The 72,089-nt window shown below is 38.7% G+C and overlaps 2 long non-coding RNA genes across 8 annotated transcripts; both read left to right on the top strand.

The window, feature by feature from the left end:
- Positions 1 to 25,266: 25,266 nt before the first annotated feature.
- LOC104249738 (uncharacterized) lies at positions 25,267 to 66,946 on the top strand. 7 transcript variants are annotated; one of them, XR_011407694.1, is made up of 4 exons: positions 25,267 to 25,380; positions 25,535 to 25,741; positions 25,953 to 26,054; positions 29,906 to 30,129. It is a non-coding gene; the product is annotated as an uncharacterized lncRNA (long non-coding RNA). The 7 variants fall into 7 exon arrangements; XR_011407695.1 differs by lacking the exon at positions 29,906 to 30,129 and adding an exon at positions 66,833 to 66,946 and having other exon boundaries at positions 25,368 to 25,451; XR_011407696.1 differs by lacking the exon at positions 29,906 to 30,129 and adding an exon at positions 41,733 to 41,779 and having other exon boundaries at positions 25,368 to 25,451.
- Positions 66,947 to 69,971: 3,025 nt separating this feature from the next.
- Positions 69,972 to 71,628, top strand: LOC138891126 (uncharacterized). The gene is made up of 2 exons (XR_011407439.1): positions 69,972 to 70,203; positions 71,131 to 71,628. It is a non-coding gene; the product is annotated as an uncharacterized lncRNA (long non-coding RNA).
- Positions 71,629 to 72,089: the final 461 nt, after the last annotated feature.

The raw sequence follows: 72,089 nt of genomic DNA, 5'->3' as shown, positions 1-72,089 counted from the left end.
ATGCTAACAAATAGGTTTCAGTCAAATACACAGTAAAATCATAAATCGGGACGGACCAAGTCACAATCCCCAATAGTAAACAACCCCACGCTCATTATCAGCGCGTGTCTCTCCTCAACATAGCACTACGATGTGCAATCCGGGGTTTCAAACCCTCAGAGTATCATTTACAATCATTACTCACCTCGAACCGGCTACAACTCTAGCTCGCGATGCCTTTGCCCCTCGAATTGGCCTCCACGTGCATCAAATCTAACCAAAAGTAGAACGAGTACGTTACAATATGCTAAGGGAACAAAACCCAAGCAAAAACAATCGAAAAATATCAAAAATCCCGAAATTAGAAAAACTCCAGCCCCGGGCCCACTTCTCTAAACTCAGAATTTTTTACATCATTAGATTTCTTATCTCCCCACAAGTTCATACATACCAAAAGTTCTCAAATCCGACCCCAAATAGTCCTCCAAATCCCAAATCAAAAGTCCAATTTTCTCAAGCCCTAGCTCTTCAATTTTAGGCTTAGTTCCATGAATTTCTAGGTGGATTTCACAATAATAATCGAGTATTGAGTTCAAAAATCTTACCTCTAGGTGATTCCCCTTGAATCCCTCTTCAATTTACTTCAACAAGCTCTCAAGATGATCAAAAATGGAGGAAATGAGCCCCAAAATCACGTATGAAATGACTTAAAACATTCTGCCCAGGTTTGACCCTTCCTTCTTCGCGAACGCGGTCAACCTCTCGCGAATGTGTAGCACAAAATTGCGTTGACCAACTTTTACTCTTCGCGAACGCGACATGGCAAACGCGAACGTGATGCCTTACACGGCCCACTCATCGCGAACACGTCCTCAACCTCGCGAACGCGGTGCATCACTTCGCCAACCTACGCGAACGCGATGCCTACTAGTCTAGCCCTCCACGAACGCGAAGTCTCTCTTGCGAATGCGAAGGCTAATCTCCTGGCCTTCCTCAATCCTTCTTTGCGAACCCGAGACTCCACTCGCGAACGTGAAGAGATAAATTTCTGCAACAGCTGAGCAGATTTTTCTGCAATTTCCAAACTTCAAAATGATCCGAATGACCACCCGAAACTTACCCGAGGCCCCCGGGACCTCAACCAAAAGCACCAACACATCCTAAAACCTCATTCAAACTTGTTTCAATCATCAAAACACCTCAAACAACACAAAATCCATCAATTCACATTGAATTCAAACCTATGTTTTCTAAAAACTTTCGAAATACGCTTTCGATCAAAAACGCAACCAAACCACGTCCGAATGACTCGAAATTTTGCACACACATCACAAATGACATAACGAAGCTATTGCAACTCTCGGAATTCCATTCCGACTCTCGGATCAAAATCTCACCTACCAACCGGAAATCGCCAAAATCTCAACTTCGCCAATTCAAGCCTAATTCTACTCCGGACCTCCAAAACCAATTTCGATCACATTCCTAAGTCATAAATTGCCCAACGAAGCTAACCAAATTATAAGAATTCCGTTCCGAGCTCATATACAAATAAGTCAACTCTTGGTCAAACTTTCAAATTCAAAGCTTTCATCTGAGATTGTTCTTTTAAATTCATTTCGATTTCCCTGAAAACCAAAACCAACGATCTACATCAGTCAAATACCTTACACAGAGCAAGTCATGCCCGAGAACTGGCGATCAAAGTGCAAAAGCTCAAAACAACCGGTCGAGTTGTTCTAGAAGCCAACCAATAACTGAATAACTTTACCATGCATATACCCGGGGGTGATCCCACGTCACCCTATCTCATATAGGTTCGATAACACAATATAACTGAAATTTCACAATTCATCCTAGTCCATAAACCATAGAACCACATTTCTGCTTCTAAAATCCACAATACGATCATAATCTCTCATTTATACTGAAAGTCCGAACAAGCTGTAACAAACCATATCTGCTATCTCAGGTGCAATCACATGATATACCACATAACTCAAACACTCATAGCGATAACTTCTAATCACAGAGCTGCACATAACAACCGAATACCGATAGAAAACCTCTTATCAACTAAAGTCTCATTCCAACACTTCCATATACTGCCAATGATAATTGAAACACGCAATAAACCATAATCATTTCTCAGATCAACCATTCATAAGGCCACTTCTCCTTTGGCAAGGACCATAGCAAATTTTTGAGCCGAACCTCGATATTTATCCTCCCGACATGCTGAAATCGAATCCGTTTGTATTCATTAAAGATCCCAACGATCTCATCTAATCCAACACAACTACTCAGGTGACATGACACCTCAGTACAGACTAAGGCCCTAACTTGCGTAATACGCGCAATAAGCAACAATCCAAACGTACTCAAATCATGAAAATGACTCAAATGAAAGAGCTGTACCGCACACAAGGCTGAGAACTCGTCTCACATCATAGAATAGAACACACGAATCTAACTCGCAAGGTCATATCTCCACATAGCTTCGATGCAATGCATGATCCTATCAAACACTGCTCCACATAAAACACCCCAAGTCACTATGCTCGAAAGCGACAACCATGCACAATTTGATGTCTGGAACCAAAGCAAATTCATTACACCCACGGTAAAGCAATTAACATATACCACGCAAACCCGATAGAACATAACCGATACGTCATTTACCGAGCAACACCCAATTACTCTTCCCGCTCGACTTCGACTATGAACCCCAATAGAACCGCACCATATGTGCCCATAACTAACAAATCATACATCTCGCAACACAGAAAGGTAATTCATAGACCTCCCCAGATTACTAATAAGCTCAATAACAGTCGAATCGACACATCCCTCAACAATGCAATTCGAAGCCAACCAAGCCGACTCAAGTTAGAACACGCATCCACATCAGCCTACCAATGAACTCTTTATCAAGGAAATCCTAAAGTTGTTCCTTCCACTACTATAACTCCTGTCAGTGCCATACGATACGGTGCCCGGCACCAAATCATTACCGAAATCAACAACCTTGCCCGGCGCCATGCCCGACCACAAGAAACACATCCGAAAAGTGCCTTACCACCGGAACTGAATCAACATAAGGAGCCTCAGCCCTGACACTCTTCACAAGAGCCTAAATAAGAAAGACAAATCCTTCCCAGCCGTCCGCTGGGTCTTCGGCGTGTAAAATTCCTCCAATGGGACATAATCCGTCGAACATCGCCATTCAATCCGTAGCATTTTCCGGCATAGTCAACAGCGCCGCCTTAGTGCAATAGTCCAGAATGACACAACACGGAGACAACCAGTCTGAACCCAATATCACTTCCAAATCTTAACATACCAAGCAACAAAAGATCCGCTCGGGTCTCCAAACCCCGATAGTCACTACACAGTGCCGACACACGCGACTCACGATCGCAACATAGCCTGAACATGAGGACTCCCGGTCTCCAACTCCATATAGCACACGAATCATCATACCCGATCCCAATTCCGCCGTCCGAACACATACCACACCTCAAATACCAAATCACTCCACGGGAGATATTCAAATATTCCCCTATGACCCCAAGTAAACTCGAATGTCAGCAGCCGATCTAGCCAGAAAGTGTCGCAATACTACCAAAGTGCCATCAACTTAATCACATTGCCTTTCCTGAAACATATATTCTCGTCAAATCACTTATGATTGGCAATACCATTTCATTAACCATCTGAGGCTACCCGCTGCCTAAGAGTTTCATGAACTTCCTTCCAGAACTGTGTAAGCACGTGATTTTTGACCCTCCCCGAGAATTTTCACATTTTTAGTGTGAATATATGAAATTGGGTCTAGTATAGCTATTTTAACTATTTTTACTTTATTTCATTGCAAAAAGAAAAATTACAAAAAAAAGTATATATATAAATTTTAGTTTATGTATCCCTCATAAACTCGAAAAAATAAAAAATTGCACTTTATTTTGGTACTTTATATAAATTCGAAAATTAACAAAAAATATATATATAATTCTATTAATGTTTTGAAGTCATTTTAATACAAAAAATATTATTTCATATTTTTGTCTTTATTAAAAAAAACGAAAATTACAAAAAAAATAGTTTTATTAATATGTTATAGTTATTTTAACTTTGAAAAATACAAAAAAATATTACTTCATATTTATCTTAATATTTACGAAAATTACAAAAAAATAGTTTTATTAATATTTTTGTAGCTATTTTAAAATCTTGAAAAATATTTAAAAATATATAGTTTTGTTTAAATACTAGTCTTATTTTTGGTAGTTATTTTGCTTACATAGGACTAGTTAAGCAACGTGTTCCTATTTCTCGGGTCCGGGCAAAAGAATAATATTCGGGTTCAAACTACCCGGTTTTAGGCCTAATTTTCGGACCTAGCCCATAATAAACCGTGTCCAGGACACGTGGGGAACCCCACTACGCGTGGGGGACATATGCCTCGAACCCCACCACGCGTGGGGCTCATTTTTTATGGGCATTGTATTACAAATACACGGACAAAACATGAAAGGAAGGAGGGACTTTTGAAAATTGGGAGATATACTACTGTTCATGCTTCTTCTTCAAGAAGAAGAAGAAGCAAATACCCAGCTGAGTCCCCGTCAACCTGCTGCCCCTTGCGCCCCCCCGGGCGTCAAAAACCCACGAGACCCTCCTCCTCGCAGCGTCCAAACACACAGACCTCCCCGTCAAAAATACTACTGTCCCCTCCAACGCCATCGCCACCATCTCTTCCGCCACCACCACGTCCCCTCCAACGCCATCAGCGTCCAAACACCATCTCCCTACTATCCAAACCACCATAATCCAGCCATCGCCACCACCATTGTCGTCGCTAACAGCCCCCTCCACCTCCAGCTCCACCTCCGTCACCTCCACCCATAACCACCATAACTAACGACCAAACACCACCCCGTCGCAACCCAACAACACGACCAACGACAACAACCCCTCCAGTCAAACCCCAAGCCTCCTCCTCACCCCAGTCACGAACCAGCAGTAACGCCATTAGCGTTAGTATGCTCAGCTGCCGCCGTTTCTTCGTTATCGTCGCGCACACCGTCTGAGGTCGTCGTCGGGTTGTGCTCGTGGCTTCCGGTCTAATATCGTTGAGTTCGACATCGAGGTTTCGTCATTGGAGAGGTTTCCGATAGCTGTCGAGACAGTTTGGTTGTTGTTCTTGCTTCAAACAGGTGCATATACATTTCCAAACTTGTTATATTTGCTTAAATGGAATGAAATGATATGGATTTCCTATGCACTGTTTGTGTATCGGATTTGCTGAATGTCTCTTCCTTTGTTTCGTTATTTTAAGTAGCTATTCCGCAATTTGCTTCTTCATATTAAGATTATTGTTATCTACATGCTTGTCTTAAGAGTTGTTTGTACGTATAGTAGTAATGTTAAAATCATAGGAGTAATTTTAATCCCACTGAAAAATATTCGTTTCATCAAATAAGTTTAATCTACAACTCATGACCTCGCAAAGTAGCAAAAAAAAAATGTAGTTATTTTAGCCTTTTTTTTTTCTTTCTAAAAAATAATAAAAATAAAAACAATAAAAATGAGACGAGCCTCGCCAAATAAAAGGGACAAATTGCGGGGCCCTCAGTAAATACTTGTTTTAAATTACTTAGAATTCAGGAGGGCCGCTTAGTGAATTTCGTGGTCTTCCCAAAATAATAACGCGATAGTCTCTTTAGGCGCGTGTTTAATAATTTACTTTCTTAAGCTCGGGTGCGCATTTCATGCGACCCAAATCCAAATCTCAAAACATCAAATAAAATGCGTTCCGGATTGTGGGTGCATTTCATGTGACGCAGTCCAAAGACGTGTTTTAAGCGATGTTCACATTCTTGTAAATACAATAATAATAAAGCGGTTAAAAGTTAAAATTGGCACATTGGTTCATAATTGTATTTTAAAATCAGATAAATAAGCCGAATATAACAGTTGAGCGACCGTGCTAGAACCACGGAACTCGGGAATGCCTAACACCTTCTCCCGGGTTAACAGAATTCCTTATCTAGATTTCTGGTACGCAGACTGTAATATAGAGTCATTCTTTTCCTCGATTCGGGATTAAAATTGGTGACTTGGGACACCCTAAATCTCCCAAGTGGCGACTCTGAAATAATTAAACCAATCCCGTTTCGATTGTCCTTTAATTGGGAAAAACTCCCCCTGCGCCCCTCGGGCGCGTAAAAAGGAGGTGTGACAGCTCTGGCGACTCCGCTGGGGATCAGAGACCCAGAACCACTGGTTCAGGGTTAAGAATTCGAGCTTAGAATAATTGTTATTATTTCGCTTTATTTATTATCTGATTTTTACATGTTTGAGCCTAATGTGTTAAATGCTGCTTTTACCGCTTTGATATTATTTGAACTGTATATAAACTGTGCCGAAACCCATATCCTTTCTGAGTCTTCTAAATCATGAAGAAGGGTGTACTTCGTACGACTTCTTTTCTGTATAGTGTCAAATCCCAATTTAGAACGAGGTTCGGACAAGTTGCTAAGCCGGTGAAGCTTCTGTATTCCCGGTACGCTGCCCCCCTCGGCTCGAGCTGTCCGCTCGGGTAAGCCAGGTCTAGAACAAACACCCAGGTCTGAACCTAGTATAACAAAGCCACATGCCGGATCCCTAGTAGGAACGTTTATTTGCATCATGTGCATTTGACTTAGGGGACTCAACACAGGGGTTGGGTCCGTCTAGGACAAGCAACCTGAAAATAATAGACAATCTTTCGGCATCCTATGTGCTACATGTTGTATTTAGTCAAGGGCGTATGGGTCATTGGGTCATTTCCAGCATGATGTTATTTTAATCAAAGCATGGGGAACATTTGTGGAATCCAAGAAGCCTTGGAATTCCCTATGTCCCCCACGCTTGCTTTTTGGGAAAACACATGGGGAACATTTGTGGAATCCAAGAAGTCTTGGAATTCCCATATGTCCCCCACGCTTCATATGTTGGGAAAAGCGCATGGGGAGCATTTGCGGAATCCAAGAAGTCTTGGAAATCGTTATGTCTCCCATGCCACATTTTTGAAAGAAATAATAAATAAAAAAAAATTACAAATAAAACAAAGCATGAAAATTCAAAAAGATTTTGTATGTTTTCATTATTTTCCACAGATTAAAAATAAATCGTGAAAAAGAGGAGAAAATAACAGCATAGAAGTCCGAGTAGAGTCGAAACTCTGCCGAAATTTTAAAAATGAAAAAATGTCTTGTTAGTTTGTTATATTAAAAGCAAAGGAAAAATAAAAAAAAATCACCATTGTTCTGTCTGTTTTTTAAAAAATATTAAAGAAAATAGTTTGTTTTGCCATTAAATGAAAATGAAAAAGAGTTTGTTTTTTTTAAAAAAAATGTTTTATTTTATTTTATTTTGTTTGTCTATGAAAATGCCAGAAATAAAAATAAAAAGAGTTTTATTATTTGTTCCAAAAATAAGTATATATATAATCCAAAAAAAAATTCAAAAGAAAGTTCAAAATTCAAAAAAGATAAAATAGATAAATAAAAATCCGAAAATATTTTGATTCTTCTTTAGAAAATTCAGAAAAAAAAACATTTTAGAAGCATTTCTTTTATTAAAGGTAAAATTCCAAAAAATATTTTCTTCTTCTTCTTTAGAATAAAAAAAAAGCAAATGAAATTCAAAAATATATCTTAGAAGTGTTTCTTTTAAAAAGAAAATCAATCAAAAATAAAAAAATATACTTCCTTTCTTCTTTTAAAGTAGTTCTTTCAAATTCAAAAAAAGTTAGTTCATCTACTTATCCTTGATTGACCGAACTACGCGGGTTTGATTCTCACCGGATGTGAGATACGTAGGCAACCCTCATCGGGTCCAACCCCACCTTCTCAAAAAGAAGGAATGTTTTATGTTTTTCGTTAATTCGTTTGTTTGTTATAAATGAAAATAATAGAATAATAGTCTATTTGATTGTTGTGAAAATAATAATAAAAAAAATAAATATAGAAAATGGAAAAGGGTCCTCTCAAAAATAGTTTATTCGCCCGAACTACGCGGGTTTGATTCTCACCGGATGTGAGATACGTAGGCGGCTCATCGGGTCCAACCCCCTTTTTTTGCTAAAAAGCCAAAAACAAATAATAATAATAAAAAAAAAACATGTCAAGTTTTTATTCATAAATAAGTCGGGTGATGTCCAACTTCCCCTTTTACAAAAAATAATAGCAAAATATATATGTCAAATTTCATAAAGAAGTCGGGTGACGCTGTTTTATTAAGACATAGCCGAATGTTCCCGAAAGGGACGCCGGAAGTATGACTTTGCATAAACAGCCACTTTTGGGTCATTTTTAAGACTTGGTCCATTTGACCCCCACAGCCTTAAAAATCTTCGTCCCCGATCGTTGAAAGGCCGTGGTTGCAATATTGACTTTTCTAATTTGAAAAACGATGAAAAAAAGTTATAAATAAGTCAGGTGATGATGTTTTGTCATAAATAGCCGAATGTTCCCGAAAGGGACGCTGGAAGGCTAACTTGGCATAAACAGCCACCTTTGGGTCATTTTGAGATATGGACCCACACAGCCTTAAGAAAGCTTCGTCCCCGAGACGCTGAAGGGCCGTGTTTTGCAACACCAAGTTTTTTATCATAATTTGAAAAAAAAACAAAGAGTCAACGGTTAGGTGAATACCGTTTGAATTTTTGGTCAAAATAAGCCGACCCAGCTTCGGCCGCGTCTTAAACCGTTCTTGCCGAAATAGCCTTAGAGTATCTTTCAGTTGTCGAAAGGTTATTTTCGTAAAAGAACGGACAAGTTTGTAAAAGTGTCATAAAATAATCCTCCCCGGCCTCAAAATTCATGTGAAATTTGGAAGGGGCCACATTGGCAAAAATAACCATTTGGTTGCATTTGTCGAACAGAGAAAGGGAGTTAGCCTTTTGTTTTTGAGTTTATAAATCTTTTGATTAAAATAGGCGGGTTGTTTGATTTTCAAGTTGGTAGGTCATCTTTAAACCTTTGAAACCCAGTTTGTTTTAATATGAAAAGTGAAAAGAAAAAATGTTCATTATTGTTTATCTTTTATTGGTCCGAACTACGCAAGGTCTGATTCATGCGGGGTCATGATACGTAGGCAATCTCCATAAGATTCGACCACAAGAAAAAAAGAAATGAAAAAAAGAAAAAAAATGAAAAAGAATGGAAAAAAAGAATGAAAAAGAAAAATTGAAAAAAAAATCGAAAAAAAGAAAACATCGAAAAAGAAGAAGAAAAAATGTTGTCAATAATGAGGACCGGCTGAGTCCATTTTAACCTGTTTCGTTTTGAATCACAAAGTTAAGGTGGTTGGTTTGTGTTAAGCCGGACAATGACACCCAGAATCCTTTACTTGCACCTCATGATGCACACTCTGCGAGGATCAGGCCTGATGACAGAAGCACGCGAATCCTCTTGAGAACTTGTTGACCGATGTTGATGATATTGAAGCTGGTAATGGTCTTGGCAGTATCGATGCAAAGCTCAGTGGCTAAGATGCCAGTCTTGATAAAGTGGAAGGACGCTATGTTCCTTGGTTAACAAGAAAGAAGCATTTGGTGGCTTATTTTGTTGTCATTTCTGTTGTTCGGATTATTAGGGTTATGAGTCGGATGTTGTCTTATCCAGTCTGTTTTTAGGATTTTGTTCTGGATTGTTTTGTTTGTTTTGTTATTAAAACCATTTCGCCGGTAGTCTAATACAAAGTCCGGTCTTTTATTATTTCCAGTCACCTTTTGTTTAGTCCTTTTTACCATTTTTGTTCAATACCGATTCTAGGGACATGACATGCGCACCCAGTTTGGGCCTAATCTTAAAAGTTAATCATAAAACCCTGGAAAGGCGATTCAGACCATTTAAAGGAAATAAGGACGGTTGAGATTATTCAGAGCTCGAGTCATGTGGAACTGGGGCAAGTTGAACACAAAGAAAACCGTTAAAAAAAGATTCGCCTAAATTGGCATGAGGGTCGTTCATAACAATGAGAATGAGAGTGTCGCCAACGGTGCTTTAGAAGTGACAAATGAACAAACAGATGTTGAGTATAATTGTCAAGTCCAGCACCCTCAAAAGAGACTACAAATTTAAATTGTGTTGTTTGCACTTGGCATGTTTTGAAGACTGGAATGACGAAGGCATTTTGTTCTGCTACCCAAACACTTTATCCTTCGTTACCCCTTTTGAGCCTTATTTATTTTCTTTCATACCCCTCGTTCGGAATCAGTAGCAACGAAGAAAAAGAAAAAAAAGAGAAGGAAAGAAAACAACAAAACGAAAAGAGAAAAAAAAGAAAAGAAAAGAAAATTGATAACAAAGAAAAAAAAAGAAAAAATCAAATGAAAAAGAGGAATTGGGAACTACGTTTGACCTGATTCCTCAAAGAGGATACGTAGGCGCTTCACGGCTCGGTCATAGTTTTGAAAAATGAAAAAAAAAACAATTAAGATATCCCCAAGCAAGAAACTGGGGCAAAAGTTGCGTTTGTTGTAAATAAATCTAATTCCGAAGGTTGTAATTAATAACCCAAAATTAATGCATTTTTTGAGCCTTTAATACCATTTTTCTAGCCCTATCCAAAACCCACGTTACGGTCCAAAGAAAGATCTTTTGATCAGTTTTCAAAAAATGCCAAGTCAGACAAATGAAGAGTCTTACCGGCGAACATAACATTCTGTTCCACAGCAGAAAGGACTCTAATCTCCAGCAGAAAGAGTCATACCGGCGACACTCCAAATCCCCAGCTGGAAAGTGATACAAATGAGAGAGTCTTATCGGTGAAAACCTTCACAGGCACCATAAGGCGATGAAAGCTGAGAGAAGAACCCAAAAATGAGAGAGACTTGATAGTGAAAACCCTTCGGGCACTACAAGTCGAATAAGATTGAGAGTCAGAGGGGGAATCGCCAATTGAAGATCTTAAAAGATGATTGACGGTAGAGGATAGGCCACATACGCATGTCATGGCCATTAGAGTCGGTGTCTGCATTTGATAGGGTTTTTATTTATAGTTTCTTTTGTTAAAAAGTCATGTGTTATCTTTCTCCTTTCATAAAATTTTTTTCCCCAATAGAGTCTGTCCGGTCAGAACAAGTATGAAATGACTTCAAAATAGGCCATCAGCTTTCCAAAATGAGATCTGACTAGTACATCCAAGTGGTATAGTCAGCGAGGAACAAGCGCGAGGCCAGTGTCAAAATATATATCCCCAGCAAAAGGCCCATGAACAAAGCAAGGAGAGCAGTGAGCATGATTTGGCGAAATCAATGCTAGACTAAAAGGTCGGGGAAATGCCAGTTTCCAAGCTGTGCCACAAAAGAAGAGGGATATCCCCCAGCAGGAAGGGATTATCCCCAGCACATAATATCATCTCCAACAAGTTGTGGAACACAAAGCAAGGAGGGAGAAAGGGGAAACCATCCCAGCAGGAGTATCACAACCAACCACCATGTTTTAAACTAACAATTTTTGTTTGATTTGAAACAGGTAAAGGAAATGGCATTGATGCAGAAACGCATGCCACAAGGGGTATTATCAAACTGGGGCAGAAAATTTTCCTTTCATTTAGAAAATTTTCTGGAAGTCAGGTACCCCCCAGCTGATAACATTTTACCCCCCAACAGGTAAGTAAATCAAGGGAGGTAGTCTTTAAAGAAAGAAGCTATGCAAAAAACAAAACAAAAACAAAAAAGGAATAAAAAAAAATGTTATCAGCTGGGGAAGGTAGAAAAGGAAAATTCATCCCAATCCCCAGCAAGTATTCAAGGTAAGACATTTTCAAGTCTTAAGGATATGTTGGGTTCATCCGCCCTCAAATAGGATATGTTGGGTTCATCCGCCCTCAAATAGGATCTGTCGGGTTCATCCGCCCTCAAATAGGATATGTTGGGTTCATCCGCCCTCAAATAGGATCTGTCGGGTTCATCCGCCCTCAAATAGGATCTGTTGGGTTCATCCGCCCTCAAATAGGATCTATTGGGTTCATCCGCCCTCAAATAGGATCTGTCGGGTTCATCCGCCCTCAAATAGGATCTGTCGGGTTCATCCGCCCTCAAATAGGATCTGTCGGGTTCATCCGCCCTCAAATAGGATATGTCGGGTTCATCCGCCCTCAAATAGGATATGTCGGGTTCATCCGCCCTCAAATAGGATATGTTGGGTTCATCCGCCCTCAAATAGGATATGTCGTTCATCCGCCCTCAAATAGGATATGTCGGGTTCATCCGCCCTCAAATAGGATATGTCGGGTTCATCCGCCCTCAAATAGGATATGTCGGGTTCATCCGCCCTCAAATAGGATATGTCGGGTTCATCCGCCCTCAAATAGGATCTGTCGGGTTCATCCGCCCTCAAATAGGATCTGTCGGGTTCATCCGCCCTCAAATAGGATATGTTGGGTTCATCCGCCCTCAAATAGGATCTGTCGGGTTCATCCGCCCTCAAATAGGATCTGTCGGGTTCATCCGCCCTCAAATAGGATATGTCGGGTTCATCCGCCCTCAAATAGGATATGTCGGGTTCATCCGCCCTCAAATAGGATATGTCGGGTTCATCCGCCCTCAAATAGGATATGTCGGGTTCATCCGCCCTCAAATAGGATATGTCGGGTTCATCCGCCCTCAAATAGGATATGTCGGGTTCATCCGCCCTCAAATAGGATCTGTCGGGTTCATCCGCCCTCAAATAGGATATGTTGGGTTCATCCGCCCTCAAATAGGATATGTTGGTTTCAGTCTTTACATTTCTTGACAGGCGCCCACCTGAATAACGAGAGGAATACATTTCTGTCTTTTTATTTTTTGTTCTAGGTCACCCACCAGTATAATGCGGGAATACTTTTCTGTCTTTTCATTTTTGTTCTAGGTCACCCACCAGTATAACACGGGCATATCATTTTTCATATCTTTACCGACAGGCGCCCACCTGAATAACGAGAGGAATACATTTCTGTCTTTTTATTTTTTGTTCTAGGTCACCCACCAGTATAATGCGGGAATACTTTTCTGTCTTTTCATTTTTGTTCTAGGTCACCCACCAGTATAACACGGGCATATCATTTTTCATATCTTTACCAACAGGCGCCCACCTGAATAATGAGAGGAATACATTTCTGTCTTTTCATTTTTTGTTCTGGGTCACCCACCAGTATAATGCGGGAATACATTTCTGTCTTTTCATTTCTGTTCTAGGTCACCCACCAGTATAATACGGGCATATCATTTTTCATATCTTTACAAACAGGCGCCCACCTGTATAACGAGAGGAATACTTTCAGTCTTTAAAATTCTTACCAGGCGCCCACCTGTATAACGAGAGGAATACATTTCAGTATTTGCATTTCATGTTCCAGGCGCCCACCTGTATAACGAGAGGAATACATTTCAGTCTTTTTATTTCAAGTGTTGAATTTGGGAGCCCGCCCAGATAATAGAGGCATACATTCAGTCTTTTTTACTTTTAAGTGTTGAAGTTGGGAGCCCGCCCATAATAACAGAGGAATACATTCAGTCTTTACTTTTAAGTGTTGAAATTGGGAGCCCGCCCAGATAACAGAGGCATACATTCCACGTATTTACCCATAGGAGATGCATTTCCTCCTAAGTTCATTTCACCCATAGGAGACGCATTTCCTCCTAAGTTTGTTTAGTTTCACCCATAGGAGACGCATTTCCTCCCAGGTTTGTTTCAGTTTCACCCATAGGAGATGCATTTCCTCCTAAGTTCAGTTTTACCATTAGGAGACGCACTTCCTAAGAATAGGTTCACCAATAGGAGACGCACTTCCTAAGTTAAGTTTGACCAATAGGAGACGCACTTCCTAAATCCATTGTACCAGTAGGAGACGTACTTCCTAAAAAGTTTCACCAGTAGGAGACGCACTTCCTAAGTTTATTGCACCCAATAGGAGACGCACTTCCTAGGCAAGTTTTACCAGTAGGGGACGCACTTCCTAAGAATAGTTCACCAGTAGGAGACGCACTTCCTAAAGCAAGTTTCACCAATAGGAGACTCCTAAGCAAGTTTCATCAATAGGAGACGCACTTCCTAAGTCAGTTTCACCATAGGAGATGCACTTCCTAAAGTTCAGTTTCACCATAGGAGACGCACTTTCTAAAGCAAGTTCACCAGTAGGAGACGCACTTCCTAAGACAAGTTTCACCAGTAGGAGACGCACTTCCTAAGTTCAGTTTCACCAATAGGAGACGCACTTCCTAAAAATATTTCACCAGTAGGAGACGCACTTCCTAAGCAAGTTTTACCAGTAGGAGACGCACTTCCTAAAACAAGTTTCACCAGTAGGAGACGCACTTCCTAAGTTCAGTTTCACCAATAGGAGACGCACTTCCTAAAAAGATTTCACCCCTAGGAGATGCACTTCCTAGTTTGATTCATTTTAAGTTCGACCATAGGGGACACAATTCCTAGTCCAGTTTTTGAAGTTTACCCGTAGGAGACGCACTTCCTAATCGAGATTTTATTCATAGGAGACACACTTCCTAGTTCTAGTCACTGAAGTTTTCACCCTTAGGAGACGCACTTCCTAGTTTAGCTCATTCCGATTCAACCATAGAAGACACACTTTCTAGTTTGAGTCATTGAGGTTTTTATTTTTGCAGACACATTTTCTAGCAAGAGTTTTGGTTTTACTCAGAGGAGATGCACATCCTAGCCTAGTCTTTAGTTTACTCTCATCATTGCATCAGTAGTGTAAGTAAGTTACGATTTTGCTAACGACTCACAAACCTTCCCAGTACAAACTGGGTTAGGAAATTTTGTTTGTTTTGATTGTCAGGGACCCGCCTGTAGAACGGAGGTTGTTGCGTGTCGAAGATAGAAGAAGTCAGGAGTCCGCCTGTAGAGCGGAGAAACATTTTTCAAAATCAAGCAGTGACCCACTAGAGAGCAGAAGGATTACAACAGAAATCCCCAGCATTCAATCCAAGTTAGAAGCTCGCCTCAAGAGCGCGAATCAATAGTCTGGGATGATCAACAGAAGCTGGTCACAAAAACAAAAAAAACAAAAACAAAAAACCTAAACAAGAAAAAAAAGAGAAGAAGAAAGAGAAGATCCCAAAATACGGAAGTGGAGAACAAATGTGGTCTGCTCAAGAACTAGCACCTACAACTAGCAAGTATCAAGGTTCAGATCCAAAGTCTGTATGAAGCATCATTCAAGATTCAAGACCAAGTTTCAGAAGACTTAAGAGATAGGAATCCTTGTAACTAGTAGCTGATAGGCTTAGTTAGTCTTTTTTCAGTTTTCATTTTGTTGTAATGACAGGACCGCGGACCGGAACCTCAACGGAACGGCACCTCGATCGGCTCTTCACCTCGGTACACTTCACTATCTCTCCCATTCCCGAACTACACGTGGCCTGATTCCTGTATAACCAAGGATATATAGGCAGCTCAGATACCAGGGCTCGGTCACAATCCCTCCCTTTCCTTAAGTGTAGTCCGTCCAAGTAATGGTCGGGTCAAAAACACGTCTAGTCGTTCTTTGTCGGAAAACTCTTCGTGTTTCCAGTCAAAGAGGGGCAGCTGTAAGCACGTGATTTTTGACCCTCCCCGAGAATTTTCACATTTTTAGTGTGAATATGTGAAATTGGGTCTAGTATAGCTATTTTAACTATTTTTACTTTATTTCATTGCAAAAAGAAAAATTACAAAAAAAGTATATATATAAATTTTAGTTTATGTATCCCTCATAAACTTGAAAAAATCAAAAATTGCACTTTATTTTGGTACTTTATATAAATTCGAAAATTAACAAAAAATATATATATAATTCTATTAATGTTTTGAAGTCATTTTAATACAAAAAATATTATTTCATATTTTTGTCTTTATTAAAAAAAACGAAAATTACAAAAAAAATAGTTTTATTAATATGTTATAGTTATTTTAACTTTGAAAAATACAAAAAAATATTACTTCATATTTATCTTAATATTTACGAAAATTACAAAAAAATAGTTTTATTAATATTTTTGTAGCTATTTTAAAATCTTGAAAAATATTTAAAAATATATAGTTTTGTTTAAATACTAGTCTTATTTTTGGTAGTTATTTTGCTTACATAGGACTAGTTAAGCAACGTGTTCCTATTTCTCGGGTCCGGGCAAAAGAATAATATTCGGGTTCAAACTACCCGGTTTTAGGCCTAATTTTCGGACCTAGCCCATAATAAACCGTGTCCAGGACACGTGGGGAACCCCACCACGCGTGGGGGACATATGCCTCGAACCCCACCACGCGTGGGGCTCATTTTTTATGGGCATTGTATTACAAATACACGGACAAAACATGAAAGGAAGGAGGGACTTTTGAAAATTGGGAGATATACTACTGTTCATGCTTCTTCTTCAAGAAGAAGAAGAAGCAAATACCCAGCTGAGTCCCCGTCAACCTGCTGCCCCTTGCGCCCCCCTCCCCCATCGTCAAAAACCCACGAGACCCTCCTCCTCGCAGCGTCCAAACACACAGACCTCCCCGTCAAAAATACTACTGTCCCCTCCAACGCCATCGCCACCATCTCTTCCGCCACCACCACGTCCCCTCCAACGCCATCAGCGTCCAAACACCATCTCCCTACTGTCCAAACCACCATAATCCAGCCATCGCCACCACCATTGTCGTCGCTAACAGCCCCCTCCACCTCCAGCTCCACCTCCGTCACCTCCACCCATAACCACCATAACCAACGACCAAACACCACCCCGTCACCTCCACCCATAACCACCATAACCAACGACCAAACACCACCCCGTCGCAACCCAACAACACGACCAACGACAACAACCCCTCCAGTCGAACCCCAGGCCTCCTCCTCACCCCAGTCACGAACCAGCAGTAACGCCATTAGCGTTAGTATGCTCAGCTGCCGCCGTTTCTTCGTTATCGTCGCGCACACCGTCTGAGATCGTCGTCGGGTTGTGCTCGTGGCTTCCGGTCTGATATCGTTGAGTTCGACATCGAGGTTCCGTCATTGGAGAGGTTTCCGATAGCTGTCGAGACAGTTTGGTTGTTGTTCTTGCTTCAAACAGGTGCATATACATTTCCAAACTTGTTATATTTGCTTAAATGGAATGAAATGATATGGATTTCCTATGCACTGTTTGTGTATCGGATTTGCTGAATGTCTCTTCCTTTGTTTCGTTATTTTAAGTAGCTATTCCGCAATTTGCTTCTTCATATTAAGATTATTGTTATCTACATGCTTGTCTTAAGAGTTGTTTGTACGTATAGTAGTAATGTTAAAATCATAGGAGTAATTTTAATCCCACTGAAAAATATTCGTTTCATCAAATAAGTTTAATCTACAACTCATGACCTCGCAAAGTAGCAAAAAAAAAATGTAGTTATTTTAGCCTTTTTTTTTTCTTTCGTTGCAAATTCCTTTAAAAAATAAGAATGAGATGAGCCTCGCCGAATAAAAATACAAATTGCGGGGCCCTCAGTAAATACTTGTTTTAAATTACTTAGAATTCAGGAGGGCCGCTTAGTGAATTTCGTGGCCTTCCCAAAATAATAACGCGATAGTCTCTTTAGGCGCGTGTTTAATAATTTACTTTCTTAAGCTCGGGTGCGCATTTCATGCGACCCAAATCCAAATCTCAAAACATCAAATAAAATGCGTTCCGGATTGTGGGTGCATTTCATGTGACGCAGTCCAAAGACGTGTTTTAAGCGATGTTCACATTCTTGTAAATACAATAATAATAAAGCGGTTAAAAGTTAAAATTGGCACATTGGTTCATAATTGTATTTTAAAATCAGATAAATAAGCCGAATATAACAGTTGAGCGACCGTGCTAGAACCACGGGACTCGGGAATGCCTAACACCTTCTCCCGGGTTAACAGAATTCCTTATCTAGATTTCTGGTACGCAGACTGTAATATAAAGTCATTCTTTTCCTCGATTCGGGATTAAAATTGGTGACTTGGGACACCCTAAATCTCCCAAGTGGCGACTCTGAAATAATTAAACCAATCCCGTTTCGATTGTCCTTTAATTGGGAAAAACTCCCCTGCGCCCCCGGGCGCGAAAAAAGGAGGTGTGACAAACTGAACCGTAACCTTACACACGCAAATCTCAATCCTCACAACATACCGCACATACCATACCATCCTGGATAACATGAGAACTTCATCTCCCTTCCGAGCCACAGACATCTACGCACTCAACTAGTCAAGAACTTTCCATCGGTCCCATCTAGAAGAAAAATCACTATGCATCCCTTGCTCCGCATGCCCATAGAAAATATACATCTCCAAACCGCGGTAAAAACCATCAAGAACTCTCCGAGTCCCTTTTGCACAAATCAGACCTGCCAGGACTGAATCCTTCTAACTCGACCAAGCTAAGCAAGTCATTAAAACTTAAGAGCATTGCTGCAAAATACCCGCAAGAACCCATCACCTCAAACACACACATAGAATTAAGCATATCCTTACCCTACCGGTCCGGTCTACTATCAAGCTACTCCATCTATCGAAATTTTCTTCTAATTCATATTCAACTGGATATTCCCTCTTGCTGTATCACCACAATGCCTCAACCCAGGGTTACCACATGAGACCCAAGCATAAAACCACACTGTCTAAGATCCATAAGCCGCTGAATACTCTCTCAAATACTCCTAGAAACACCACATCCCAGAATACTTTACTCTGAAGAGCTTCCTGCGAATCTAACTCTGTTACCTTTACTTTCCTGATACTGATAGATAGAATCCTATAAGTAACATAGAAATACCACAAGTCTTGACCTTTTCCCATGAAAACTCAGTTTCTAACCACATATGCAACTTTAGAACACTCAATTGATGTATGCAGACTCTTGAACACATTAGAACAATTCTCGCAAGTCATTCATTCTTATTCAAACTGCAATTTACCTGACCCAACGATCAGAACCACCCATGTCTCATTGGCACTCCGACACCGCAGAATGAAATCCCCATCCCAATACAACCAAGCAACTCTCTGCTCTATGCACCGAACATTCTTTACCAACAACAACTTAAGACATCCCGTGATTTCCTTACCCCATGAAGCATAATATAACCTTTGTCAAAATTTTTCTTTACTCGAGTCATCCTCGGTCTCAATTTACGCAAGCCATAACTGATTCACCTGCACGCCTCAAACTAGAACCAATATAGCACCTAACCGTGCAATCAACCACTCATAGCAAACTCCCCCACTTGGCTCGAAGCTATAGATCGAAATATACTCAATAACTCATAACACTTATATTATATTGATGCCACAATACCATAGTGAGATTAAACTCAATTCATTTGTAAGCTTGTAAAAACACAGATCATCTAGTACTTTAAATCTTTGGCAAATCTCGCACTCATTCTCGTAACAGTTAAGCCCACCCTCACAAGCAACCCAAAATTCAAATTTCAACACTTACATTCCACTTGCACATGAGATCTTCTAACAGTCATATAAGGGTCACACAACCCCAGAATTCTTCGCATGGAGATAACCTACCTACTTTGCCTTCAATTAACATTTCTGTATACCTTCCACCGTCACAAACCGTACGCAGTTACTTAGTCTTCTTGAGTCTGAACTCATACCGCAACATGAAATCTACTACACTCTCAATTGGGAAACATTGAAAGATCTTTCATACGCCCATAACTCGGGGCTACACCTCGAAACAAGATGAAAATCAAGCACCTAATAGTTCTTCTATCCTCCAGCAGACCTTCCTCGTCACTTCCAAGTCATATAGATACATCTCGCAGTACTAGCATACTCATCACATAGTTATCCAACCGTCACTTCCACTAATAGGGACGATACCGAACATATAAGTTCAAAACACTTGCTCACACAATCAGCACCTCGGTGCTCAAGCTATAGGCAAAGATCCGGCCTCAAGTCCTCCAAACTGGCCTCACATCAAACTCACAGAGATCATATCTCGATCCTCGATCAGGGGATCACAAACCATCAAGGCACATCTGATACTGAGCGCTCATGCGCGCATACGAATGCGTAGAAGGAATTTTAAGAGTTACTTTTCAAGCTGAATCAAGGATGCACGATAAGAATTCAAGAATGTGAAATTTTCCTAAAGGTTCTGTAGCCTCTCGAGGATAAATACAGACGTCTCTATACCGATCCGCGAGACTCTACTAAACCTGCTCATGACTCGTGAGACCTATGTAACCTAGGCTCTGATACCAACTTATCACGACCCTAACCCCGAACTCGGTCGTGATGGCGCCTCTCGTGAAGACAAGACCATCCAATTTACACAATTCATCCTCTTAAATAGTTAAATAACATAAAGATACTTCAAACATGATTCAATAGCAATATTTAGCGGAAATAGAGATAACAAAAATGGAAACCCAACCCTACACAGCCCTAACCGGGGTGTCACAAGTCACGAGCATCTATTAGAGTATAAATACAACTACAAGGTCTGAAATATACAAAAACAGGACTGATAAGCAAAAAGGGAGAGAAAACGGTGTTGCGAACGCTGGCAGCCACCTTGCTAAACTCCGATAACTCTGCCACCGATTAGCCAAAGCCCACTACCGGGTGTATAAATACCTGCATCTGCATACAAGGTGCAGGGAGTAAAGTGAGTACTCCAACTCAGTGAGTAATAAAGGTAAATAACAACTGAGCAGTAAGAAATCACGGAAGGCAAACCAACATACTATATAGAAGCAGTGTAAAACCTTTGAGAAAAGCAATGAAGCTGTGAAATATTTAAAAACATCTTAGCTCAGTTTAAAACCCTCTTTCGAAAATGACTTTTTCAACAGTTACGCAAATAAATGCAAAACAATTAGTGCCGATAAGCACAGAACATCCGCCCCTCGGGCACAAATACTGTGTATAACAAGTAAAATGCCAAGTAAATATGAAAGATGAACACATAAAGGTTTGCCCCTCGGGCAATCTCTCGAAAAGTACCAGCCCCTCGGGCTTACTCTCAGAATAATATCAGCCCCTCGGGCTCACTTTCAGATCATGATGGGTACCCACGCTCACTGTGGGTATGCAGACTCCGGAGAGTCCCCTCACGGCCCAAGCGCTATATCAAGCCACCTCGTAGCATCATCTCTCGGCACTCGGCCTCACATCACTCGGCACTCGGCCTCACATCACTCAAGCCACCTCGTGGCATATAAAAAGTATCTCAGGCCCTCGGTCTCATATCACTCAGCATATCCTCACATATGGCCCTCGGCCTCGCTCAGTCCGAAAATCATCACAAGCCCCTCGGGCATCAGTAAAGCAGTAGTTCTCAGCCCAAAACATCATTTAGAAATATCATTTAAGTTTCAAATATGAGTAACAGTGGCTGAGTTTGTAAAACAGTAAATATTAACAGGACTGAGTTCAAGTAATAAGTCAAAATAGTGAGGAAATAGTGATAAAAATCTTCGGAGGCTTCAAATAGTTGGCACGAAACTCAAATATGGCAATCAACCCAAATCATGATGCTAACAAATAGGTTTCAGTCAAATACGCAGTAAAATCATAAATCGGGACGAACCAAGTCACAATCCCCAATAGTAAACAACACCACACTCATTATCAGCGCGTATCTCTCCTCAATATAGCACTACGATGTGCAATCCGGGGTTTCAAATCCTCAGAGTATCATTTACAATCATTACTCACCTCGAACCGGCTACAACTCTAGCTCGCGACGCCTTTGGCCCTCGAATTGGCCTCCACGTGCGTCGAATCTAACCAAAAGCAGAACGAATACGTCACAATATGCTAAGGGAACAAAGCCCAAGCGAAAACAATCGAAAAATATCAAAAATCCCAAAATTAGCAAAACCCGAGCCCACGGCCCACTTCTCGAAACTCAGAATTTTTTACTTCATTAGATTCCTTATCTCCCCACGAGTTCATACATACCAAAAGTTCTCAAATCCGACCCCAAATAGTCCTCCAAATCCCAAATCAAAAGTCCAATTTTCTCAAGCCCTAGCTCTTCAATTTTAGGCTTAGTTTCATGAATTTCTAGGTGGATTTCACAATAATAATCGAGTATTGAGTTCAAAAATCTTATCTCTAGGTGATTTCCCTTGAATCCCTCTTTAATTTCCTTCAACAAGCTCTCAAGATGATCAAAAATGGGGGAAATGAGCCCCAAAATCGCGGATGAAATGATTTAAAACATTCTGCCCAGGTCTGACCCTTCCTTCTTCGCGAACGCGGTCAACCTCTCGCGAATGCGTAGCACAAAATTGCGTTGACCAACTTTTACTCTTCGCGAACGCGACATGGCAGACGCGAACGCGATGCCTTACACAGCCCACTCATCGCGAATGCGTCCTCAACCTCGCGAACGTGGTGCATCACTTCGCCAACCTACGTGAACGCGACCCAGTCTCACGCGAACGCAATGCCTACCGGTCCAGCCCTCCGCGAACGCGAAGTCTCTCTTGCGAACGCGAAGGCTAATCTCCTGGCCTTCCTCAATCCTTCTTCGCGAACACGAGACTCCACTCGCTAACGCGAAGAGATAAATCTCTGCAACAGCTGAGCAGATTTTTCTACAATTTCCAAACTTCAAAACGATCTGAATGACCACCCAAAACTTACCCGAGGCCCCCGGGACCTCAACCAAAAGCACCAACACATCCTCAAACCTCATTCAAACTTGTTTCAATCATCAAAACACCTCAAACAACACCAAATCCATCAATTCACATTGAATTCAAGCCTAAGTTTTCTAAAAACTTCCGAAATACGCTTTCGATCAAAAACGCAACCAAACCACGTCCGAATGACCCGAAATTTTGCACACACATCACAAATGACATAACGAAGCTACTGCAACTTTCGAAATTCCATTCCGACTCCCAGATCAAAATCTCACCTACCAACCGGAAATCGCCAAAATCTCAACTTCGCCAATTCAAGCCTAATTCTACTCCGGACCTTCAAAACCAATTCCGATCACACTCCTAAGTCATAAATCACCCAACGAAGCTAACCAAATCATAAGAATTCCGTTCCGAGCTCATATACAAATAAGTCAACTCTTGGTCAACCCTTCAAATTCAAAGCTTTCATTTGAGACTGTTCTTTTAAATTCATTCCGATTTTCCTGAAAACCAAAACCAACGATCTACATCAGTCATAATACCTTACATAGGGCAAGTCATGCCCGAGAACTGGCGATCAAAGTGCAAAAGCTCAAAACGACAGGTCGGGTCGTTGCAGGGCCGTTTATGTATTTCGCCATCTTTTTATATAATTAAAAAAATCTACCCTGCTATATTTTCTTTTTGTAATATTATAAGTTTATTGTTCAGATTGCTGGTGCGCGACATCATAAAACGATTGGAAATGATACAATCTATCCAAATATTGTATTCATCAAAATAATACAGTGTAATATACTATAATATAATACATAACAATTCGATACATTATAAAACAATATATAACAACATCCAAACAAGTTGTTAGGGTGAGGCCCTTTTTCCTCTTTAAACTAACGCTAGATATTTTGTACACCGGGCTACCTTTTTTATTATATTTGGCTTAGACGTGTTATAATTGTCTATGTATTACTATAATTACTTGATGAAATAAAGAGTACAATTATGCAAAGATTTTCTTCCATACCTATATTATTTAGTAGTGATATTTTTTCTTTAATATGCTTATACAGGTTTTGGTACAACTAAGCATATGAAGGGACTGGTGGGATTGCTTAATGTTTTTTTTGCTTATTGAGTGATTCATTAGATATTTGGTTTAATAATGGCTAGGATAAGTAGTACTCGACATGATAAGATTTTCTTTTCTTGTTTACAAAAGAGTGAGCCCGTGGAAAAAGGTTGTCCCACTTCTCATACTTTGAGCAAAGGGAAAGAAAAGGGGGGAAATAAGAGGTAAATAATTGGAAACATCAATTGAAAAAAGAATAGACTCACCCAACGTGTGATAAAAGTAACTTTTTGAGGTGCTTGTTTATTGAACAAGGATTTAATAAGTAATATATACTATATTATTAATCCAAAAAAATTATTGTATATTAATATTATAATTTAATCTTTAATAGTAATAATTATCATTTATCAATTTACCAATTAACGAACACAATAGTGTTCTGACATGTTAACTTAATTTGTTGCAAAAAACAAAACAAAAAAAAAACTTAAATAAAATTCAACTAATGTCAAATGCTCAAAAAAAATAGTGGGGTTTTGGATCTGAAGCAAAAGCAATCAGTATACTGATTGCGAAATTAAGAAACTAAGTTTAGCGAATAACATGAAAGGGGTCCATTATTGCTTTTGCTTCAGATCCAAAACCCCACTATTTTTTTTGAGCATTTGACTTACTGATTGCGAAATTAAGAAACTAAGTTTAGCGAATAACATGAAAGGGGTCCATTATTGCTTTTGCTTCAGATCCAAAACCCCACTATTTTTTTTGAGCATTTGACATTAGTTGAATTTTATTTAAGTTTTTTTTTTGTTTTGTTTTTTGCAACAAATATATATATACTGATTGCGAAATTAAGAAACTAAGTTTAGCGAATAACATGAAAGGGGTCCATTATTGCTTTTGCTTCAGATCCAAAAAGAACCAAAAGATTAAACCCAAGATCTTAAATCCGCCTCCGCCCGTAACAATTTCATCTTGATGGGAATGAGAAACAACTTCATTCAACTTAACCAAAAAAAAGTACAAACAACATATAATTATGTACAATAATCACTTCTCATAACCTTCAAAGACCATTTTCTACATGGCAATATCAACAAGAACTAGATATTCAAGAAGAAAAAAGAAAATAGGGAAATCAAGTACAACCCCATGTAACAAAAAGATGCTTAATTTTCCTCTTAATCACACCACTAATCATAATAATTATCGGAAAATTTGCTCTTAATCCACTTGAAACTGTTCCTCAAAGGTGTTTTAAGCTTACCTTCCATAGAATACATGTTATAACTAGCTATCCTTCTCTTCCTCTTCCCCTCCGGATTTTCGCCCGGTCCATTAAAACTTCTTCTACTTGAGACTTTGTTCGATCCTCGAAATCAAATCTTGCTTCTGTATAAGATGCAGAATGATAAGGGAAAGATTTGCTCTTCTCCATTATCAAGAAAATAGAGAGCTCAATAGGGTTGTTAATTAGCAGAAGAAGAAGGAAGTGTATATATATATAATTATATATATATTCTACTTATTTAGAAGGGGGAGTTGAGGTGCTCTTCGTCGTCCTCTTTGGGCTATTTTTGGAATTCCAATCCCTGCTTCGGGGTTATTTTTGGAAATCTGTCCTCTAAGTGGCTTAAACCTTTTCTCGTGTACATCCTTTTTGTTCAACACGTAAGTGCCAGCACGTTTTTTGTATATCCTTTTTCTTTCTCTCCTCTCTGCCTCTCTTCAGATTCTTCAAGGTATAGATCTCTCTAATTCTCTTTGTTTTCTCCCCAAGTTTGGAATTAAAGCTGCGTATTATGGGCTGTTGATTTTGTTCCAGGGTTTTTGCTATTCGAGAGTTCTGATTGAATTGAACTCAAGCCCAAGTTGCTTCCACTATAACTCTTCACACCAAACTCCAAAGCAAGACTGGAGAAGATGACGATTTGTAATAAGATGTTTGCCGCGTCTATCAGGTGTTGAGGTGTACTTTGCTTTGTCAAACACGTGGTGTGCAATTCTTCAATCTTCCCTTGTGTCTGTGTTGGTAGATCTCTGTCGTTCCTTCTTTGCTTTTCCTTTTAGGTTTGGAATTAAAGCTATGCAATTTGAGTTGAGTTCATTCTTATAGGGTTGTAGTCAGTGCTGGATATATGTTTTCAAAGAGTGACGAGTGTCGGTCTTGTAAAATGTGGCTGCCGACGCAGTTGGACTCACCGTTTGTCAGCTCATCCTCTTCCTCACTCTATTTTGCGCAGGTCGATTTTCTTTTTGCGGCTGCTGGGTGATTCATTTTTCTTCTGCCTGCCGTTCTCTGTGTTGGCATTACTGAAACATAAAATTATGAGTTCTGCTGAGAGGTGAGACATGCTTTTGCTGAAATTTCATGTTTGTTGTTGTGTACTACTCTGCTAACAAGTTCGACTTGGTTCTTTTAGCTAGCTTTCTGTTTCATCTTGATAAATCTTATGGCTTTACTTGGCTTATTAAATGACATATAACAAACTACATATATTTAATTAATGGCAGTTCGATACTATAACTCTATAAGTGATTTCAGGATGAGGTGCATTTTTTTGTTTTAATACTTAAAAAGCGATAACCAGTTACTTGACATATTCTATTGGGTTCTCCGGACTTTGATTTGGATTAAGGCTTGGGAAATTGGATAACCGAAGAGAAGTATGAAAGACAGGGACATCAGAAAAAGGGGAAGAGACTTTTATGTCGCGGAATTGCCGAGATGGATGCTGACTTAAAGGGGGTGGTAGGAAAGGAATTGAGATTTGGTGAGGTTAGAAAGATTTGACACTCTGGCTGCTGAAATGTTGAAGAGGTCGAATTTTCTTTGTGTGGGCCCCGACAGATTTATTTTATTTTATTTCAGTTAGCTTTGGTATATATGTTACCGGGAAGAAAATTATTATCACATGATAGATTGGTCAAGTCATTCCACAGAAATAAATTTAGCTTTTAGAACACAAAAGATTGGTATGGTCGTGTAACTACATTAGATGACGTGATCGTAGCAACAGATTTATCAGCACCTAATATGCTTATGTGTGCTTCCAAAATTAACAATGAAACCGAAAAAGAAGAATAGTTTGCAAGGAGATACATGTACTTAATTGAGATAGTGCTGGAGATCTTTTAAAAAGAAAATGTAATGGCTACTCCTAAAAAACTACAATAGTCTTCCATCCATGTTGTACTAGAGTATATTGCTGAAGTCTTAAGTGTAATTTACACGGAAAAAAATATGTATACATATCATTATGCAATTTAAAAGAGAGAGAAAAGGCAAAGCTACAAATAAAACAAAAAGAAAACCTTCATGATTGTTTTCAAAATTTCATCTTTCTTTCTGCTCGATGAAAAAGAATGATAGTTGTTGTAAACACGTGATTTTTGCCCTATGAAAGAATTACTTCCTAAAATTCAAAATAAAATAATTTTCCTTTGTGTTTTGTTATTTTTGTGGTATGTTTGTATAATTATTTGTATTTTTATGAGTGCATGTTTATTTTTTTTAATTAATAAAAATATAAAATATATCACATTTTCATTTAGTATTTAATTAAGTTTGTTTTGCAAAAATGAAAGTTACAAAAAATAGGAATATTTTGCATTGTTAGCATTTAATGTCAAATTATGCAATTTTGTTTTAATTGGTGTTTAATTGTGTATGATAATTGTTGTTAAGAGTTTAATTAGTATTTTTGGAGTTAATTTAGTTTGTAGCTCAATTTAGAATTTTAGTTTTATCAAAAAAAAAAGAGGGCTACAAAACGTTAATATTTGAATTGAGTCTAATATAGCTATTTTGACTATTTTACTTTATTTCTTCGCAAAAGAAAAATTACAAAAAATATATATGTAAATTTTAGCTTATGTATTTCTCATAAACTTGAAAAAATACAAAAAAAATAGTACCTTATTTGTACTTTATATAATTTCGAAAATTATAAAAAATGTAGTTTTATTAATGTTTTGTAGTCATTTTAAACTTAAAAAATATAGAAATAGTACTTTATATTTTTATCGTTGTATAATTCCGAAAATTACAAAAAAAGAGTTATTAACGTTTTGTAGCCATTTTAATCTTGAAAAATACAAAAAAATAGTACTTTATATTTTATCTTTATATAAAAAAGAAAATGACAAAAATAGTTTTATTTATGCTTTGTAGCTATTTTAAAAATAGTTTTGTTTTAAATGTTAGTCTTATTTTGGTAGTTATTTTGTTTGCATAGGATTAATTGAATAACATCGTGTTCTATTCTCAAGTCTGGACAAAGAATAATATTTGGGTTCAAACTACCCATTTTTAGGCCTAATTTTCGGACTTAGCCCGTAATAATCCGAGCCCACCACACATGGGGGACACGCGTGGGGGACACGGACGGAACACCACACACGGGGAACCCCACCACGCATGGGGGACACAAGTCTTGGACCCCTACACACGTGAGGTCCATATTCTTTGAACAAAGACAAAACACACGAGGGAGGGTGGATTTTAAAGGAGAAAAATTGGAAAGGAACGTGGGGGAAAAAAATTTCTGAAAAATTGAAGAAGGCACTGTTCACCTTCTTCTTCATTTTGAACGGAAGAAAAACGAAAAAAAAACGAAAAGCCTAGCCCGAGGTTCCTCCATCCTCACCCAACGACCACTGCTTCGTCCTCCACAGCCATAACCAGTCCAAACAACCAGTTTTATCCATCGCCGCCCCCCGTCGACCACCTCCAGCTGCTCAACCAAACCCCACTACCCCCATCGTCTGCTTCACGTCGACCAAACCCCACTGCCCAACACCCACCAGCCACCCCACTGCTTCACGTCGACCAAACCCCACTGCCCAACACCCACCAGCCACCCCATTGATTCACGTCGACCAGCGACCACTGCCGCTGCTGCTCCCCGTTGACCATGGCAGCAGCGAGTCCAGCTGCTGCCGCTGCTGTTCCTCGACGCCTCACGACACCCTCGTCCCTCCATGCTAATCCGCCACAGTCCAAACGTCCAACTTCTGCTTCGTCCTTTTTCAACGTCCACAAAACAGTCGTTCGACCTCCATTAGTTCAACTCCGAGTTCGACTTGGGTTCGTTCAAGTTTCAGATTTTTCTTTCAAGATTATTTGGTTCATTTTGATTTATTTTCTGTTATGGTTTTTGGTTTTAAGTGTTGTTCATAATCTTGTTTTGTTCATTCTATTTTTTTGGATTATTTATTCTTTGTTTAAAGTGTTATTTTGTAATTTTGTCTTGTTCATTAGTTCTCCTTCTTCTTCAAGACCTTTTTATTTGGTCAAGGTCTTTCTTCTGTTTGTTTGAGTGTGCGTTATAAACTACATTCGATTTGAACAACTTCGTCGAATAGTTAGTTTATGACTGCTTTGTTTGGACGAATACAACATGAATCACTTCGTAGGTCTGTTTTGATGCTTGAATCATTTGTGTGAATTTGACTTAAGGATTGGTTGTAGCTGTGTAGTGATTTGGTGTAGTTGTAAATCAGAGAGGTTTAAATACAGATTGCTAAGAGTGAGGGCAAGGCAATAATAATAGGGGATTTTCAGGGGTATTTTTGGGTGTTTAAAAGATTTAAAATGTTTAGTGTTAGTAGTCTGCCAGTTGAATATTCAGTGTATAATTAAATTAATGAATTATTTAATGAAAAGGGAATTAGTAGTGTAGAATACACCCTGTCTGGTATCTTTAAGGGTGGAAAATCAGAAAATAAGCATGGGATTAATGATAAAAGTGTATAGATGCACATGAGAAGGAATATACAGGCTGAAAGTGAAAAAACTTTGAATAAATAATGTTTAGCTCTAGCCTATAAATAGGAGGAGTTGATATAGAGAAGAGGACTGGAAATTTAGAGAAGAAAAATTTTCAGAACTTAAAAGGGAGAAATAGGCTAATTTTTCAGAACTAAAAATCAGTCTTTGAGAGTTAAAAACTGAAAGTGGGGTCCTTTTCTTTACATACTGAAATCAGAACTTTGTTACTGCCTCTGTGGATTGTATTTAGTGCTACTGATTTTCAGTCAGGCTTTCCGGGGTTTTTCAGTTTGGTTCTGACCATTGTTACACTGGTTATTGCTGGTTTTTGTTGTTGTTATTTGCTGTGGGATTCTGTTGTTGTGCTACTGCTGTACATTGTTGCTCCTGACCTCTTTTCTCTATTTGTAATTCGAATTCCAGGTACACATTCGAATCTTGTAGTGATAAAGCTTTGAAGTTGAAATGCAGCAATAAAATCCAACCGCTTCAATAAAGTAGATGTAGACAATCTGGTCTATTTAGTTTTTTTTCTTTGTGAACTGTTTTAATTTTTTTTTCTTTTGTATAATTGGACTGAAAAGAGAAGGAATCGTATAAATGGTCATGCGCTGATATAACATGAACCTTTCAATTTTGTTAAATTAATGGGGTAAATCATGATAAGTAGCATATCTCTAGTTAGTTGTTTGTTTCCATGCATATATTCAAGTAGTTCATAAACGAGATAGAGTACTTAGTCAAAACCCGATTAGTATTTCGTTTAGATGGTTAAAACTAATTTCCATTAGTCCTCTTAAGTGATTATACTCTCATCAGTATTGGCATTAATTCATGTTACAAATAATCTCACATAGATAGATTGTGGACTTGATAAAAATGTAAATGTAAGGTGGTTGGGTAGTGTCAACATTATAGCTCCAATAATAATAATAAAAGTAAATAAATAAATAAAAGGTCGTAGTCGATAATTTTATGTATTAATAATTAAGTATACTTACACTAATGTTGAGTAGTTTCAATAAAGTATAGTTAAATTGCGAATTCATTAGGGTTAATGAATTAGTCTATAACTTTGATCATTTAGTTAACCTCACCACAGTTAAAAATGGCTAATTGTAGTAACGTTAGTCAATCTTGTACGTTATTTTATATACATAATTCCATTTTTAGTAATATTAGCTTATGGAATAAGGCGCGAAACAATTTTCCATTTTTACAAGTTCAAGTATAATTTTCGTTAGCATCTGTTGTAATCTATTAATTAAATAAGTTACGGTTTTTTTAGCATGTAATTAACCAGGATTTTTCTTTATTTAGAGACAAATAAAAATAGAAATGTAGTTACTTTCCTTTTAAAAAATAATAATAATAAAAAAATTGCAGGACCCTCAGTAAAGGTTTAAGAAATTTTTTTAGAAGTCGGGAAGGGCCGTTTAGCGAATTTCACGGCCCTCCCAAAAGATAATAATGCACTAGAATCTTTAGGCGCGACTTTAGTAAATTACATTCCTAAATATGGGTGGGCATTTTATGCGGCCCGAATCCAAATCCTAAGACGTTTAATAGAGTGTGCCTAAGATTGCGGGTTCATTTGATGCGGCGCAATCCGAAAACATACTTTAAACGGCGTTCACTCTCTCGAATAAATATGTATATGTAAAAGCAATAAAAAGTAGAATCAGCACATAGGTTATTCATGTAAAAATCAGATAATAGCTAAATGCAACAGTTGAGTGACCGTGCTAGAACCACGGAACTCGGGAATGCCTAACACCTTCTCCCGGGTTAACAGAATTCCTTATCCGGATTTCTGGTTCGCGGACTGTAATACAGAGTCATTCTTTTCCTCGATTCGGGATTAAATTGGTGACTTGGGACACCCTAAATCTCCCAAGTGGCGACTCTGAAATAAATAAACAAATCCCGTTTCGATTGTCCTTTAATTGGAAAAACTCCTTCACCCCTCGCGGGGGCGGAAAAAGGAGGTGTGACAGCTCTGGCGACTCTGCTGGGGACTTGGAGACTGGACCCAGAATCTCTGGTTCAGGGTTCAGAATTCGAGCTTGGAATAATTGTTGTATTCAGCTTTATTAGATTTTGTTACATGATCTGTGCATACTGTGCTAACTAACTGCTTTTACTGCTTTGATATTTTGTGAATTGTATATAAGCTGTGCCGAAACCCATCTCCTCTCTGAGTCTTCTGAATTGTGAAGAAGAGTGTACGGTGTACGACTTCTTTTCTGTCTAAGTGTCAAGTCCCAATTTAGAACGAGGTTTGGATAAGTCGCAAAGTCGATGAAGCTTCTGTATTCCCGGACTGCCGCCTCTTCTTCGGCTCGAGTTGTCCGCTCGGGTAAGCCAGGTCTAAAACAAACACCCAGGTTTTGAACCTAGAATAACTCAGCCTCATGCCAGATCCCTAGTAGGAACGTTTGTTTGCTTCATGTGCATTTTGACTTAGGGGACTCAACACAGGGGTTGGGTCCGTCTAGGGCTAGCAACCTGAAACGGAAAGACCATCCTGATGCATCCTAATTGTTTTCTGTGCATTTATTTGCTCTGGCCTAGATGTTGACCGGTTTTTTGAATTTCGGGAATGTTAGAAAATTAAGAAAAAGAGAAAAATAGCAGTTGGAGAGTTAACTAATGGTTTTGAAAAAAAAACAATGCCCAAGTACTGTCGGAACTCTGGAAAATAAAAATAAAAAGTTTTATTTTTTGGTTTGTTTTACTAAAAAAAAAAAAGAAAAAAAGAGCAAAAAAAAATTAAAAAAAAAGAGTTTTTTTTTTGGTTCGAAAAATAGGCTGTTATATTGTTTGTCAAAAAAAAAGTTTTTTTTTTAATTGGAAAATAGGTTGTCTGAAAAAAGAAAAAAAAGAAAAAAGGGGTCTTGTTTTAAAAAGTAGTTTTTTTTTGCTTATGAAATGTCAAAAATAAAAATGAAAAAAGAATCCTATTTTAAAATAGTGCGGTTAATTCTCCCGAACTAAGCGGGTTTGATTCTCACCGGATGTGAGATACGTAGGCAATCCTCATCGGGACCAACCCCACCTTTTGCTAAAATAGCCAAAAACAAATAAATAATAATAAAAAAAAACATGTCAAAATTTTAGTTTTGTCATAAATAAGTCGAGTGATGTTGTTTTGTCAAAAATAGTCAAATGTTCCCGAAAGGGACGCCGGAAGGCTGACTTTGTATAAACAATCACCTTGGGTCATTTTTTAGGATTTTGGTCCAGTTGACCCACACAGCCTTAAAATCTTTGTCCCCGAGACGCTGAAAGGCTGTGTTTGCAACAGCAGGTCTTTTGTTTTAATTTTTTTTTTAAAAAAAATAAACAAGGAGTCAGCGGTCAGGTGAATACCGTTTGGATTTTTAGTCAAAATAAGCCGAGCCAGCTTCGGCAGTGTCTTAAACCGTTCTTGCCGAAATAGCCTTAGAGTATCTTTCAGTTGTCGAAAGGCTATTTTCGTAAAAGAACGGACAAGTTTGTAAAGTGTCATAAAATAATCCTCCCCGGCCTCAAAATTCATGTGAAATTTGGAAGGGGCCACATTTGCAAAAAATAATCGTTTGGTTGCATTTGTCGAACAGAGAAAGGGAGCTGACCGTTTGTTTTTGAGTTTGTAAAACTTTTGATTAGAATATGTGAGTCGTTTGATTTTCAAGTTTGTAGGTCGTCTTTAAACCTTTGAAACCCAGTTTATTTTATTATGAAAATTGATAATTCCAAAAAAAAAAAAAAAAGAAGAAAATATAAATATAAAATACAGGGGTTCCTAAAGTACTTTAAAGGGGCAAATAAGCGAGCCGGGATGACTTCATGTGTTTGAAGCAAAACATGTTAGAAATGGTTAACTGCCTAGGAGCATTGCATCCCCAATGTGCTATCATCAAATCTGTTAAACTCTAACACTAACAAGTTTGTTGTTTTTCATAAATACTAGACAGTTAGTTGTTAAAGCATTCTGGCAACACACCCTTACCAAACCAGATCCAAAGGACCGGTAACAACGAGCATGACTACTTCAGAAAATAGTACCGAGGAAAAAAGGCCGTTGAGCCAGTTGTTAAAAGAAGCGATGGAGAAAATAGAAAGGATGGGACTAGAGATGAATGCAATGCAGTTAGCTCTGGCCAAAGCACAAAAGAGCCCTGAACCACTGGGACATATGCCGGAATACCCTCACTCTGGCCCTTCAACAAGCCTCCCGAATCACCGTTATCTTCAGGAGAGAAGCCCCCATGATTCCCAAGCTCCACCACCCTATCAACCTCTCCCAACACCAAATGTTCCCACTTTTATGGGACCCACATCAGCCACCCTGCAAAGATCAACCAGCGAGCCGTTGTTTCAGGCTCACGATACGCAATACTATCCCCCTGAGCCCATATTCCATGCACCAGAACCCCATATCTACAATCCGCACTTGGAGGTACCGACAGAGATTGAAAAGCCGGTTAAGGTACCAGAACAAGATGAGGTAATGAGGAAGTTCAAAAGCCTGGAGCAGTCCTTCAGGAACCTGCACGGATTGGGCAACCAGGTCAGCGTGGCCTACAAGGATCTATGCCCTTTCCCGGACGTCCAACTCCCGGCTGGGTTCAAGATGCCTAAGTTTGATTTATATGAAGGGCGCGGTGATCCCATGGCACATTTGCGGGGCTTTTGTAGCAAGATGAGAGGGCAGGCGGCAAAGATGAGCTACTGATAACTTATTTCGGTCAAAGCTTGAGTGGATCGGCACTGGAATGGTATACCAGGCAGGATTCCAGCAGATGGTACACTTGGGATGATCTGGCGCAGGCTTTTGCGGGTCACTTTCAATACAATCTCGAGATAGTCCCTGACCGTCTCACATTGCTAAGGACCGGAAAGAAGCCTGGGGAAAGCTTTCGTGAGTTTGGTTTCCGCTGGAGAGAACAAGCAGCCAGAGTTGATCCTCCCATGAGAGAGGGAGAAATAGTGGACTATTTCTTGCAAACACTGGATCCAACTTACTTTGGTCACTTGGTGACGACGGTTGGAAAATCCTTCAATGAAGTAGTAAAGATAGGGGTCATGATAGAGGAGGGTCTGAGGTCTGACAAAATCCTGAATTACTCGGCGCTCAAGGCAACGACCCAGGCTATTCAGAGCGGCACGGGAGGTGCGCTGGGAAGGAGGAAGAAAGAAGAAATTGCCACGATTGAGGCAAGCAGTTGGTCCATGGGCGGTAAACCATACTACAACCAACCTAGACCCCACAGGCCAAACTACCCATACAACCCACCACAGCACTACTATCCACCCCAAGAACCACACTTCTCCGTGCACCAAGCCCAGACATACACTCAGCCTCCGGCTCGCCCGCAATGGCGCGCGCCGGCTCCCCAGAACACACATGCACCACCGCAAAACACCTATCCTCCACCAAGGGCATACAGAAACCCTCCAGGGGCGGGCTTTCGGGGAAATCAAGCTGCTAGAAATGACAGGCTACAGAGACATAGAGTTTTTACTGAGTTGGGAGAAACCTACACGCCATGTTCCACAAATTGAGGCAATTAGGTTTTGTTAGTCCTGTCAAGACTAGAGGACCAAATCCTCCACCCCGAAATTTGAACCGTTCAATAAGCTGTGAGTACTGCTCAGGAATGCTGGGGCATGATACCGAAAAGTGTTGGAAGTTAAGGCATGCAATACAAGATCTTATTGATGCCAATAAGATCGAAGTCCAGACGCCGGAGGCGCCCAACATCAACCAAAACCCATTGCCAGTACACCACGAAGCTCACATGATCGAGCTGGTATACGAGGGAGGAGAGCCAAAGAAACCCTCACAGACAGTGATGACAATCCAAGCCGCTCCGAAAGAAGAATCGACCGGTGTAAGAGCGGACATATAGTTTGTGGGGCCTGAGGCCAAAACCAACAATTGGACGGTTACTCATCTTCCTATCCAGGGTGAGTCCTGGTAGTAGGCTTTGATTTTTGCTTTTTTGTTTCGGATTATTCCAGGGTGTAATCCAACTCTTATTTTGTTTTGTAAAAGTGTGAACCCTGTTATCCCGCAATTTCAATAAAATTCTTTTCTTTTGTCTCATTTTAATTTTGTTTTGTTCTTTTTCTTTCTGAACAGTTCTCTTTTTACTGGTTCTAATGACATGGCATGCACAGCGGATCTTCGACCTAGTCTAATAAATCAATCTGACTCCGACTTAATGATACAAGAGATCGATTGTGACGATGAGTCTGAATATGACGGGGATGAAGCCTTCGAAGAAATAAACCGAGAACTGTGCCAATTTGAAGAGAAACCCAAGCCTAATCTGAATGACACTGAGGCTGTGAATCTAGGGGATGCAGATAATGTCAGAGAAACCAAAATCAGCATCCACATTGAGCAAAAGGCAAGTTCGCCCCAAATTGGCAAGGGCCTTATATCGTGACCAGAGTGTTGTCCAACGGTGCTTTGTGTCTAACAGATATCGAGGGAAGGTGTGTCGACATGGCTATCAATTCTGATGCAGTCAAAAGATATTATGCGTGATTTCTTTAATTATGGTGGCTATTGGTTCGTTCGTTTGTATTTAGTACTTATTGGATAATGAAATGACGGAGGCAATTCTTTCTTCTATCCAAACACTTTTAACATTTGCTTCCCCCTTTTAAGCCTTAAGTTATTCTTTCATACCCCTCTTTTGGAATCACTAATGGGAAAAAGATATGAAAAAGGGAAATTAAAAGAAAAATGAAAAAAAGAGATAAAAATCACAAACAAAAAAAAACAACAAAAGCGTTGGGAACTATGTTTGACCTGATTCCTCAAAGAGGATACCTCACGGCTCGGTCACAGTGTGCATAGTTCAACATAGTATAACAAAAATAAAATTCCCCAAGCAAAGAAAACTGGGGCAGAAGTTAGGTTTTAAAGTTTCAAAAAAAGGTTTGATTCCAAGAGTTGTAGTAGTTCACCCATCAAAGTTATTTTGAAATTTTGATAGCCTTTCTTTTAGCCCCACGCCGAAACCAACATCGATGTCCAAAAAGACCTCCCGATCAATATCCGAGAGGTGGCAAGTCAGGCAAATGAAAGCCGAGAATAATGCACTGATCCCCAGCAAGAAGAGGATCATAAACTGGAAATGAATTGATAGCCGAAAAGAATCTCCAGAAGAGAGAGTCATATCGGCAACACTCCAATTCCCCGCTGAAAAAAATAAAATGAGAGAGTCTTATCGGTGAAAACCTTCACAGGCACCATTAGGCAACGAAAGATGAGAGAAATGAAATGAGAGAGTCTTATCGGTGAAAACCTTCACAGGCACCATAAGGCGACGAGAGCTGAGGGAAAGGAGAGAGTCTTATTAGTGAAAACCCCTCGAAGGGCAATATAAGGCAACAAGATAGATTGGCAAAAAGGGTCTGGATTTGCGAAGAGGTGAGCACCTATTTATCCCCAGCAAGTGAGGCCATCAGGAAGATTGATTGATACAAATAGACTGGGTTGATTAATCCGTAATGCATGACATGATCGTTGAGACCAGTCATACCGTCCAGATAAGTTCTTTCCTTTTCTTCTCCCCCAGCGTTTGCTCGGGAAGATTTTTTCTCTTTTTCTATCTTTTCATTTTCTTTGTCTAAAAAGATTTTTTCCAGAAATTTGTTTCGAAAAGGATTTTTCAGAGTTTACTACCAGGGGCCGAAAGAGTACAAAGCAAAATACGAAGGGGACAGGCCAAAGTCAAGACAATAAGACAAAAGGCGTTTGTTGCAAAACCAAATGACAAACTGTCCTGGAAAGTTAAGGGGAACATGAAGAAAAGCAGGAATCAGAGGTTTAAAGACTTATGAACCAAGTTCCAAAAAGATCCCCGGTAGAACTTCGATAGATCACTGATCAAGGTCCAAGGGGGTCAGACAAAACAGAAAGAGGGAGAGAAAATTAATCCGCAACAAGATAACCCTAACAGGCTTATCCTAATAACGTTATCCCCAGATGATAACATTTTATGCCCTGCAGTGCTGGGAGAAAATAAACTTTTAAGGGGGTAGTTTTGGAGTTGAAGAGAACTCCCCCAGCATGTTTTGAAACAAAAGCGGGGAAGAGATAAATGAAATACCATCCCAGCAGGAATATCATCCCTAGCAAGCAACTTTATCCCCAACCAGTTTTGGGAGCACAGAGCAAGGGAAAGGGAAAGGGAAAGGAAAAATCATCCCCCAGCAGGAGTGACATCATCACTCACCATGTTAAAACTAACAAAGTTTTCTTTGATTTTACCGGAAAACAAAGGTTGATGATGGCAGAAAAACACGCCACAAAGAAGGTCACCAAAACCGGGGCAGAAAATTTTCTGCCGTTGTTAAAAATTTTCTCGGAGAAACGAGGAAACAAATCCAGATACATTTTTTTTTATTTTTTTTTCATGTCCTAGGTCGCCCACCAGTATAATGATGGTATGCAGTTCTGTTTTCATTTCCTGTCCTAGGTCGCCCACCAGTATAATGAGGGTATACAATTCTGTCTTTACATTTCATGTCCTAGGTCGCCCACCAGTATAATGAGGGTACGCATTTTTCATTCCATGTCCTAGGTCGCCCACCAGTATAATGAGGGTATGCATTTTTTCATTTCCTGTCCTAGGCCGCCCACCAGTATAATGAGGGTATACAATTCTGTCTTTTCATTTCCTGTCCTAGGTCGCCCACCAGTATAATGAGGGTATACAATTCTGTCTTTACATTTCATGTCCTAGGTCGCCCACCAGTATAATGAGGGTACGCATTTTTCATTCCATGTCCTAGGTCGCCCACCAGTATAATGAGGGTATGCATTTTTTCATTTCCTGTCCTAGGTCGCCCACCAGTATAATGAGGGTATGCATTTTTTATTTCATGTCCTAGGTTGACCACCAGTATAATGAGGGTATGCATTTTTCATTTCATGTCCTAGGTCGCCCACCAGTATAATGAGGGTATGCATTTTTCATTTCCTGTCCTAGGTCGCCCACCAGTATAATGAGGGTATACATTAGTCTTTACATTTCGTGTTCTAGGTCGCCCACCAGTATAATGAGGGCATACATTTCTGTTTTTCATTTCACGTATCAGGCGCCCACCTGTATAACGAGAGGAATACTTTTCAGTCTTTACATTTTATGTATCAGGCGCCCACCTGTATAACGAGAGGAATACTTTTCAGTCTTTACATTTTATGTATCAGGCGCCCACCTGTATAACGAGAGGAATACTTTTCAGTCTTTACATTTCATGTATCAGGCGCCCACCTGTATAACGAGAGGAATATTTTTCAGTCTTTACATTTCATGTTTCAAGCGCCCACTGTAAGCACGTGATTTTTGCCCAATATGAGAATTACTCCCAAAAAATTCAAAAATAAAATGATTTTTCTTTGATGTGCAATTTTGTGATATTTTGTGATATTTTGAATAATTATTTGTATTTGTCTGTGCATGTTTATTTGCTAAATTAATAAAAAATACAAAAATATGTCGCATTTTGCATGTAGGATTTAATTCTACAATTGTTAGTGATTAAATTTGTTTTACAAAAATTAAAAATTACAAAAATAGGCATCGTTTGCATTTTTAGCATTTAATGTCCAAATATACAATTTTATGCTTAATTAATACTTAATTGTGCGTTAATTGTTATTGAGAGTTAATTTGCGCTTTTATAACTTAATTTAGTTCTTAATAATAGTTTAAGTATTTTTATAATTTAGTTTTAGAGAAATAAAAGAAGAAAAGAGAGCGAAAATATAAAGAAAGTCGGAATTGGGCCTCTTCTTCGATTTCAAGCTATAGGCCCAAAAAATGGCCCAATCTTCCCTACGACCCAGTCCATTTCGAACTAGGTCGACCCAGTCCATAACCCAACATCCTATTATCTTACAAACAATACAAAACAAAAAAAAAAAAGAGAAAAAAACCCTAAAAAGACCTAACCAATCCCCCCCCCTTTCTTCACTTTCTCTCTTTTCATCATCTTCCCCAAGCTAAAAAAAACACAACCATGGTTGCCCCCCTTACACCCCAACCATGGCTTCCCCTCCATCTTCACGTCTTCATCTTTTCCATCGACGTCGTCCATGGTTTCTCCGTTGCTTCATCTTTTTCGTCAAACCTCCGTTGTGCGCACTGCTGCCCGTTTCTGCTCCCCGCTGCTTCTGCCGGTGCGTCGTCTTCCCGTCATCCTCCTCGACGGACTGCCGCTGCCATGGTCGACCAGCTGCTGCTGCTTCTGTCTCAACCAAACAACCAAACGAACACAGCCATGGACGAGCTTCGACGTCGACCATGTCGTCGTCCATGGCTGTCCGCGCTGTGCTGCTGCCTGTCGCCGCCGCTGTTGCTGCCTGTCGCCGCTGTTGCTGCTGTCTTGACGTCGTGCTGCTACTGCTCGTCGCAGCAGGTGTTGGACGGACTGCTGCTGCTGCTCGTCGCGGCAGTAGCTACGGGCTGCTTCATCTTCTCTTCGTCTTCGTCGTCATTTGTTCGAGCTTTGGTCGAGGCTCGGACAGATTTGTTTACAATCAAAGTTCTTCGTTGATTCATCTCCGGTTAGTTGTTTTTGAGTTTTATTTTGTCCATATTTCGTTTTTATATTTCTAAAAGTTAAAATCGTTAAATATTTGATTCTTGTTTTGTTCGTTGTTTATCGTTGAAATCATTTTTTCTAGTTTGTTCATGTTCATGTGCTTTGTTAAAATTAATTTTCAGATTTCAAAATAGAAGTTTAATTAGTTGTTTTCATATTCATTTCATGTTTGTATTATTGTTTAAGTGAATATTTGTTAGTTTGTTGTTTGTTAGATTCAAATTGAAATTTAATTAACTATTTCTTCAATTTATTTCATGTGTTTATGTATTGTTAGAAATTGTTAGTATTGTTAAGTTCAAGTTTAAGTTCATAATTGTTTCTTCGTCGATCTTGTTATTTGTTTAAAGAATTTAGTTGTGTTAAAGGAATATATTGATTTAATCGTTTAATCCGTCATGTTTGTTGTGTTAAAATAGATTCATTCATGTTCATGTTTGGATGATCTTGAATCCGAATTTTGTATAGTTTGATTTCTTGTTTACCATTTATGATTATTTCTTGAATTGTTCTCATAATCTTGTTTAAAGTTTAATATAAGAATTGTTTGTTGTAATGTTGTTAGAGTTGATTTTAAGTTCAATATTATTGAATTTAGGAATCTAAATATACTTGTTTGATTGTTGTTGTTGTTTAAATCCGAAAAATAGGTTTGTTGTTGCCAAAAATATTGTTCAATCAAATTTTAGTTGTTCTTGGTTGTTCAATTTGTGTTCATGTGATTTGTTGTTGAAATGTTGTTAAAATCATGTTCATGTGATATTGTTGTTATGATGTTCATCCGTGTTCATATTGTTGTTTGAACATTGTTAGAAATTGATCATATTGTCTATATTTTGGTTAAGTTTGATTAATTGATGTGTTATAGCTGATGGGTAGTTTGGTAAATTTGTAATACGTTCAGGGGTAGTTTGGTAATTTCAGTAAGGTCGGAAGGGGTAGTTTAGGAATTGTACATTTTGTAATTGTTTATTTGAAGCATGGGGGACAAAATGAAATGGGGTGGGTTGTGATATGATTATTTAATATAAAGGGGGGACAAGATTTAATTTAAAGGGGAATCTTGCATTATTTTAAATGAAGCATGGGGGACAAAATGAAATGGGGTGGTGTGATATGTTTATTTAATGTAATGGGGATGAGTGGAAAGATAATGGGTTGGGTAGAGAAAAAGTATGGATTTTAATTAATTGAAAGGTTTATGGGATGGGTTATAAAAGAGAAGTCTTGAAATCAGATAGAGGGGAGACAGACAGAAAAAAAATAGAGATTAGAGAAAAAAAGAGCTGAACATTTATTCCGAAAAAAAAAACATTGAAACTCTCAAGAAAAGAAAAAAAAAACCTACAAAGAAAATAAAAAAAAAGCTGAAAATTAGAAGAGAAAGTAGTACACACTTGATAAATATTCTGGTATACAGGTGTAGAAATTAAGGGTTGAAGATTAACTAGCCTTTCAAAAATCTGAAAATTTCCCTTGGTTTCTGTCCGTTATTTTCGGCATTCCTGGATTTTATTTTGAATTTTTCAAATCTGTCACTGGGATTTTCGTTGACTGGTTATTGCTGGTTATTGTTGTTGTTGCTGTGTTACGTATTACGTTGCTGACTTTCTTCTTCTTATATTGACAATATCAGGTACACAACTGTAATTTTGGCATTTTGTAAGCTGAAATGAAGAATGGAGTGTTAAATTTTTAATTTAGTTTAATTTTTTTTTGTATTGTATTTAGGTTATTCATGTATTATTATTCTGTAAATCACTGTCATTTGGCATAATTAGGCATATTATAGCGACATATTAAATAATGCCTTAACCAGATTATTAGGAAATATATTTAAGCCCGGTTATTAATTAAAATTGCTTAATAACAAAAAATAGAAGAAATAACGTAAAAAATGGCGTTATTGAATCACTTTGGCAAAAATTAACTAAATTCCTTATTCATAAGGTTTTTCGTCAACGATAAGTTAATCAGAATCATGTAGTCAATTTCAGTTAAAACATGAATTAGTTTGCGAACAAGTATTAGGACATGATGTGAATTAAAACAAAGTTAGTTAAGGTTAAATTGTTTAATTTTTTAGAAATATGGTTTAGTAATCAAGTTTTTTTTTCTTTCAATTTTCAGTATTTGTAAATAATTAGCTTCAATAAGCTTAAGTCTTACTAACAATTTGAATTTTAATCCAACTATGGGATAATTAGTTTTTTTTTATTTTTTTATTTTTTGACTATTCCATGTTGTATTTATGATTATAATTTTTATTACTTTCTGTTAATATTTGTTTTTCTCTTCTATTTAATATGTTATTTTCAAGAATGTAGATATTGATTTTATATTTATAGATAAACTTAGTAATAATAAAAAGGTAGTCATTAAAGGATATTCTTAAAATAAGGAAGGATTTCGCTAAAAATAAATAGATGTAAATAATACAAATTTACAGGATTATCCAATCTCATTTATTTATTTAATTATTTTTTTAAAAAAAATACTTAGAATTTGGGATGGATTGTTTAGTGAATTTCACTTCCTTCCTCAAAGATAATGACGCGCTAGACTCTTTAGGCGCGATTTAATTAATTTTACCTTCTTAAACTCGGATGCGCATTTCATACGACCCAAATCTAAATCCTAAAACATTGAATAAAAATGTGTTCCGGATTGCGGGTGCATTTCATGTGACGTAATCCAAAGACATATTTTAAACGATGTTCACAATTTTTTTATTTTTTTTAAAATAATAATAATAATAATAAAGTGGTAAAAAGTTAAAATTGGCACATCGGTTCATAATTGTATTAAAATCAGATAAATAAGCCAAATATGACAATTGAGCGACCGTGCTAAAACCACGGAACTCGGGAATGCCTAACACCTTCTCCCGGGTTAACAGAAATTCCTTATCCGGATTTCTGGTACGCAGACTGTAATATGGAGTCATTCTTTTCCTCGATCCGGGATTAAAATTGGTGACTTGGGACACCCTAAATCTCCCAAGTGGCGACTCTGAAATAAATAAATAAATCCCGTTTCGATTGTCCTTTAATTGGAAAAAAACTCCTACGCCCTTCGCGAGATCGGAAAAAGGAGGTGTGACAGCTCTGGCGACTCTGCTGGGGATAAATAGGACCCAGAATCTCTGGTTCAGGGTTCAGAATTCGAGCTTGGAATAATTGTTGTATTTGGCTTCGTTTGATTTTGTTACATGATCTGTGCTTAATGTGCTAATTAACTGCTTTTACCGCTTTGATCTTATGTGAACTGTATATAAGCTGTGCCGAAACCCATCTCCTCTCTGAGTCTTCTAAATCATGAAGAAGGGTGCACTTCGTGTGACTTCTTTTCTGTATAGTGTCTAAATTCCCAATTTAGAACGAGGTTGGATAAGTTGCAAAGCCGGTGAAACTTCTGTATTCCCGGTACGCTGCCTCCCCCTCGGCTCGAGCTGTCCGCTCGGGTAAGCCAGGTCTAGAACAAACACCCAAGTTCTGAACCTAGAATAACTCAGTTTCATGCCGGATCCCTAATAGGAACGCTTATTTGCATCATGTGCATTTTGACTTAGGGGACTCAACACAGGGGTTGAGTCCGTCTAGGGCTAGCAACCTGAAATAAAGACCATCCTGATGCATCTTATTTGTTTTATGTGCATTTATTTGCTCGGTCTTGCATGTTGACCGGCTTCTGAGTCTCGGGAGTGTAAAATAATAATAATAATAATAATTTAAAATAAAATAAAATAAAAATAGCAAGTGGAGAGTTAGATGATTAATTTAGAAAAATCAGTGTCCAAGTACTGTCGAAATGCTGCCGAAATTTTGAAAAAAAAACATATATATTTTTACTTTTAGAATTGTTTGTTTGCCTAGAAAGCAGAAAGTGTGTAGGAATAAGTCTTTTATTTTAATTTGCAAAAAAAATAAAAATAAAAAAATAAAATATTTCCTTTTAATCTCAAAATCCCAATTATTTGTTTAAAAGATATTCAAAATAAAATTCAAAAATATTTTTTTCTGTAGTATTTCTTTCATAAATTCAGAATATTAGTTCAAAAATATTTCCTTTCTCCTTAAAAGTTTTTTCAAGAAAAAAAAATTATTAAAATCCAAAAAATATTTCTTTAGAATATAGATAGTTTTTAAGTCAAATAAAAGTTTTTCCTTCTTTAATCACTATAATAAATGTGCAGGATGAGCACAAGTCAAAATGAACCATTCTCAGTGTGTAGCGAGGTCCCTTTGCAACTCCACATGTGGTGGAATGATATGGGAAAGGATAGTATAAAGATAGTGGAAAGAGTTTTGGGAGGTTTTGTCGATCTGTTGAATATCAAGCCAAGGACAGATATCATCGAGGCTCTAATACCGTTCTGGGACCCAACACGCAACGTGTTTCGTTTTGCTGACTTTGAACTTTCACCTACACTAGAGGAAGTCGCCGGATATGCGGGGTTGAATGGGAAACTAAGAGGGCAGTATTTACTTTCACCAAGACCAGTATCTCCGCACGCGTTCTTGGATTTGCTAAGCATTAGTCGGAAGGTGCAGAATGATGATTTGTCGAAGGGATGTTGTACTCTCCAATTCTTGTATCAACGGTACGGAATTCCTCAGGGTTTGGAAGAACCAAACCTCGGATTAATTCACACTGGGAACAGAATCAAGTGGGAAGCAAGACGTACTTTGGCATTTATCACAGCATTTCTGGGAGTTGTGGTCTGTCCCCGCAAAGATAAAAAAATAGAGATAGGCCTTGTAGGGATGGCCGATGTTGCAATCAAAAGAACCGACAGTACTGTGGTTCCTTTGATTTTGTCCGAAATCTACCGAGCTTTAACTATATGCCGAGAAGGAGGCAAGTTCTTTCAGGGATGCAATCTGTTACTCCAGCTGTGGATGCAAGAACACCTCCATCACCGAGTGGGATACATGAACCACGGGTTGACTGAGAGAAACTGCATTAGCGGCTTTGAGAAACGAATGACAGGCGTCATATTTCCCGAAGGCGTCGAAGCATGGCTTGCACAATTGAGGTCAACAACAGCCGACCAAGTTGAATGGGCATTTGGGTGGTTGAATGATACTGAGGTAATATACATGGCGGCCGAGGAATGTCATGTTCTTTTGATGGGACTTCGTAGCATCCAACCATATGCTCCTCATCGGGTACTGCGCCAACTAGGAAGATTTCAGGTAATTCCCACTGATGAGGATCTAAGCAAGCACGCCATTGAGTTGAGTCCAGGAGTCGTGTTCCCCGAAGGAAAAATTAGAAAGCTGTGGCACGAATGTAGATTCCTTGAACCCAAGACTATGGTTCGAGAGCTGGCTAAGGGTGAGGTAGACCCAAAATACGATGTTTGGTTCGGGAAAAGGTTTCAGATTCGTCAGAGGCCTGCCAAAAGAGCTCACGTACAACAATTTACGGATGATTCGCAGGAACAGTGGGGCTGGTTAGTAAGAGAGGAAGGCTACCGGGTTGAAATCGGGAAGCTGAAGCGACAAATTGAAAGGCTTATGTTTGAAAACAATGTTCAAGTAGCCTCAGAGCAGGGTGAGAAGAACAAATTAGCCAAAGAAAACCAGGCACTGAAAGCCCGAATTCGCCAAGTCGGTAAGAGTAATAGCGACCGACAGAAACGTCGTTCTGATGAAAGGTTGATAGCGGAATTGAGAAATCAAGTCAGCCAAAGCCGAGAAGACTTGGAGAGATCCCAGGCTTGTATAACAAGAATGCGGGTCAGGTGGGCCACAGTTACAACATCACGGAGAGAGCACCTATGGCAAGTAAAAAGGGACTACGAAATGAGTGTTGCGACATTGAGAGAGATAAACTCCATTCTCAATAATCGGGTCCTCAAACAAGCTCGGGATGCTAGAACAGATAGAGAACGCTGCTATGAGTCGATACCCCGGATGGAAGAACAAATGGAGAGGTTCCAAGAGCAGCTCATTGACAATACTCGAATATTGGGACTAAAGAATCAACGGATAGAACAGATGTGCATAGAGAGGGATAGAATCAGGGGTAGGATCAATGATATAGGGCGCTATATCACCACGAAGTGCCTAACATGTGAAGAGATGCCTCGTGATATCCTTTTTGCCTCAGTCATGGGTTATGTCCATCAGATCATGGAGGAACTAAAAAGCTTGCAAAGAAGCCTGGCCCCCAAGCCCGCGGAAAGGCCGAATGATGCCTCGCGGGCACCAAAATTCAAAGCTTTAATGTATCCCTAGTTCAATCTTGCACTTGTTTGTTTTTCGAGTCTGTTGTCTACCCATATGTTTTTTTTCAAACATTCTCAAAAAAAAAAAAAAAATTATATATATATATGAAGTCTGTATTTTTTTTTGTGATGGCTTTTAATAGCATTATTTTGAGTAAAAAAAAATAATAAAAAAAACTTTGGTCTTATGGCACGAACTACGCTTGGTCTGATTCGTGCGGGGTCACAATACGTAGGCAATCTCTATAGGATTCGACCGTAAAAAAAAAAAAAAATATATATATATATATATATATATATATATATATATATATATATATATATATATGTTTGTCAGAGCAAAAATAAGCCGGGATGATGCATGCGATTAGAGCAAAAGCATGTTAGAAATGATTAACTGCCTAGGAGCATTGCATCCCCCTAACGTGCAATTACAATATCTGTTAAGACTCTAACACTGACAAGTTTGTTGTTTTTCCAATCAATATCAGTTAGTTGTTAGAGCGTACTGGCACCGTACCATTATCAAACAAGATCAAAAGGTCCTATACCAGAAAGCATGACTGGGTCAGACAACAGCGTTGAGTCAGAAAAAACGGCCAATCAGATGCTGAAGGAAGCCCTGGAGAAAATGGAAAAAATGAGGCTAGAAATGAATGAAATGCAGATAGCCTTAGCTAGAGCCCAGAAGGGGCAAGAACTACCCGTTACTCCTACCCTCCAACCAGTACACACGCCGGAATACCCCTCTCCCGGTCCTTCAACAAGTTTCCCAAGCCATCACTATTATCAGGGAAGAGAGGCTTATGATTCCCAAGCTCCACCTCCCACTCAAAACCCTCCTCCACCAAATGTTCCCGTCTTTGTGGCACCTCCCCCAGCTCCACTACATAGATCATCCAGTGAGCCGCTATTCCAAGCTCACGACACCCAATATTACCCTCCCGAACCCACTTTCAAAGCGCCTGAGCCATATACCTCCTCTCCCCATTTTGAAATCCCGGGAGAAGTTGATAAACCGGTTAAGAATGCAGAACAAGAGGAGGTGATTCGTAAAGTCAAAAGCCTGGAGCAATCCTTCAGGAACATGCATGGTTTAGGAAACCAAGTTAGTGTCGCATACAAAGATTTGTGCCCTTTTCCTGATGTACAGTTGCCTGCGGGGTTTAAAATGCCGAAGTTTGACTTATATGAGGGGCACGGTGACCCAGTAGCCCATCTGCGTGGTTTCTGTAGCAAGATGAGAGGGGCTGGGGGAAAAGATGAGTTGTTGATAGCATATTTCGGGCAAAGCCTGAGCGGGTCAGCGCTAGAATGGTACACGAGGCAAGACCCCGGCCGATGGTATACATGGGATGATTTGGCCCAGGCATTCATCGGCCATTTTCAATATAACCTCGAAATAGTCCCTGATCGTCTGTCATTGTTGAAACTAGAAAAGAAGCCTGGGGAAAGTTTTAGAGAGTTTGGTTTCCGCTGGAGGGAACAAGCTGCAAGGGTTGATCCTCCCATGCGGGAGAGTGAGATGGTAGATTACTTCTTGCAAACATTGGAACCTACCTATTTTGGTCATCTAGTGACATCTGTCGGGAAGTCGTTTAATGAAGTGGTAAAGATGGGAGCCATGATTGAAGAAGGATTGAAATCTAACAAGATCTTGAGCTACTCGGCGTTGAAAGCAACCACCCAGGCCATCCAAAGCGGTACTGGTGGTGTGCTGGGGAAGAAGAAGAAAGAAGAAGTTGCGGCAGTTGAAGCTAATGTTTGGTCCAAGCACAATAACCGTCCACTCTACTACAACCAACCCAGACCCCATCACCCAAACTATCAATATACCCCATATGGTCCACCGCAACACTATTATCCACCACCAGAACCACAATTTTCTATTCACCACGCCCAGACCTACACTCAACCCCCAGTGCACTCGCAATGGCGTACACCAAGTCCCCAAAATACACAGCCACACCCACAAAACACCTATCCACCTCCCAGGGCTAACAGACCAGGAACCAGCTTCCGCCCAAACCAAGCTTTTAGAAATGAGAAGGCCCCAAACAAAAAAACATTTACTCCGCTGGGAGAATCTTACACTTCTCTTTTCCACAGATTGAAACAGTTGGGGATGCTGACCCCAGTTGAATCCAAAGCACCAAATCCTCTTCCCAGAAACCTGGACCACTCTGTTAGCTGCGAGTATTGCTCAGGGATGCCGGGGCACGATACTGAAAAATGTTGGAAGTTGAAAAACGCAATCCAAGAGCTCATTGATAATCGTCGTATTGAGGTACAGGCTCCAGAGGCCCCGAACATCAATCAAAATCCGTTACCAGCGCATTATGAGGCCAACATGATCGAACTGATACATAAGGGGGCAGAGCCTAAGAAACCTTCGCAGGTGGTTATGGTGATTCGTTCTACGGAAACCAAAGAAAAGACAGTGAGTGCAAGGCCAGTGGTTCAGTTAAAAGCAGTAGAAGACAAGCCAGTGCTAGTAATGGGAAAGGGACCGTTTGTGGCCGAGAAAAAGCAGGAGCCAGTCAAGATAGTGGTACCAAGGTCAGTATCCACGCCCGTGGTGGTTGTGAAGGGAGTCTATGTAGAGCCGGTTGTCATAAAACCGGTAGTCCAGTTACCCATGGTTGATAGCAAAGCCGTACCCTGGAAATATGACAAAGTAGTGGTGACATACAAAGGAAAGGAAATTGAGGAAGAAAGTTGTGAAGCACAGGGACTGACCCGGTCAGGACGTTGTTTCGCCCCTGAAGAGTTGAGAAAAGCTAAGGGCGCAAAAGACAATCCAGTGCCAGTTAAAAAAGCTGTAACGGAAGAGGAAGCAGAAGAGTTTCTGAAAAAGATGAAAGGACAAGATTATTCCATTGTTGAGCAACTGAGAAAAACACCGGCCCAAATCTCGTTGTTGTCATTATTAATTCACTCTGATGAGCATTGCCGAGCTTTAATGAAGATATTGAATGAGGCTCATGTGCCTGACAAAATCTCAGTAAACCATTTAGAGACAATTGCCAACAAGATCTTTGAAGTGAACAGGATAGCATTTTCTGATGATGAATTGCCTATGGAAGGCACAGAACACAACAAGGCTCTCTATTTGACGGTCAAATGTGAAGGTTCAATGGTTACTCGGGCACTAATCGATAACGGGTCGAGCGCTAATATTTGCACGTTATCCACATTGAACAAGTTAAAGATTGATGAGGATAGAATCCGCAAAAATAGCATTTGTGTTCGAGGGTTCGATGGAGGGGGAACAAACACAGTAGGGGATATTGTACTCGAATTGACTATTGGCCCAGTCAAGTTCACGATGGAATTTCAGGTGTTGGATGCTGCAGTATCCTATAATCTTTTGTTAGGTCGACCGTGGATTCATGCGGCAAAAGCCGTGCCCTCCACACTGCACCAAATGATCAAATTCGAGTGGGACAGACAAGAAATTGTGTTACATGGGGAAGATCCCACATGCGCCGTGAATGATGTCATTATACCCTTTATAGAGACCAACGATAATAAGGGGCCATGGGTGTATCAGATCCTCGACACGGTTCCGGTGAGCAGGTTGCCTGAGGGTAAAAGCATGCCATGTCCCAGGGTGTCAGCTACGACCGTCATGGTAGTATCAGAAATGTTGAATAACGGGTTCGTGCCCGGGAAGCGTTTGGGGGTTGAACTGCAGGGCATTACTCAACCTGTGTCTTTGCCCAAAAATCTGGACACCTTCGGGTTAGGTTCAAACCAACAGCAGCAGATGTCAGAAAGGCTCGTAAATTGAAGAAGAAAGCTTGGGTGCTCCCTAAACCAATTCCTCGATTGTCCAGGTCCTTCGTCAGACCGAGTATTAAGAAACAATCATTGGCAAAGATGTCAGGTTAGTTAATTGAGGCGGATGTGAATTTGGATAAGGTGTTTGAGGAAGTATTTGCTGAAGTAAACATGGTTGAGGCCGGGGAAGGGTCAAGCAGAGCAGACATACAGTACATCGGACCACATGCTAACATCAACAATTGGGAAGCTACTCCTCTTCCAGTTCGGAGGGAGTCGTGGTAGTGGGTTTTGTTTTCCTTTTGTCACCTGGATTATTCCAGGGTTTGTAATCCAGTTGTTATGTTCCGTCCGTTTGGATGAGTTAAAACCTTGTTGTCTTTACGTTTAATGAAATGCAATTTTCTTCGTCCCTAATTCTCTTTCCATTTTCTTTTCTTTTCTTTGTACAGTTCTTTTTATGCTGATATCAATGACATGACATGCATGAGGAATCTTCGGCCCAGTTTTAAAAGCCAATCTAGTTCAGAAGTAATAATACAAGAGATCGAGTGTGATGATGGGATGGATTGTAATAATGATGAAGCTTATGAGGAAATTAGTAAAGAATTAAGTCACTTTGAAGAAAAACCCAAACCTAACCTAAATGACACAGAAGCAGTTAATCTAGGGGACCAAGACAATGTACGGGAAACTAAAATAAGTGTTCATTTGGAGCCACAACTCAAGGAGGAGATAATTAAAGTATTGCATGAGTACAAAGACGTTTTTGCATGGTCATATGATGATATGCCGGGTCTAAGCACCGATTTGGTGGTTCATAAATTGCCCACTGATCCAGCACTCCTCCCTGTCAAGCAGAAGTTGAGAAAGTTCAAAACAGACATAAGTGTGAAGATCAAAGAAGAGATCACCAAGCAGTTTGAGGCAAGGGTCATTCAGGTTACACGGTACCCCACTTGGTTAGCCAATGTCGTGCCTGTGCCAAAGAAAGATGGCAAGACCAGGGTGTGCGTCGATTATCGAGACCTTAACAAAGCAAGCCCAAAAGATAATTTCCCACTGCCCAACATCCATATACTGATCGACAATTGTGCCAAACATGATATTGGCTCTTTTGTGGATTGTTATGCGGGTTATCATCAGATTCTAATGGATAAGGAAGATGCAGAAAAGACGGCATTCATCACGCCGTGGGGAACGTATTGTTATCGGGTCATGCCGTTTGGTTTGAAAAATGCTGGGGCAACTTATATGAGGGCCATGACAACTATCTTCCATGATATGATACATAAAGAAATTGAGGTATACGTGGATGATGTGATCGTTAAGTCTAGACAGCAATCTGACCATGTCAGAGATTTGAGAAAATTCTTTCAAAGGCTTCTCAGGTACAATCTTAAGCTCAATCCTGCGAAATGTGCTTTCGGGGTGCCATCTGGGAAGTTGTTGGGATTCATAGTTAGCCGGAGAGGTATTGAATTAGACCTGTCAAAGATCAAAGCTATTCAGGAATTGCCACCTCCAAGAAACAAAACCGAGGTGATGAGTTTGTTGGGAAGACTGAACTATATCAGCAGGTTCATTTCTCAGCTCACGGCAACATGTGAACCAATTTTCAAATTGTTAAAGAAAGATGCCGCGGTCAAATGGACTGATGAATGCCAGGAGGCTTTTGATAAGATAAAGGGGTATTTGTCAAACCCACCCGTGTTGGTCCCACCAGAACCAGAGAGGCCTTTGATTCTGTATCTGACAGTTATGGACAGTTCATTCGGCTGTGTACTGGGGCAGCATGATGTTACGGGCAGAAAGGAGCAGGCTATCTACTATCTCAGTAAGAAGTTCACATCTTACGAGGTCAAGTATACTCATCTGGAAAGGACATGTTGTGCCCTAACTTGGGTGGCACAGAAATTGAAACATTACTTGTCATCTTACACCACTTACCTTATATCTCGCTTGGACCCGTTGAAGTATATTTTCCAGAAACCCATGCCCACAGGAAGGCTTGCAAAGTGGCAGATCTTACTTACAGAGTTCGACATTGTCTATGTGACACGGACTGCCATGAAAGCACAGGCATTAGCCGATCACTTGGCTGAGAACCCCGTTGATGAAGATTATGAGCCTTTGAAAACTTATTTCCCTGATGAAGAGGTAATGCACATTGAAGAATTAGAACAAGCTGAGAAGTCGGGATGGAAACTTTTCTTTGATGGGGCCGCCAATATGAAAGGTGTGGGAATAGGAGCAGTACTTATTTCGGAAACAGGTCAGCATTACCCCGTTACAGCTCGGCTTCATTTCTACTGTACAAACAACATGGCAGAATATGAGGCGTGTATATTGGGATTGAGATTAGCTGTGGATATGGGTGTACGGGAAGTCTTGGTCATGGGTGACTCGGACTTACTGGTACACCAGATTCAAGGGGAATGGGAAACACGGGACTTGAAGCTTATACCGTATCGACAATGTCTGCATGAGCTTTGCCAGCGTTTTCAGGCCATAGAATTCAGACACATTCCAAGGATTCATAATGAGGTTGCTGACGCTTTGGCTACTTTGGCGTCAATGTTGCACCATCCAGATAAGGCCTATGTTGATCCATTGCAGATTCAAGTCCGTGATCAGCATGCTTACTGCAATGTGATAGAAGAGGAAATCGATGGAGAGCCATGGTTCCATGATATCAAAGAGTACATCAAAGCGGGAGTGTATCCAACGCAGGCCACCGGTGATCAGAAAAGAACAATTCGACGGTTGGCAAGTGGGTTTTTCCTTAGTGGAGGAGTACTGTACAAAAGAACGCCAGAGCTCGGTTTGTTGAGATGTATAGATGCACGGCAGGCCACAACTATCATGACTGAGGTGCATTCCGGAGTTTGCGGACCGCATATGAGTGGGTATGTTCTAGCAAAGAAGATTCTCCGAGCAGGTTATTATTGGCTCACGATGGAGCGAGATTGTATCAGTTTTGTGCGTAAGTGTCATCAATGCCAAATACATGGAGATTTGATTCATGCTCCACCATCAGAATTACATGCGATGTCTGCGCCATGGCCTTTTGTCGCATGGGGCATGGATGTTATTGGGCCAATTGATCCAGCAGCATCAAATGGGCACAGATTTATCTTGGTAGCTATAGATTATTTTACCAAATGGGTGGAAGCGAAGACATTCAAGTCTGTGACCAAGAAGGCTGTAGTTGACTTCGTGCATGCAAATATCATATGTCGGTTTGGGATCCCAAAGGTAATCATCACAGATAATGGGGCTAATCTTAATAGTCATTTGATGAAGGAGACATGTGAGCAGTTTAAGATTGCTCACAGGCACTCTACTCCGTACCGTCCCAAGGCAAATGGTGCGGTTGAAGCGGCCAATAAGAACATAAAGAAAATACTCCGGAAGATGGTTGAAGGATCTAGACAATGGCACGAGAAATTGCCTTTTGCATTGTTAGGATATCGCACCACCATGCGTACCTCGGTAGGGGCGACTCCTTACTCATTGGTATATGGTACCGAGGCAGTAATACCCGCAGAAGTGGAAATCCCATCTCTGCGAATCATTGCAGAGGCTGAGATCGATGATGATGAATGGGTGAAAAGCCGTCTTGAGCAGTTGAGTTTGATCGATGAGAAAAGATTGGCATCAGTGTGTCATGGCCAACTGTACCAACGAAGAATGGCAAGAGCATACAACAAAAAGGTACGTCCAAGGAAATTTGAAGTCGGGCAATTAGTACTGAGGCGGATCTTGCCTCATTGGGCTGAGGCAAAAGGAAAATTTGCCCCAAACTGGCAGGGACCATTTGTGGTAACCAGAGTGTTGTCTAATGGAGCATTGTATTTGACAGATGTGGAAGGAAAATGTGTAGAAATGACCATCAATTCCGATGTGGTCAAGAGATATTATGTATGATTTCTTTATGTTCTAAATGTATCTGTTCATATTTGGCATATCTTAAAGATTGAAATGATGAAGGCATTTTGTTCTGCTATCCAAACACCCATATCCCTTGTTATCCCCTTCGAGCCTTACTTATTTTTCATACACCTCTTTCGGAATCAGCAGCATTATCAGAGAACACAAGTGCCGAACAAAAAAAAAAAAAGAAGAAAAAGAAAAGAAAGAAAAGTGAAAAAAAAGGAAAGAAGAGAAACATAACAACGTAGTCTCGCCAAGTGAACTACGTTTGACTTGATCCCGAAAGGGTACGTAGGCAGCCTTAATCCGAGGTTCAGTCATACCAAATAGAAATCCAAAAATCCCCAAGCAAGAAACTGGGGCAGAAGTGGTGATTGTTATGAAAGTTGGATTCCGAAAGTTGTAATTTGAACCCATTTGAATTGTTTTGAGCCTTTTATACTTTTCTTTCTAACTCAATCCAAAAGCCTACATTACGGTCCAAAGAAAGACCTTATGATCAGTTTTGAGAAATGCCAAGATGAACAGGTAGGAATAACCCACGACAGGGGCAACACTCTGGTTCGAGCAAGAAGAACAAAAATAAATGAGAGAGTCTTATGGGTGAAAACCCTCACGGGCACCGTAAGGCGACGGGAGCTGAGAGAAAAATAAATGAGAGAGTCTTGTTGGTGAAAACCTTTACGGGCACCTCAAGGCGAAGGTGAGATAAGAAATGGAAAACTGAGAAAGGTATGTTGATAGAAACCGTTTCGCGGTACCGCATGGAAACAAGGTTAAGGTCTGGATAAATCAAACAAGTGATGGAAGTTCTGGGCAATGAGGTACGACAATTGAGAGTTGTTTGGTTGGATAGATTGGGCAGATTAATCCAAAATGCATGTCTTGACCATTGGTATTAGTTGTCTCGTTCAGATAAGTTTCTTTTCCTTCTCTTTTCAAACAGTCATCTGGTTTTTGGATTCTTCTTATCCTTAACTCAAAAATCATGGCATTTCATTTTCTTTTGAGGGTTTTATCTAGCTGAGATGTTTCAGTGCCAGTTTTGTTCAATGCAAGCAGAAAGGACTTCAAAGTTCACTACCAGCTTCTAGAATTGTAAAGCACAACGTGGTCAGAGCATGTCAAAAACAACTTGATGTCAAGTGGAATACAGGGAATTAACAGAAGTTTCATCGGTGAAATGATTGGGAAATGTCGTGGGAAAGGCGAAGGCTCAAACAAAAAGGTCAGAAAAGTGAAATAACAGTAGAGGTGTAAAACATTTAGGTTGCCAGAGGTTGGGAAATTTAAAAGTTGGTCAGAAAGTCAAGCGGTTTAGGGTCAGTGCGTGGAAGTTAGTCAACAGAAAGCAAGGCAGTGGAAGGATTTTTCAGCAAGAATGCCATCAACTAACCACCGTTTTAAACTGACAAAATTTTCTTTGATTGAGCAGGGGAAGAAAAGTTAGTTGTTGAAGAGGAATTCTCCAGGAGGGAAAAACAAGAACTAATCAGGATAAATGCAAGTTGTCAGGAGTCCACCTGGAGAACAGAGACGTATTTTTCAAGTTTGACATCAGGAGTCCGCCTGAAGAACGGAGACATACAGCTTAAATTTTAAAAGTCAGGAGTCCGCCTGGAGAACAGAGACATACTTTTCAAGCATTGAAGTTGGGAGCCCGCCCAGATAACAGAGGCATACATTCAGTCTTTACATTTCAAGCATTGAAGTTGGGAGCCCGCCCAGATAACAGAGGCATACATTTCAGTCTTTTCATTTCAAGCATTGAAGTTGAGAGCCTGCCCAGATAACAGAGGCATGCATTTCAGTCTTTTCATTTCAAGCATTGAAGTTGGGAGCCTGCCCAGATAACAGAGGCATACATTCAGTCTTTACATTTCAAGAGTTGAAGTTGGGAGCCCGCCCAGATAACAGAGGCATACATTTCAGTCTTTATATTTCAAGCATTGAAGTTGGGAGCCCACCCAGATAACAGAGGAATACATTTCAGTCTTTTCATTTCAAGCATTGAAGTTGGGAGCCCGCCCAGATAACAGAGGCATACATTTCAGTCTTTTCATTTCAAGCATTGAAGTTGGGAGCCCGCCCAGATAACAGAGGCATACATTTCAGTCTTTTCATTTCAAGCATTGAAGTTGGGAGCCTGCCCAGATAACAGAGGCATACATTTCAGTCTTTATATTTCAAGCATTGAAGTTGGGAGCCCGCCCAGATAATAGAGGCATACATTTCAGTTTTTAATTTTCAAGTGTTGAAGTTGGGAGCCCGCCCATATAACAGAGGAATACATTTCAGTTTTTAATTTTCAAGTGTTGAAGTTGGGAGCCCGCCCATAGAACAGAGGCATACATTTCAAGATCAAGTCAGAGGACAATAAAACAGAAGGTTACAACAAGAATCCCCAGCAGGAAACAATAAAATCCCAGCACCGAGAAACAGAAGGTCACAAGAGACCCCAGCACAAATTCAGGCGCATAACTCAAAAGGAAGAAAAAACGCGTTTTGAAAGAAGCAGTTGGTGAACATTAAATCATGCCCAGCATAACAAGTCTGATGAAGAGAGTCGTACCCACCAGAGGAACCGCCAAAAAGCTTAATGAAGAAAGCCATGTCCCCAGCGGACCGAACAAAATGATGAAAACTTGTATTCAAAAAAAAAAGCCAAGGGCCAGAAGTCTTGGTAAAAAGGCACTAGAGGAAACACAAACCGACAAAAAGCAAGGAAACCGGAGCAAGGGGGAAAACAAATAAGATTCTATAATTTCTAGCTTAGTCTAGCTTCTTATTTTTTTAAGCATGGTGTAATAAGGAGGTCAGCAAAAAGTAAAAGTAGCATGCAACAGCAGTAACATTGCAGTCCCATGGTAGTCCCAGCTACCAAGACTTCCCGAACTACATTGACCTGATTCCTGTTTAGCCCAGGATATGTAGGAAACCTTTGAAGCAAAGGTTCGGTCAAATCTTTTTCAAAAAATGCTTCACACGGAGTACTCGGATGGGCAAAAATCGCTCGCTTTATCTTTGCACGAAAACCCTTCGTGTCTTCGGGCAAAGAGGGGCAGCTGTAAGCACGTGATTTTTGCCCAATATGAGAATTACTCCCAAAAAATTCAAAAATAAAATGATTTTTCTTTGATGTGCAATTTTGTGATATTTTGTGATATTTTGAATAATTATTTGTATTTGTCTGTGCATGTTTATTTGCTAAATTAATAAAAAATACAAAAATATGTCGCATTTTGCATGTAGGATTTAATTCTACAATTGTTAGTGATTAAATTTGTTTTACAAAAATTAAAAATTACAAAAATAGGCATCGTTTGCATTTTTAGCATTTAATGTCCAAATATACAATTTTATGCTTAATTAATACTTAATTGTGCGTTAATTGTTATTGAGAGTTAATTTGCGCTTTTATAACTTAATTTAGTTCTTAATAATAGTTTAAGTATTTTTATAATTTAGTTTTAGAGAAATAAAAGAAGAAAAGAGAGCGAAAATATAAAGAAAGTCGGAATTGGGCCTCTTCTTCGATTTCAAGCCATAGGCCCAAAAAATGGCCCAATCTTCCCTACGACCCAGTCCATTTCGAACTGGGTCGACCCAGTCCATAACCCAAAAGACCCAATACCCCTATCTTGCATTTCAAAGACACAAAACACAAACAAAAAACCCTAAAACAAAAGAAAACCAATCCGCGCCCCGCCCCCCCTTTCTTCTCTTTCTCTCTTTTCATCATCTTCCCCAAGCTAAAAAAACACAACCATGGCTGCCCCCCCTTACACCCCAACCATGGCTTCCCCTCCATCTTCACGTCTTCATCTTTTCCGTCGACGTCGTCCATGGTTTCTCCGTTGCTTCATCTTCTTCGTCAAACCTCCGTTGTGCGCACTGCTGCCCGTTTCTGCTCCCCGCTGCTTCTGCCGGTGCGTCGTCTTCCCGTCATCCTCCTCGACGGACTGCCGCTGCCATGGTCAACCAGCTGCTGCTGCTTCTGTCTCAACCAAACAACCAAACGGACACAGCCATGGACGAGCTTCGACGTCTACCATGTCGTCGTCCATGGCTGTCCGCGCTGTGCTGCTGCCTGTCGCCGCCGCTGCTGCTGCCTGTCGCCGCCGTTGCTGCTGTCTTGACGTCGTGCTGCTGCTGCTCGTCGCAGCAGGTGTTGGACGGACTACTGCTGCTGCTCGTCGCGGCAGTAGCTACGGGCTGCTTCATCTTCTCTTCGTCTTCGTCGTCATTTGTTCGAGCTTTGGTCGAGGCTCGGACAGATTTGTTTACAATCAAAGTTCTTCGTTGATTCATCTCCGGTTAGTTGTTTTTGAGTTTTATTTTGTCCATATTTCGTTTTTATATTTCTAAAAGTTAAAATCGTTAAATATTTGATTCTTGTTTTGTTCGTTGTTTATCGTTGAAATCATTTTTTCTAGTTTGTTCATGTTCATGTGCTTTGTTAAAATTAATTTTCAGATTTCAAAATAGAAGTTTAATTAGTTGTTTTCATATTCATTTCATGTTTGTATTATTGTTTAAGTGAATATTTGTTAGTTTGTTGTTTGTTAGATTCAAATTGAAATTTAATTAACTATTTCTTCAATTTATTTCATGTGTTTATGTATTGTTAGAAATTGTTAGTATTGTTAAGTTCAAGTTTAAGTTCATAATTGTTTCTTCGTCGATCTTGTTATTTGTTTAAAGAATTTAGTTGTGTTAAAGGAATATATTGATTTAATCGTTTAATCCGTCATGTTTGTTGTGTTAAAATAGATTCATTCATGTTCATGTTTGGATGATCTTGAATCCGAATTTTGTATAGTTTGATTTCTTGTTTACCATTTATGATTATTTCTTGAATTGTTCTCATAATCTTGTTTAAAGTTTAATATAAGAATTGTTTGTTGTAATGTTGTTAGAGTTGATTTTAAGTTCAATATTATTGAATTTAGGAATCTAAATATACTTGTTTGATTGTTGTTGTTGTTTAAATCCGAAAAATAGGTTTGTTGTTGCCAAAAATATTGTTCAATCAAATTTTAGTTGTTCTTGGTTGTTCAATTTGTGTTCATGTGATTTGTTGTTGAAATGTTGTTAAAATCATGTTCATGTGATATTGTTGTTATGATGTTCATCCGTGTTCATATTGTTGTTTGAACATTGTTAGAAATTGATCATATTGTCTATATTTTGGTTAAGTTTGATTAATTGATGTGTTATAGCTGATGGGTAGTTTGGTAAATTTGTAATACGTTCAGGGGTAGTTTGGTAATTTCAGTAAGGTCGGAAGGGGTAGTTTAGGAATTGTACATTTTGTAATTGTTTATTTGAAGCATGGGGGACAAAATGAAATGGGGTGGGTTGTGATATGATTATTTAATATAAAGGGGGGACAAGATTTAATTTAAAGGGGAATCTTGCATTATTTTAAATGAAGCATGGGGGACAAAATGAAATGGGGTGGTGTGATATGTTTATTTAATGTAATGGGGATGAGTGGAAAGATAATGGGTTGGGTAGAGAAAAAGTATGGATTTTAATTAATTGAAAGGTTTATGGGATGGGTTATAAAAGAGAAGTCTTGAAATCAGATAGAGGGGAGACAGACAGAAAAAAAAGAGAGATTAGAGAAAAAAAAGAGCTGAACATTTATTCCGAAAAAGCATTGAAACTCTCAAGAAAAGAAAAAAAACCTACAAAGAAAATAAAAAAAAGTTGAAAATTAGAAGAGAAAGTAGTACACACCTGATAAATATTCTGGTATACAGGTGTAGAAATTAAGGGTTGAAGATTAACTAGCCTTTCAAAAATCTGAAAATTTCCCTTGGTTTCTGTCCGTTATTTTCGGCATTCCTGGATTTTATTTTGAATTTTTCAAATCTGTCACTGGGATTTTCGTTGACTGGTTATTGCTGGTTATTGTTGTTGTTGCTGTGTTACGTATTACGTTGCTGCTTCTTGTATTGACAATATCAGGTACACAACTGTAATTTTGGCATTTTGTAAGCTGAAATGAAGAATGGAGTGTTAAATTTTTAAGTTAGTTTAATTTTTTTTTGTATTGTATTTAGGTCATTCATGTATTATTATTCTGTAAATCACTGTCATTTGGCATAATTAGGCATATTATAGCGACATATTAAATAATGCCTTAACCAGATTATTAGGAAATATATTTAAGCCCGGTTATTAATTAAAACTGTTTAATAACAAAAAATAGAAGAAATAACGTAAAAAATGGCGTTATTGAATCAGTTTGGCAAAAATTAACTAAATTCCTTATTCATAAGGTTTTTCGTCAACGATAAGTTAATCGGAATCATGTAGTCAATTTCAGTTAAAACATGAATTAGTTTGCGAACAAGTATTAGGACATGATGTGAATTAAAACAAAGTTAGTTAAGGTTAAATTGTTTAATTTTTTAGAAATATGGTTTAGTAATCAAGTTTTTTTTTCTTTCAATTTTCAGTATTTGTAAATAATTAGCTTCAATAAGCTTAAGTCTTACTAACAATTTGAATTTTAATCCAACTATGGGATAATTAGTTTTTTTTTGTTTTTTTTATTTTATTTTTTGACCATTCCATGTTGTATTTATGATTATAATTTTTATTACTTTCTGTTAATATTTGTTTTTCTCTTCTATTTAATATGTTATTTTCAAGAATGTAGATATTGATTTTATATTTATAGATAAACTTAGTAATAATAAAAAGGTAGTCATTAAAGGATATTCTTAAAATAAGGAAGGATTTCGCTAAAAATAAATAGATGTAAATAATACAAATTTACAGGATTATCCAATCTCATTTATTTATTTAATTATTTTTTAAAAAAATTACTTAGAATTTGGGATGGATTGTTTAGTGAATTTCACTTCCTTCCTCAAAGATAATGACGCGCTAGACTCTTTAGGCGCGATTTAATTAATTTTACCTTCTTAAACTCGGATGCGCATTTCATGCGACCCAAATCTAAATCCTAAAACATTGAATAAAAATGTGTTCCGGATTGCGGGTGCATTTCATGTGACGTAATCCAAAGACATGTTTTAAACGATGTTCACAATTTTTTTAAAAAATAATAATAATAATAATAAAGTGGTAAAAAGTTAAAATTGGCACATCGGTTCATAATTGTATTAAAATCAGATAAATAAGCCAAATATGACAATTGAGCGACCGTGCTAAAACCACGGAACTCGGGAATGCCTAACACCTTCTCCCGGGTTAACAGAATTCCTTATCCGGATTTCTGGTACGCAGACTGTAATATGGAGTCATTCTTTTCCTCGATCCGGGATTAAAATTGGTGACTTGGGACACCCTAAATCTCCCAAGTGGCGACTCTGAAATAAATAAATAAATCCCGTTTCGATTGTCCTTTAATTGGAAAAAAACTCCTACGCCCTTCGCGGGATCGGAAAAAGGAGGTGTGACACCCACCTGTATAACGAGAGGAATACTTTTTAGTCTTATACTTCAGGTTTTGAAATCAGTAACCCCTCCGAAAGGCAGAAGGTTACAACAGGAATCCCCAGCAGGAAACAATAAAAATCCCCAACACGGGGAAGCAGAAGGTTGCAACAGAAGGTCCTAGCATAAGTCCAAATTCAGAAATCAGAAAGAAGACAGAAGGTTGCAACGAGAAGTCTAGCACAAATTCAAGCGCATGAGTCAAATGGAAAATAAGACAAATCTAAAAAAAAAGCGGCCTTTGAACCTCAATTGATCCCAGCATAACAAATCTGATGAAGAAAAGTCGTATCCCCAGAGAAACCTTTGAATGTTTAGGGGAGAAAGCCATATCCCAGCGGCCGAACAAGATAGTGAGAACTGGGATTCAGAAAAGCAAAAGGCCAGTGCCATCCCCAAGTTTCCGGAAGAAAGAAGCGCTGGAAGAAACACAATCCGACAAGAAAGCAAGGCAGCAAAGACAAGTTGAAAATAGATAAGATCTTGTGATCCATAGGCTAGCCTAGCTTCTGATTTTCTTGTTTTCTTTTGGATACGGTATAATAAGGAGATCAGTAAGGCAGTGGTAACAATATACAACAGTAGTAACAGCAGAACCATAGTTCCCCGGTAGTCCCAGCTACCAAGACTTCCCGAACTACATTGACTTGATTCCTGTTTAGCCCAGGATATGTAGGAAACCTTCGAAGCAAAGGTTCGGTCAAATCTTTCAAAAAATGCTTCACGCGGAGTACTCAGATGGGCAAAAAAATCGCTCACTTTATCTTTGCACGAAAACCCTTCGTGTTTTCGGGCAAAGAGGGGCAGCTGTAAACACGTGATTTTTGCCCTATGAAATAATTACTCCCAAAAATTCAAAATAAAACAATTTTCCTTTGTGTGCAATTTTTGTTATTTTTGTGGTATGTTTGTATAATTATTTGTATTTTTATGAGTGCATGTTTATTTGTTTTAATTAATAAAAATATAAAATATATCACATTTTCATTTAGTATTTAATTAAGTTTGTTTTGCAAAAATGAAAGTCACAAAAAATAGGAATATTTTGCATTTTTAGCATTTAATGTCAAATTATGCAATTTTATTTTAGTTGGTGTTTAATTGTGTATGATAATTGTTTTTAAGAGTTTAATTAGTATTTTTGGAGTTAATTTAGTTTGTAGCTCAATTTAGAATTTTAGTTTTATCAAAAAAAAAAAAAAGAGGGCTACAAAACGTTAATATTTGAATTGAGTCTAATATAGCTATTTTGACTATTTTACTTTATTTCTTCGCAGAAGAAAAATTACAAAAAATATATATGTAAATTTTAGCTTATGTATTTCTCATAAACTTGAAAAAATACAAAAAAAATAGTACCATATTTTTGTACTTTATATAATTTCGAAAATTATAAAAAAATGTAGTTTTATTAATGTTTTGTAGTCATTTTAAACTTAAAAAATATAGAAATAGTACTTTATATTTTTATCGTTGTATAATTCCGAAAATTACAAAAAAAAAGAGTTATTAACGTTTTGTAGCCATTTTAATCTTGAAAAATACAAAAAAATAGTACTTTATATTTTATCTTTATATAAAAACGAAAATGACAAAAATAGTTTTATTTATGCTTTGTAGCTATTTTAAAAATAGTTTTGTTTTAAATGTTAGTCTTATTTTGGTAGTTATTTTGCTTGCATAGGATTAATTGAATAACATCGTGTTCTATTCTCGGGTCTGGACAAAGAATAATATTTGGGTTCAAACTACCCGTTTTTAGGCCTAATTTTCGGACTTAGCCCGTAATAATCCGAGCCCACCACACATGGGGGACACGCGTGGGGGACACGGACGGAACACCACACACGGGGAACCCCACCACGCATGGGGGACACAAGTCTTGGACCCCTACACACGTGAGGTCCATGTTCTTTGAACAAAGACAAAACACACGAGGGAGGGTGGATTTTAAAGGAGAAAAATTGGAAAGGAACGTGGGGGAAAAAAATTTCTGAAAAAATTGAAGAAGGCACTGTTCACCTTCTTCTTCATTTTGAACGGAAGAAAAACGAAAAAAAAATGAAAAGCCTAGCCCGAGGTTCCTCCATCCTCACCCAACGACTACTGCTTCGTCCTCCATAGCCATAACCAGTCCAAACAACCAGTTTTATCCATCGCCGCCCCCCGTCGACCACCTCCAGCTGCTCGACCAAACCCCACTACCCCCGTCGCCTGCTTCACGTCGACCAAACCCCACTACCCCCATCGTCTGCTTCACGTCGACCAAACCCCACTACCCAACACCCACCAGCCACCCCACTGCTTCACGTCGACCAAACCCCACTGCCCAACACCCACCAGCCACCCCATTGCTTCACGTCGACCAGCGACCACTGCCGCTGCTGCTCCCCGTTGACCATGGCAGCAGCGAGTCCAGCTGCTGTTCCTCGACGCCTCACGATACCCTCGTCCCTCCATGCTAATCCGCCACAGTCCAAACGTCCAACTTCTGCTTCGTCCTTTTTCAACGTCCACAAAACAGTCGTTCGACCTCCAATAGTTCAACTCCGAGTTCAACTTGGGTTCGTTCAAGTTTCAGATTTTTCTTTCAAGATTATTTAGTTCATTTTGATTTATTTTCTGTTATGGTTTTTGGTTTTAAGTGTTGTTCATAATCTTGTTTTGTTCATTCTATTTTTTTGGATTATTTATTCTTTGTTTAAAGTGTTATTTTGTAATCTTGTCTTGTTCATTAGTTCTCATTCTTCTTCAAGACCTTTTTATTTGGTCAAGGTCTTTCTTCTGTTTGTTTGAGTGTGCGTTATAAACTACATTCGATTTGAACAACTTCGTCGAATAGTTAGTTTATGACTGCTTTGTTTGGACGAATACAACATGAATCACTTCGTAGGTCTATTTTGATGCTTGAATCATTTGTGTGAATTTGACTTAAGGATTGGTTGTAGCTGTGTAGTGATTTGGTGTAGTTGTAAATCAGAGAGGTTTAAATACAGATTGCTAAGAGTGAGGACAAGGCAATAATAATAGGAGATTTTCAGGGGTATTTTTGGGTGTTTAAAAGATTTAAAATGTTTAGTGTTAGTAGTCTGCCAGTTGAATATTCAGTGTATAATTAAATTAATGAATTATTTAATGAAAAGGGAATTAGTAGTGCAGAATACACCCTGTCTGGTATCTTTAAGGGTGGAAAATCAGAAAATAAGCATGGGATTAATGATAAAAGTGTATAGATGCACATGAGAAGGAATATACAGGCTGAAAGTGAAAAAACTTTGAATAAATAATGTTTAGTTCTAGCCTATAAATAGGAGGAGTTGATCGAGAAGAGGACTGGAAATTTAGAGAAGAAAAATTTTCAGAACTTAAAAGGGAGAAATAGGCTAATTTTTCAGAACTAAAAATCAGTCTTTGAGAGTTAAAAACTGAAAGTGAGGTCCTTTTCTTTACATACTGAAATCAGAACTTTGTTACTGCCTCTGTGGATTGCGTTTAGTGCTACTGATTTTCAGTCAGGCTTTCCGGGGGTTTTCAGTTTGGTTCTGACCATTGTTACACTGGTTATTGTTGGTTTTTGTTGCTGTTATTTGCTGTGGGATTCTGTTGCTGTGCTACTGCTGTACATTGTTGCTCCTGACCTCTTTTCTCTATGTGTAATTCGAATTCCAGGTACACATTCGAATCTTGTAGTGATAAAGCTTTGAAGTTGAAATGCAGCAATAAAATCCAACCGCTTCAATAAAGTAGATAGTAGACAATCTAGTCTATTTAGTTTTTTTTCTTTGTGAACTGTTTTAATTTTTTTTTTAATGTATAATTGGACTGAAAAGAGAAGGAATCGTATAAATGGTCATGCGCTGATATAACATGAACATTTCAATTTTGTTAGATTAATGGGGTAAATCATGATAAGTAGCATATCTCTAGTTAGTTGTTTGTTTCCATGCATATATTTAAGTAGTCCATAAACGAGATAGAGTACTTAGTCAAAACCCGATTAGTATTTCGTTTAGACGGTTAAAACTAATTTTCATTAGTCCTCTTAAGTGATTATACTCTCATCAGTATTGGCATTAATTCATGTTACAAATAATCTCACATAGATAGATTGTGGACTTGATAAAAATGTAAATGTAAGGTGGTTGGGTAGTGTCAACATTATAGCTCCAATAATAATAATAAAAGTAAATAAATAAATAAAGGTCGTAGTCGATAATTTTATGTATTAATAATTAAGTATACTTACACTAATGTAGAGTAGTTTCAATAAAGTATAGTTAAATTGCGAATCCATTAGGGTTAATGAATTAGTCTATAGCTTTGATCATTTAGTTAACCTCACCACAGTTAAAAATGGCTAATCGTAGTAACGTTAGTCAATCTTGTACGTTATTTTATATACATAATTCCATTTTTAGTAATATTAGCTTATGGAATAAGGCGCGAAACAATTTTCCATTTTTACAAGTTCAAGTATAATTTTCGTTAGCATCTGTTGTAATCTATTAATTAAATAAGTTACGGTTTTTTTAGCATGTAATTAACCAGGATTTTTCTTTATTTAGAGACAAATAAAAATAGAAATGTAGTTACTTTCCTTTTAAAAAATAAATAAATAAATAAATGAGACGAGCTTCGTCAAATAAAAACAAAAAAATAATAATAAAAAAAAAATTGCAGGACCCTCAGTAAAGGTTTAAGAAATTTTTTTAGAAGTCGGGAAGGGCCGTTTAGCGAATTTCACGACCCTCCCAAAAGATAATAATGCGCTAGAATCTTTAGGCGCGGCTTTAGTAAATTACATTCCTAAATATGGGTGGGCATTTTATGCGGCCCGAATCCAAATCCTAAGACGTTGAATAGAGTGTGCCTAAGATTGCGGGTTCATTTGATGCGGCGCAATCCGAAAACATACTTTAAACGGCGTTCACTCTCTCGAATAAATATGTATATGTAAAAGCAATAAAAAGTAGAATCAGCACATAGGTTATTCATGTAAAAATCAGATAATAGCTAAATGCAACAGTTGAGCGACCGTGCTAGAACCACGGAACTCGGGAATGCCTAACACCTTCTCCCAGGTTAACAGAATTCCTTATCCGGATTTCTGGTTCGCAGACTGTTAAACAGAGTCATTCTTTTCCTCGATTCGGGATTAAATTGGTGACTTGGGAGGGACACCCTAAATCTCCCAAGTGGCGGCTCTGAAATAAATAAACAAGTCCCGTTTCGATTGTCCTTTAATTGGAAAAACTCATTCACCCCTCGCGGGGGCGGAAAAAGGAGGTGTGACAGTTGTTCTGTAGGTTTCTAAGGTGATTGGAGTACTTACCCTCAAGGAGGTCAATTTTTTTATCAATGGATCCGTGGCAAAGAAGAGGTTGACATGCTACACTTGTTATTTGGAATGAAGGTTTCTGGCATTTGACTCTGTATACATCTTCCATGAGAAGCTTGAATGTCATTGTGGAAAGTATGGACCATCTTTGGAGGAAATCAAGTTTTTATACAGTTAGGATCTAGCCTAGGCTACAACACACTTTCGTTAGGATCTTCAATTGTATGCTTGGTAATATGGAAGGTAAAATCAAGATTCATGGATCTATCTTATCCAACAACGTCCTTTCCTATTTAGTATTGATATCTTTATTACAAAATTTACCTAACTGCTTGCATTGTTCTCTTTTGTCACTTTCTGTGAAGTAGTGCTTCCTGGTTACATTAAAGAGGACAACATTAAAGGCATATATGACACTCTTGAGGAGTGTGCTTTATTGGCAAACCAACCGCAGGGAATGTATATAGTAAGTTCATTCTTCGATCTTCGTATGACTTCTTTGAACTCCCTTTAGACAAGCTACTCGAAATCAAACTTACACCATATCTCTCTCAATTGAAAAATGTTCTGTATTCTAAGACTACTGCAGGGGTTGATAGCTCAATTTCTTGGCCGGACAAGCTTTGGTAGGAAAATTACTTATTCTTTTTCATTCTTTAACTCTGCGTTTCTTATTTCAATATCTTCTTAGTTGTTTGGCTAATCTGCAAGAATGTGACTCCTCATGAGAATCATTTGATTCAGTTAGTTTACAATATCCAATGTAAATATGCTGAATTCTACATTCAGGTTTAGTGGTTTCAACTCCTTTATTCTTGATAAAAAATTAATTTCAAATCCTTTCTTCCGGCTTTTCAGGCGATTAGTCTTTTCAAAGAAATAACTTTGATTGGCTGAGGAGCTGTGTCAATTGATTACCCATGAATCATAGGAATGTTGAAGTTTGGCAAAATGCCAAAGTCCCACATTGGTTGGGAGTTAAGTTTGGAAGGGATTTTTCCCCTATAAAAGAAGGCCTAATGTTTAGGATTGAAACACACCTCTCATTTGCCTTCTCATCTGTTTAAGGCATTTGTATCTTCTCTCTTTAGTATTATTTCACTTGTATTTTTGGAGTGAAATAAAATATTGGTTGTGTCCGAGGAGTAGGCAAAATTAGCCGAACCTCGTAAATTCTGGTGTTCCCTTTATTGTTGCTTTATTGTCTTATTTATTATTTGGTGGCTGTCATAATTTTGGTATAGTAGTTGTGACTTATTCACACTATATACATTTGGCTTCCGCAACAATTGGTATCAGAGCCAAGGTACTGTCTAAGTATGCTCTGTGGTTGCAGCATAGTCTGATCTTCCACATCAGAAAAGATTTATCTTGGTAACTGAGTCAAGGTTCTGTCTGAGTATGCTCTGTAGTTGCAGCTTAGTCTGATCTTCTACATCAGAAAGGAAATAATCTTGATTTGTGTCGTCAGCTATTAAATAATATTTGTGTCAAATATGGGGGACAATAAACAAGAAGAATCTACATCAAGTGTCAACAATACGTCATCATTGGCATCTTCGCTTATGACAAGAATTGTGTCAAATGCGAAATTTGCGGTAGAAATTTTTGACGGGTCCGGACATTTTGGGATGTGGCAAGGCGAGGTTCTAGATGTCCTTTTTCAACAAGGGCTAGATCTGGCCATTGAAGAAAAGAAACCAGATGTTATTGGAGAAGAAGATTGGAGAATTATCAACCGTGTTGCTTGCGGTACCATTCGATCCTACCTTGCTAGAGAGCAGAAATATCCATACACAAAGGAAACTTCTGCAAGTAAATTATGGAAAGCACTGGAGGATAAATTTTTGAAGAAAAACAGTCAAAATAAATTGTACATGAAGAAGAGACTGTTTCACTTCACCTATGTTCCTGGTACCACGATGAATGAACATATCACCAGTTTCAATAAGTTGGTCACAAATTTGCAAAATATGGATACAACTTATGATGATGGTGACTTGGCCTTAATGTTGTTGGCGTCACTTCCTGATGAGTACGAGCACCTTGAAACTACTCTACTCCATGGAAATGACGAAATTTCTCTCAGAGAAGTTTGTTCAGCTTTGTACAGCTATGAACAAAGAAAGCGAGAAAAACAGAAGGGCGGAGAAGGAGAAGCACTGTTTGTGAGGGGTCGTCCTCAAAATCAAACGAGGACAAAGAAGGGAAGATCCAAGTCAAGATCCAGACCCAGCAAAGATGAATGTAATGGTTTGCACAAGGCCTGACATTTCACAAGCTGTTGGAGTTATTAGCAGATATATGCACAATCCAGGGAAGGAGCATTGGCAAGCTGTGAAGTGGATTCTACGGTATATTCATAATACTGTAGATGTCGGGTTAGTTTTTGAGCAGGAAGACAATCAGTCTGTAGTTGGATATTGTGACTCAGATTTTGCGGGTGATATGGACAAACGAAGATCAACTACTGGTTATGTGTTTACTTTTGCAAAGGCACCAGTTAGTTGGAAGTCTACTTTGCAGTCAACAGTTGCTTTGTCTACAACAGAGGCAGAGTACATGGCTATTACAGATGCTGTGAAAGAGGCAATTTGGCTTCAAGGATTGCTAAAGGAGCTTGGTGTTGAACAAAAAGGTATCACAATTTTTTGTGATAGTCAAAGTGCTATTCAATTAGCGAAGAACCAAGTTTATCATGCAAGGACGAAGCACATTGATGTTCGGTATCATTTCGTACGAGAAATCATAGAAGAAGGTGGAGTCACGGTGAAGAAAATTCATACTACAGAGAATCCTGCTGATATGCTGACAAAGGTGGTGACTGCGGTCAAGTTTCAACATTGTTTGGATTTGATCAACATTGTTGAACACTGAAGATTGAAGATGAAGACACAACCAAAATTTGTTATTGAGAGAGAATTGAAAATGTGGAATTTTGCCAAGGTGGAGATTTGTTGAAGTTTGGCAAAATGCCAAAGTCCCACATTGGTTGGGAGTTAAGTTTGGGGGGATTTTTCCCCTATAAAAGAAGGCCTAATGTTTAGGATTGAAACACACCTCTCATTTGCCTTCTCATCTGTTTAAGGCATTTGTATCTTCTCTCTTTAGTATTATTTCACTTGTATTTTTGGAGTGAAATAAAATATTGGTTGTGTCCGAGGAGTAGGCAAAATTAGCCGAACCTCGTAAATTCTGGTGTTCCCTTTATTGTTGCTTTATTGTCTTATTTATTATTTGGTGGCTGTCATAATTTTGGTATAGTAGTTGTGACTTATTCACACTATATACATTTGGCTTCCGCAACAAGGAACTCAACCAAAGTTGTCCCGAGACAAGGTATTGCTAAGCATTTTACTAAGAATGGGTTATTAGAAATGGATGAAGAGTGACTAACCAGTACTCCTTTAGATCCAGTAGATGATACAAGAAAAGAAGAGTAGAATAAGAAAGCAAAATGATGTTGCTACTTTCTACGACAAGTCCAGCCTTTAAAACACAAGTTGGTCATTTAGCATGCCTATGGTTTGAATATTTTAGACATGAGCTAGAGTAGGCAAAACACAGTATAAACTGAAGCTTGTTTGATATTTAAAAGGTGTTTTCTTGTACTCCATAGATTCTCATTCTTAATAGTACATGCTTAATGTTTATTGACTTTAAAATTGTTCAACGACAACATAGCACCTTTGTTGATCGGTTTCTAGGATTTAATTTCGCTACATCTAATTTCTTGCTAGCTGCCAAGGAAAGCATCTGTATTTTCAAAGGAAAAGAAAGAAAATAAAGTATTTGTATTCTGTATAATTCATTCCTTTACTCCAATTGAAAACAGCGTTGACAGAATAATTTAAAAGTGCAAATATTTATTATGTTGCTGCTAACTTTATTATACTAAAACGTTTTGGAGTTGGTTCACTTGAAGCTGTGGTTTGTTACCTTTTTAAAGTCTTCAGGATAAACTCTTTTTTAGGCTGTTTCGGTATATAAGCCTAGGAGTTAAAGAGGCGATGCTAAATGCGAATTGATTTCGTCTTTAAAAAGATTGCCTCAATGGTAAAGTAAACAATAATTTGGGGTGCCATTTACTGATTTCTTCTTGCATAATTTACCTGATTGGATGACTTTTTTCATTGTGTCATGACTTTATAAAACCTTTACTTCCAGTGTGATGTCTAAAACCTTGATTTACTGAGAGTATGTAACATAGTATAATGATTCTATGTCATGACAACTCAAAATGCCTATTGGAACGGATCTTTGCAGGTAACTTGTAGAATTAGTTGAGAACTTGAGATGTGCATAAGCTGGCCTGTCCATCATGGTTATTAAAAAAAAGGAATAATTCATCAGAGATAGTTAATTGGGGCTGCTGGATAACGGAGAACTATGAAGCAATGAGCGATACAGATACACCTATGAGCTTTTCTTCTCTTCAGATAGTTTTATGTTCATAATTTAGGAATTTTGAGAAGACTACTAAATTGATGAGATCGGTCGGCAACTTCGTCTCTCAAATGAGCTCTTCAATCATGTGCAGATCGTTTATTAGTAAAACGTCACCTGCAATTTATTTAGTATTAAAATAGGTCAATAAGTCTGGAATAGTGCAAGCAGGTAAAGAAGTTCCAACAAATTAGTACCACACATTTTAAGTGCAAGCAGGTGACGCAGTTGCCTTGGTCATCTCTGATTTACTGAAAGTCTGTGAGTCATATTTAATGTATCTGGTTCATACTATTATAAATAAGAGTATTGCTAGCTTATTTATGTATGGAGATTTCTAATAAAATATTTTCCGTCACTATCTAAGATATTTTTATTTTCTTTGGTGGTTGCAGCACAATGAACGAGCTTGTTGACAAATTGAACACTGCATATGACAGACATAGCAGGAGGAGTGGGCGAACTGCTTTTATTTGAAAATTTAAATATTACCAAGATTACCTTTTTGCTCTTATTGAATCTCCTTTGTAGCAGTAGCTACATGTTTTGCTGAGTTTAGGGATCCTATAGGAATCAAAGTACCGAGAAGTTTGCTTTTCTTTTGTCTCTCTGTAGTCGTAGTTGCCCATATATATAACCTTGATTCTTGTGGCACCATTATATAGGTGCGTGAAAGTGATAAGAGGATTTTGGCTTCAGAAGTTTTACTCAGTATGTTTGGGCCTATTGTTGTCCGGTAGTAGTAGTGTTCTGCAAGTACTAATTTAATTTGAGATTCT

Source organism: Nicotiana sylvestris, chromosome 5 (assembly GCF_000393655.2).
Source record: "Nicotiana sylvestris chromosome 5, ASM39365v2, whole genome shotgun sequence".
Classification (NCBI taxonomy): Eukaryota; Viridiplantae; Streptophyta; class Magnoliopsida; order Solanales; family Solanaceae; genus Nicotiana; species Nicotiana sylvestris.
This window is presented reverse-complemented; position numbering and strand designations above follow the sequence as displayed.